The following is a 72089-nucleotide window of genomic DNA, read 5'->3' as shown; positions in this document are numbered from 1 at the left end:
TGCATAATCCATTTAGAATAAAACAAGACAATATCTTTGTGACCTTGGATTAGAAAAATAATTTTAAACATAATAACAATGGTGTGGCCCATATTAAAAGAAAAGATAAAATGCACTTCATTAAAATTAAAACGTTTTCAGCAGAACACGTTTATGATGAGGGGCAAAGTCAAGATTTGAAGATGTTGATGGGACACCTGTATATGTCTCTAAGGGGAGTCCTAGAGTGTCTGTCAGGGGAGGATACACAAGATATGACTGGCTCTCTTTGTGGATTGATACAGGCTAGATTGGGTAAAGCTTGGTCAACATTGGGTATGGTATTGAAATGGACAAACTGTAAAATTATCAAGCTTTGATATCCTCTGTATCAAAGGGCTATGTAGGGGAGGAAAGATTTTCCCTTTTTCCTTTTTCTGTTCTTTGGCTCACCTAACAAATTGACATAAGACAGGTTAACAGAAGGAAAAACAAACAAACAAACAAAAAACCTTCAATTTCATACGTATGGGAACCCCAAAGAAATGAAACTCCCTGATAATCAGGCAACTGAAGTGTATATTCTCTCCTGAGCTAAAGAGAAGGGGTTAGGGATTCTATGGGTGCAACAGGGAATTTGAACAAGCAAGCCCTGCAGAGACCCCCATAGTTGACCATGCCCACCCCACACTCTGTAGTTTTCTCTGGTGGTACCTCTTTCTTGAACAAGGCCTTCAATCCCAATTTTTTAGGCAGTTAGTGGGAAAGATAAAAACTCTTCTTGAATCCATTGGTCTGATTGTTTTCAGCTCAGAACAATCCACATGTCAAAGTCGCACGTGGGACAGCCTGCCCTGAACCCCATTGGTTAGAATCCTTCATTTACTCAAGGGATACTAAATGTTCAAAGCCTGGAATCAAGCTTTAAATTTAGAAATATACATTTTCTTGCTTAATGGCTACTTTTTATAGAGTCAAATTTAAATTTTATTTATTTATCTTATTTATATGTTCAAGTAGCCAAAATATATTAAATCATTATTTTTGGTGTAGTTTTCAAAGAGTGATTAGTTGCTTATAACACCCAGTGCTCATCACATCAGCTGACCTCCTTAGTACCCATCACCCAGTTACCTCATGCCCCATCCTCATCTCTTCAGTAACACCTATTTGAGCTGGTTATTTAACTCCTGGAAACTCCTGTGTTCTTACGTCCACAATCGAGGAAATAATACTTATAGCAAAATATGCATTCTTGTTAAATAATTTAATGAATTTAATTAAGATTTTATGTATTTATCTAAGAGAAGGAAAGAACGAGTGGAGCAGAGGGCATAGGGAGAGGGAGAAGGAGCCTCACTGCTGTTTTGGAGTTTGATCCTAGGACCCCAAGATCATCCAAGGACCCTGAGATCAGAGATCTGATCCAAGCCAAAGTGAGATGTTTAACTGATTGAGGCACCCACGTTTCCACTTTTCTCTGAATTTTTTTTCATCTGCTTTACTTTTCTTAACTCCCAAATTCACACAGAAAGAATGTTTATTGTTTCATCATTCCTTTTCTTTTTCCCCTATCCCCCAAACATCCATCCCAACAATGCTGGTCCCAAACTATGGATAGTTTTGCAATGGTTCTCATATTGCACGTCATTGGTTGTATTGATTTGTTGACTCTACACACATCACATCTTGGTACTGGGGCATACTTGGATTATAAATGCTTTTGTGTCGCTCTCTTGGTTCTATCTCACCTCACATTTTCCTGATAGCTAACCAAACACTATTACAGACTGCACTGGTTTTCCTCTCATTCTTCAGAAAGCTGGATGAATCTACAGAACAGTCAAAATATCCTGAACCACTCTGACCGTGACCTTTTTGGGTCTCTAAAGAAATAAATAGTTCCTGAGGCAAACTAATCCAAGATAGAAAGCAACACCCTGGGCAACCAGAGACATCACTCTGGACAGTGGTTTAGCAACATTTGGCCAGGATCTCTCTAGAAATGCCTTTGGGAATGTAATTATCTACAGCTTTCAAAGAATTACTAATTTCTGTGTTGTCACCTAAGTTTATATTCCGTTGATCCCAACCAAATTCTCTTCAGGAATAGGCAGAATCTCAGCAATTTCCAGAACCTAAATACTCTCGTTACCTTTTGCAGGAATTAAGAAATACTTTTTTTTTTTTTTTTTTTTTAATTTTTTTATTTTTTTTTAAATTTTTTATAAACATATATTTTTATCCCCAGGGGTACAGGTCTGTGAATCACCAGGTTTACACACTTCACAGCACTCACCAAATCACATACCCTCCCCAATGTCCATAATCCCAACCCCTTCTCCCAAACCCCCTCCCCCCGGCATCCCTCAGTTTAAAAAGCTCCTGAAAGCAAACCCGAGCGGATTACTCACCCCGGCCCCGGGTAAGGGCGGTGTAATTCCACCTGGGGCAAAGACACTTGAGAATCACTACACCAGGCCCCTCCCCCAGAAGATCAACAAGAAATCCAGCCGAGACCAAGTTCACCTACCAAGGAGTGCGGTTTCAATACCAAGGAGAGCAGCAGAATTCCAGAGGAGGAGAAAGCCAAGCACGGAACTCATGGCTTTTTTCCTGTGATTTTTTTTAGTCTTGCAGTTAATTTAATTTTTTCTTTTTCATTTTTTTTTTTTTTCTCGCCTTCGGGTAAAATTTTTTTTTTTTAACTGTTACCTTTTTCTTTTTTAACGATTTTTTACTAGTTTATCTAATATATATATTTTTTCTTTTTTACATTTTTCTTAGGTGTTTTCTTTTTTTAAAAATTCTTTTCTTTTCTTTTTTTTTTTTCTTTTCTTTTTGTTTTTTTTTTTTCTTTCTTCCTTTTTGAACCTCTTTTTATCCCCTTTCTCCCCACTCACGATTTTGGATCTCTTCTAATTTGGTTAAAGCATATTTTCCTGGGGTTGTTGCCACCCTTTTAGTATTTTACTTGCCCCTTCATTTACTCTTATCTGGACAAAATGACAAGACGTAAAAATTCAACACAAAAAAAAGAACAAGAGGCAGTACCGAAGGCTAGGGACCTAATCAATACAGACATCGGTAATATGTCAGATCTAGAGTTCAGAATGACAATTCTCAAGGTTCTAGCCGGGCTCGAAAAAGGCATGGAAGATATTAGAGAAACCCTCTCGAGAGATATAAAAGCCCTTTCTGGAGAAATAAAAGAACTAAAATCTAACCAAGGTGAAATCAAAAAAGCTATTAATGAGGTGCAATCAAAAATGGAGGCTCTAACTGCTAGGATAAATGAGGCAGAAGAAAGAATTAGTGATATAGAAGACCAAATGACAGAGAATAAAGAAGCTGAGCAAAAGAGGGACAAACAGCTATTGGACCACGAGGGGAGAATTCGAGAGATAAGTGACACCATAAGACGAAACAACATTAGAATAATTGGGATTCCAGAAGAAGAAGAAAGTGAGAGGGGAGCAGAAGGTATACTGGAGAGAATTATTGGGGAGAATTTCCCCAATATGGCAAAGGGAACGAGCATCAAAATTCAGGAGGTTCAGAGAATGCCCCTCAAAATAAATAAGAATAGGCCCACACCCCGTCACCTAATAGTAAAATTTACAAGTCTCAATGACAAAGAGAAAATCCTGAAAGCAGCCCGGGAAAAGAAGTCTGTAACATACAATGGTAAAAATATTAGATTGGCAGCTGACTTATCCACAGAGACCTGGCAGGCCAGAAAGAGCTGGCATGATATTTTCAGAGCACTAAACGAGAAAAACATGCAGCCAAGAATACTATATCCAGCTAGGCTATCATTGAAAATAGAAGGAGAGATTAAAAGCTTCCAGGACAAACAACAACTGAAAGAATTTGCAAATACCAAACCAGCTCTACAGGAAATATTGAAAGGGGTCCTCTAAGCAAAGAGAGAGCCTACAAGTGGTAGATCAGAAAGGAACAGAGACCATATACAGTAACAGTCACCTTACAGGCAATACAATGGCACTAAATTCATATCTCTCAATACTTACCCTGAATGTGAATGGGCTAAATGCCCCTGTCAAAAGACACAGGGTATCAGAATGGATAAAAAAACAAAACCCATCTATATGTTGCCTCCAAGAAACACATTTTAAGCCCGAAGACACCTCCAGATTTAAAGTGAGGGGGTGGAAAAGAATTTACCATGCTAATGGACATCAGAAGAAAGCAGGAGTGGCAATCCTTATATCAGATCAATTAGATTTTAAGCCAAAGACTATAATAAGAGATGAGGAAGGACACTATATCATACTCAAAGGGTCTGTCCAACAAGAAGATTTAACAATTTTAAAGAAATACTTTTATTTATTTTTATTTTTAGTGAGCTAGCATTCAGACCTTAAGTCAGCATTTGAAATTCCTAGCTTACTTTCCTGGGGCATAACAATGCCTTTCTTCATCTCTGGTAGGTTTAGTAAATATTTGAAGTCCACTTCCTTGTAGACCTGTAGAAGATGTAAGTCACACTGAGATTTCCAAACCATTTATAAAGAATTAATATGGAAGCATGTGAATTACTGACTTATAATTCTCTTCATTTTATTCCAGATTTTGATGCTGGGGATGATTTGGCACAGTGAGTATCTGAGGGATGGAATTCTACCTGATGTAGCATAAAACTAACCTGACAAACACTCAGATATTATGCTTAGTGAATTATCCTTGTCACCTTAGTTTGGGAAGGGTCCCACCAAGCATGAGCTTGACTAATTATATGGTCTTATTCTATATAACTTAATCTAAATACTATAAATTCTTTTGCAATATATGGTAATTCCATTCCTATAAAAATGTTTTACAGGGGCACCTGGGTGGCTCAGTGGGTTAAAGCCTCTGCCTTTGGCTTGGGTCATGATTGGGATCGAGCCCCGCATCAGGCTCTCTGTTCAGTGAGGAGCCTGCTTCCTCCTCTCTCTCTCCCTGCCTCTCTGCCTACTTGTAGATCTCTGTCTGTCAAATAAATAAATAAAATCTTTAAAAAAATGTTTTACATGTGTTAGTTTTAATCATTATTTGTAAGCAAATTTCCAGTTAATAGCAATAAAATTTAAGCATTTTCTAGTTGGCAGTGAATTTCATTGGGCCCCATTCCTGTACTTATGCACAAACCTCCATGTTACTGTTAAAAAATAGCCCTTTTTCTGCTATTCAATATATAAAAATATGAATAATTTCCTGTATTTCAGAGTAGTTGCCATTGTAGAATAGATTAGTTTCATCTGAGTCAACTAAGATAAGTTTATAACATGCTATTCTGTTATACTAAGAGATATTGGAAACGTGTGGTGGAAATTTTATATATATATATATATATATATATATATATATATATATATATATTTGAGAGAGAGAGAGTGTGTGGGGAAAGGCACAGGGAAAGGGCGAAGCAGACCTCTGCTGCGTAGAGAGTAGGATTCAGGGCTTAATTCCAGCACCCTGAGATCCTAACCTGAGCACAGGGCAGCCACTTAACTGACTGAGTCACCCAGGCACCCATGATGGAAGCTTTGATTTTTTTTTTTAAGATTTTATTTATTTTTTTACAGAGATCATGGGTAGGCAGAGAAGCAGGCAGAGAGAAAGGGAGGAAGCAGGCTTCCTGCTGAGCAGAGAGCCTGATGTGGGGCTCAATCCCAGGACCCTGGGATCATGACCTGAGCCGAAGGCAGTGGCCCAACCCACTGCACCACCCAGGTGTCCCCTCCCTTTTTTTTTTTTAAGATTTTATTTATTTTTTTGACGGACAGAGATCACAAGTAGGCAGAGAGGAAGCTTTGATTTAAACATAAGATCCTCTATTCTTATACTGGTAGTTCAACCAAAAGTACACTTTTTATTTATTTTTATCAAGGAAGTAATCATTTGGGAATATTTTTATAGTGATAAGATATATATATCACTCTAAGGATTAGGGGTAAGCATTCCCTAAGAGAACCAACCGGCCATGCAACTCACCTAAATGTTTTCCTCAATATTTGTTGAAACTGAAGTTTACCTGATCACTTATGAAATGCATGCTATGAATTTTTTTTTTCTTTAATTGCCACTGGCCTTGGTTGTGTGTGGGTGCATGACACTTTCTATAGTTCTAAACTAATCCACTTTGAACCACACCTGTTTATGGGATGTTTCATATTACCTCATGTATTCCTCATTAAAATTCTGAATTTCATAATGATTTCTTCATTGTAAAAGGAGTAAAATGAAGTTTAGAGAGATGAAGGATTTCACTCAAGGACTGTACTGGTCGGTTTCCTTAAAACTCCTCAATGTTTCTCCCTCTTCCTGTGTTGTGCTCTTCTAACCACTGGTTCAGTGGTTGCCTGATGTTCTTTATGTGTCAACTGTGACTTCAGTTTCTACCTAAGAGAGGTCCATAATATCTCTGCCTTCAAAGTGTTATTTCTCTGACAGTAATTCTCCTCCCTTTTCCATTTTACATCTGGTCTCTGCAACGATCATGTGTAATGACCCTCAGGTTACAGGGGTGAGATAAATGGGAAACACTATTGTGGATTCAATCCCAATCATAGTCTAGAAACAAGGAAGAATCCTGATTTAAACAATTTACATGTTGGGAAAACTGAAGGAAAATTATTTAAAGTGTTTTAGAATGAGAAAAGTCCAGACAACATTAATGTTCAATAGTCCATATAACTTTATTTCCATAAATACTCAGGAAGACAGACTGGGTGTCTAGTCACTGATCATCTTGCATTTTCTTTTCTATTCAGTTATGGATTCAGGATAGGTTTTCCATGCCTTCCTCCTGACAACCATCACCATACCCCTGAGCTCTCCTCCATATAATTAGTCCCAAATTGAGGGGAAATGAGGATTTCTGTCTCCCAACATTCACAGAGTATTACTTCCCCAACCTGAGAAAAGATTAGATTCTCTTGATCTGAGTTTCTTCTTTTTAAAATCAGAGATTTGGATTAGTCAGGTGAGTTCTGCTTTTAAATTGTTTGCCGGCTTCTTATATAGTAATTCTTCTTAAACCAAATTGTTTCAGGTAAAATATTGTATTTGAAAAACTAACATTATTTCTAGCTTGTTAACCAAGAATCAGCATCACTCGCAATAAAAAGAAAACAGGTCAATGAATTCTACCTCCTTAAAACTTTCTAGTGCTCTTTAAGTAAGGTTAACTTCTGAATACTCTGTAACTCATCATTGTCAAAAAAAAAAAAAAAAAAGTAGGAACACACTAAAAAATCACTCCTTTGTGAAGTTAGAATTTGAATAAAATTTAAAGCAGAATTGTTATCCTACAGTATGGACCATTTTCTAAATGTCTCTCTCTTAACTCTCTCTCTCTCTATATATATATATAGATGGATAGTGTGCATAGTCTACATAAATAGAGAGAGATATATCCTACATTTATGTGTATACTTGTATGTATTTACATACAATAGTCTCTGGGACTTTAATACATATATATTAATTTTCAGTAGATCTGATGGTTTCTATATAACTTGGTATTACAGCATTTTGTGTGTGTGTGTGTGTGTGTTTAAACAGACATCTGGAAACTTAGATATGACTGTCCCAGCAGGTCCAGAGAAATGTAGGAAGTGCACTAGCTGTTCAAACCCACTGGGGACAGATAATTCCTCATCATTGAGGAATAAAACTCCATGAAATGCATTCTCTCTATTTTTAACTTATTTTTTATCAAATAAATAATGTCTTAAAGTTACACATCAGGTACAAAAGATGCAAATACATGAATGTTGCATTTATTTTGTTTCAATAAATATTGCTGAGTGCAACCTAACCACTAAGTTTGACTAATGCCACCTTCCATACACCCCCTTTTTTGGCATTAGTCCCTTAGATTGTATATAAAACTCATGAAATTTGGGGGAAGAACAATGATATATGCATGATTCAAACATACTTGATCAATTTAATAATTTTATCTATTCTGAAGGACGGTCATCACAATCTTCAATGACAGTATTTACATTTAAAAAATTCTCTTTAACACATGAAATGTAAATAGGAGAAATGAATGAAAGTGCTAATTTATTTCCACATTTTGGTCATGAATTGATATTCTTTATTTTCTGTATACATTTTCACCATTCCTTGCTTTTTTAAAGAACAGCAATTCCACTGGATTAGCATGCATGACCCATTGACAACGTTTGGTCACATAGCAAAAAAAGAGGTGGTTATGGTACTATGTACAAATTAACCTTTAGCAGTTCAGACTGTACATTTGCATTTCCTGAGGAAATAATTCACAGAATTTGAACAGAAAATGTTGAAAAAAAAGAAATTTGTCCTCATGTATTAGCCAATTTTGGACTCAGGAAAATTTAAAAAAAAATTTAGTTCTTATCAAAATAATATAACTGATAATAATGAATAGTTTTTTATTTTAAAAACTTCATTTAAATATTTAAAGATCTTTACCAGTAAAACTGAGTAACATACATAATCATTCCCATTATTCCAATTATAAAATTATTTCCCAATACTTCTTCAGAATCAAAGACAATAAAACAAGAGAAAGAAGTTAATTTAAGAAGACAAGAATAATTAATGTTAATATAATATTCATGTCAATCCACTCAGTAAATTTTATATCTATGTGTTCATACTATTAAGGTTTCACCAAATTTCTGTTTATTTCCTTCAGATACATACTCATTTGTGTGTAATGTACAGCAGACTCAAGTATATGGAGAAGCAGATAAACATCTCAGAATTCATACTTCTAGGACTTTCGTATGACCAGAATACGCAAATATTTTGCTTTGTGCTCTTCTTATTCTGTTATGCTGCCCTGTTGGCAGGAAACCTTCTGATCCTTGTCTCCATTCGATGCAGCCCTCTTTTTCACCAACCCATGTACTACTTCCTCAGCCACTTATCCTCTATGGACATCTGCTATACTTCTACCGTCACACCCAAATTCATTGGTGACCTCCTAGGGGGGACAAAAACCATCTCCTATGATAATTGCATGTTACAAGTCTTTGCCATGCATTTCTTTGGGAGTACTGAGGTCTTTATTCTCACAGTCATGGCCTTGGATCGCTATGTTGCCATCTGCAAACCTCTCCACTATGTGATTATCATGGACAGGAGAAGGTGCCATCTCCTAGTCTTGGCTGCGTGGGCTGGTGGGGCTCTCCATTCTTTTCCTCAATTATTGATGGCAATCCAGTTGCCCTTTTGTGGTCCTAATGAAATCGATCACTACTTTTGTGATATCTTCCCTCTGCTGAAAGTTGCCTGCACTGATACCTACATCACTGGTGTCCTTGTGGTTGCCAATTCAGGTATGGTCGCCTTAGTTACCTTTGTTGTCTTGTTTGTTTCTTATGTCATTATTTTGTTTAGTCTAAGACATCACTCAGCTGAGGGAAGACGCAAAGCCCTCTCCACCTGTGGGTCTCATATCACTGTGGTCATCTTATTTTTTGGGCCATCAATCTTTGCCTACCTTCGACCTCCAACCACTTTCCCTGAGGACAAAATATTTGCTCTATTTAACACCATTGTTGCTCCTATGTTCAATCCCTTAATCTATACATTGAGGAATACAGAGATGAAAAGTTCCATGAGGAAAGTTTTGTGTCAAACATTATTTTCAAAGGAAGTACCCAATTAACTTGAGCAACATATACCTAAGTAACTTTATTTTAAAAAATGAGCTTGAAAAAAAAAAACGAGCTTGATGCGACTAAATGAGCTAAGAAATATTTGATTATCTTTATATTCAGTGTCTATTGTGAATGGAATCCATGAAAGAAAGAGGAATTATAAAGAAATTTAAAGAGATAGCTTAATGAATCCTAATTCTCACATACCAGAATTAATTGAAAACTTAGTTTTATGGAGTATTAAGGAGGTGTGATTAGGGTCACCTATAGAAAAAACTGCCAAATCAAATAAAGCAACACTATTTGGTCAGTGAATTATAAAGCCAAAACAATTTTAATGATAATTCTATTACAACTCCTGCACTTATATGCCAGTTCTCATAGTGACACACATTCTACACTAGTGACCAAGTTGAAATCTAAAATTAAAATAATGACTTTAAATCATCACAAGTATCTTTATGATAGAACATTCATTTCTGGGGCACCTGGGTGGCTCAGTGGGTTAAAGCCTCTGACTTTGGCTCAGGTCATGATCCCAGGGTCCTGGGATCGAGCCCTGCATCAGGCTCTCTGCTCAACAGGGAGCCTGCTTCCTCCTCTCTCTGCCTGCCTCTCTGCCTATGTGTGATTTCTGTCTGTCAAATTAATAAATAAAATCTTAAAAAAAAAAAAATTCATTTTTACTTCCTCTAGTGGCATTCAGAAATCAGCTGTACAATGAAGAAATCCGTATAAGAGAACCTGTTTTAAATCAGCTCCTGGTGATCAATCAGTTCTCCTGAATCCATATTAAAAATAATAGTAATACGTAGTTAAGACAGAGCAAGAGTCAATAATTCAGGATGTTAAAAACAAAATTACTTGTTTTTTCACCATTTACCAGAATGTAAAACATTTTTCATAAAACCTAAGGGACTGAATAATAAATTGTAAATGTCAACAAATCCCTACCTGCCTATAGTTGGTAAGTGGAAAGTTAATGGATCCAGAACTGAAGACTTTCTCTGCTATAAAGAGATATAGAGGAAAAAAAAAAAAAAAAGCCTAGCAAAAGACAGATTAAGATATGGTCAACCAACCAAAGCAAATTAAAGTACATTTTGCAAGCATATTTTGGCTGCATATAGATGTTTATAACTGCTTTATTTATAATTGTCAAACCTCAGAAGCAACCAAGACCTCCCTCTACTGGTGAATAGATAAATAAAATGTGATTTCTCTGGACAATGGAATATTATTCAGAGTTAAAAAGAAATGACTTATCAAGCCACAAGATGATATGCAGGAAACTTAAATGTGTATTACTAAGCAAAAGAAGCCAATATGAAAAGGCTACCTATTATGTGATTGCAACTATATGAATCCTGGAAAGGGTAAAACAATGGAGACCTTGACACCTTTAGTGTTTGCCAAGGGTCAGTGTAGAGGGTAGAATGAATAGAGCTCAGAAGATTTTTAGAGCAGGAAGCATGTCTGTATGTTAGTACAGTTGTGGATACATGTCCTTATGCATATCAAAACTCATAAAATGTACTTCATGAAGTATGAAGCCTAATGAAAAGAATATTTGGGGAGATAATCATGTGTGAATGTAAGTTCCTTTGATAGTAACAAATGTATCACTGTGGTAAGGGAGGTTGTGTATGAGGACAGGGAATTATGGGAAATCTTTGTACTTTCTGCTCAGTTTTGCTGTGAAGCTAAAGCTGCTTTAAAAAATAAAGTTTATTGATTAAAAATATACACTATAGCATGACAGATATATCAAAGCTTGTAGTGGAAGGAAAGAGACATCCTGAAAAAGATCTTCTACAGAAAAATAAAAATGTAAGAAAGGCCTTTTTGCGTGCTTGATCGGATTCGAAGAAAGGTTATTCAAGAAACATAGCAAATGTCATTACAGAGAAGATGTTAGATAGCAGGATTTTAATAAAAAGAAGATGGTAAAACAAGGAAAGTGTTTTAGAATATGTAAGCAAAATGCAAGAGTTGCAATCAGTCTGGAGGCACAGTCCAAACAGGTATAAAGAGCAGAAAAAAATAATGAGGAAGGTGAAACTCACCAGAGCTGTTAGAGCAAAGAGGGAGTGGACAGATTGTCTCAGCAGTTATACACAAGGAAACAAAACTATCGCCAGATTAAACATTTTCTCCTAAGCATTTTTTTTAAAAGATTTTATTTATTTATTTGACAGACAGAGATCACAAGTAGGCAGAGAGTCAGGCAGAGAGAGATGGAGGAGGGAGGCTCCCCGCTGAGCAAGGAGTCAGATGCAGGGCTTGATCCTAGGACCCTGGAATCATGACCTGAGCTGAAGGCAGAGGCTTTAACCCAGGGAGCCACCCAGGCTTCCCCTCCTGTTTCATTACTTAGCTGGACCAAAGCAAGCTATCTCTGAAATGCAATAGAAATTCAGATATTTTAAGAGAAATTCATTTTAAAGGACTCTTTTAAACAGTTGTTATCATTTGTTTTCATTATCTTGCTGTCTTCATAATGTAACTTTGTCTTTCAGAACATTATTAATAATCAAAATTATTATTTGTACACAATATTTGACCTAGGGCTAATGACGTTTTCTGCCACAAATCTAGACACACATTCCAAGTTAATGAGACTTTAGCATTCTATAAAATCAACAACTTTCACAGAAATGACTTCGGACTTTTTACTGTGGCTTTCATGTTTATTAAGTTGAGAACATAGTCTTTTTCTTAATTGAGACAAAAGTGATGTACGATGTTATATTCGTGTCTCCTATTTAACATAAGGTATTGAGAAACAACCACTGCAATCAGTGTAGCTAACATCCGTCACCACACATAATTGCAAATTATTTTCTTGTGACAAGAACTTTTTGGATACCAGACTTTCTCATTTTTTTTTTTAAGATTTTATTTATTTATTTGACAGACAGAGATCACAAGTAGGCAGAGAGGCAGGCAGAGAGAGAGGAGAAATCAGGCTCCCTGCAGAGCAGAGAGCTCGATGTGGGGCTCGATCCCAGGACCTGAGATCATGACCTGAGCCGAAGGCAGCGGCTTAACCCACTGAGCCACCCAGGCGCCCCAGACTTTCTCATTTTTATTGCACAAAATCCTGCCTAGGGATTTGAAGACATAGATTATAAAATTACTCCATATCAGAATCTAGGACACTTCTAAATATTTTAATAAGGAAACCTAGGATATTTTGCTATTATTTGAGACTTAAACTATTTCCAAAATATTTCCACTTTTGTGTTTATTGATGTGAAGATTTTGACAAGGGTTGCATGTTATAAGATAGAAAATATAAATGGAAAAGAAAAATAGAAAAATATATCAACTTAAAAGTATTAAAGACTATCCTAAAAAGAGTATGGAAGTTTTCCTTCTGCTTCAATTTTTTTGAAACAGCTTCGGGAGAATAGATATTATTTCTTTCTTAAATGTTTGGTAGAATTCCCCAGGGAATCCTTCAGGTCCTGGGATCTTGTTTTTTGGGAGGTTTTGATCACTGCTTCAATCTTGTTACTAGATATTGGTCTATTCAGGTTGTCAATTTCTTCCTAATTCAGTTTTGGAAGCTTATAGTTTTCCAGGAATGCATCCATTTCATCTAGGTTGCTTATCTTATTGGCATATAAGTGTTAATAGTAATTTCTGATGATTGTTTCTATTTTCTTGGTGTGAATTGTGATCTCTCCCTTTCCATTCATAATTTGATTAATTTAGGTCCTCTCTTCTGTTGGTTTGGCCAGTGGTTTATAAATCTTATTGATTGTTTCAAAAAAACAGCTTCTAGTTTCATTGATGAGTTCTACTGTATCTCTAGGTTCTATCTCATTGATATCTGCTCTAATCTTGATTATTTCCGTTCTTGTGTGTGTGGTTGCCTTAATTTGTTGTTGATTTTCCAGTTCTTTAAGGTAAGAAGAGAGCTGATGTATTCTGTATTTTTTTCATTTTTTTGAGTGAGGCTTGGATGGTTATGTATTTCCCCTTTAGGACTGCCTTTCCCATATCCCTTAGGTTTTAGACTGATGTGTCTTTATTCTCATTAATTTCCATGAATTGTTTTAGTTCTTCTTTGATTTCCTGGTTGATCCAAACATTTTTAAGCATTTAGCTTCCAAGTATTTGAATTACATATAGAGAGAGCTTCTATTCCTTTATGAACAGCATAATCCAAAAGGTACACATAAATTTATTCAATAATGCCAAAAGTAAGTAATCATTTGAGTGCCTTTTGTAGAGAAGAAATTATTAGACTAGTGATCAATGTTAAGAAACATGGTAAGATAACCAATTGATGACAACACTAATAGAGTTTCAGTAACAGATTTTAAATTGGAGTTTCCCATGATCACATTTGTTAAATCCCTCTTATGAATGTTCTTTCTTATTTCCTTTATTCCCCCATTGATTATGGGTGTGTGCACGCATGACAATCTGTGGTCCTAAAGGAATCACTCAGAAAGGAAAGACTGTAAAAGAAAAATGACAGTTTTGAACCACACACCACTGGCTATTTCACATTAGCTCATGTATTCCTCACTAAAATTCTGAATTTTGGATTGATATCTTAGTTGTGAAATGAGAAATAGGAAGCCTAAAGAGATGAAGCCATGTGCTCAAGGATCACACTGGTCAGTTGATTTGAGATGCCTCAGTGTTTCTATCCCTTTCTGTGTTGCTGCTGTTTCAACCACTTGTTCAGTGGTTGCTTCAAGTTCTTTATTTACCAATTGTACCTTTAGTTTTTCCAGGGAGGGGTCCTCAGTATCACCATATTGCTTCATGAGAGTAAGTCTCCTAAACTGACTTTTCCCTCTTCCCTTTTAGCTCTACTAATAAAACTGATCATAAATCAACTTTCCTCTGAATACAGGCTGGGGTTTTGAGTTATTAGAGGTGAAATTCCAATGATGATGCGGAAAACAAGCAGCAATCCTGGTGAGGAATTGCATTTTTTTAAAACTGAACATAAATTATTTCAAGTGTTTTAGAATCAGCAAATTCTAGATTACATGTGTATATTAAATATTCTGTACCTCTTTACTTACATAAACACCCAAAGAGACAGAGGAGGTGTCAGTCAACCCATCATCTTACATGTTCTTTTCTGTTCAGAGAAGGAATCAATACAGTTTTTCCATACCGTCCTTCATGACATCCTGAAGTTCTCTCCCATGAAAGACAGCCCCAGATTGAGGAAGAAACAGAATTTTTGTTTTTTAACATTTACAGCATGTTACTTTTCATTTCTGAGAAATTATTTAAATTCTCTTAATATATTTCTTCTCTTTAGAATCAGAGATTTGCATTTGTCAAGTGATTCCACATGCATAATGTTCACATTCTACTTAGATAAAAGCTGCCTCTAAATCGATTTGTTTTAGAAATTAGATATATCTAAAAATTATTATTGTTTCTACCTCATTAACAAAGGTTAGTATTAGTTGTAATAAGTAGAAGATAAGTCAATGATCCTCACACTCCTAAAGCTTTTCAGTGCTCCTTATTTACAGTTAACTGCTGAACACTTTGTGACATAATTATTTTATTTTGTTATATAAAGGAGTCTAGGGAGCCTTGTTAATGATCCTGTAAGTAAAAGCAACAAATCAGAAGGTTATAATTTTATGAGATTATAATTTTGTATAGTATTTTAAAACAGAATTGAGGGGCATCTGGGTAGCTCAGTCAATTGGGCATCTACCTTCAACTCAGGTCATGATCCCAGGGTCCGGGGATGGAGCCCTGCATTGGGCTCCCTGCTCAGAGGAAAGCCTGCTTCTCCGGATCCCTCTGCCTGCTGCTCTGCCTACATGTGTCTCTATCTCTCTGTCAAATAAATAAATAAATAATCTTTAAAAAAAATAGAACTGATGTCTTTTGGTGCAGACCATTCTAAAACTGCCATAGGTGTTAACATATTGCCATCTAAACACTTCTTGAAAACTTTCAATAACATAAAATTTGTGAATCTCTATAGATGATAGTTACTAAATAATAATTTTTTAAAAAAAATTTTGTATTATGTAAAGAGTATCCCTGGGCCCAAATATATCTGTCACTTGAGATTCAGACTAAGATAGAAAGTGTGCTAGTTTTTGCAAACACACTAAAATTAAGTACTTCTTTCTTAGTGGGTAAAATATCTCTTAGAAGTACTTTCTCTGTATCCTACACTCATTTTGCACTGACTAACTGATACCTTCACATATACATCAGAAAGATACCTGGGTGGCTCAGTTGATTAAGGATCTGCCTTCCACTCAGGTCACGGTCTGAGGATCCTGGGATCCAGTCCTTCATTTGGGTCCTTGTTCAATGGGAAGCCTGCTTCTCCTCAAGCCTTCTTCTGTTTGTCCTCTCAGTCTGATAAATAAATAAATAAATAAATAAATCTTTAAAAATGATGTGTTAGATACAAAGATGCAAATTCCTGAATCTTTCATTTATTCACTTAGGCAAAAGACTTCATAGAATACTTTCTCACCACAAAATTGTCTTCAAATTACTTTCAGTATCGTCTCCTTTTTTTGGCACTTGATCTTTAGATTGTGTCTAACATATAAAATTTTCAACAAAAGCCATGGCATATGCATATTTCCAGTATGCTTAGGCAAATGCAACAATCTTATGTTTCTTCTATAAATTTCTATTACGAGCATCAGACAGCATATATATTTTTAATTTTTTTAACTCATGAATATAAAAATGACAAATGAATAAATGTCCTGAATATTATTTCAAGACTTAAGCCATTAATTGATATTCTTTCTTTTGATGTATTATTTTAACCAGTCTTTTCTTTTTAATGTCACAGCAATTCCATTGGTTTAATGTGACCCATTGACAATGTCTGACCGGAAAGGAAATATAGTATGCTCTAACCCAAATTATATTTCAGTAGTCCAAACAAATGTGTGTTTCTTCAGGATTCATTCCTAGAAAATTAAGGGAACTTATTCAGATAATTTTAAAAGAAGGAAAGTAGATTTTACATGTGACTAAAAGAATTGGGAAATAAGGAAAAAATCTTTCCTTGTTTTAGACTAAATAATATAATCAACCATCTCTTAAATATATAATAGTAGTAAAATACACTTTAGAATAATATTTAAGTATTTTAAATAATTACTAGTACTTTTGAGGATATATGTAATTATAAATTTGAATCATGATAGAATTATAAAAGACAATAAAAAGCAGCTTAATATAATAAATCAAGCATAATTATTCTTAACTATGTCAACGTGCATTTTAATAAATTTTATATTATTGTGTTCATACAGTTAATTTTCACCTAGAATTATGTTTTATTCTTTCAGAAATATAAGTTCTTTGGAAGCTTACACCAATGCCAAATATATGAAAAGCCAGAGAACTATCTCATAATTAATACTTCTAGGACTTTTGTATGACCAGACAAGCAGATATTTTCTTTGCACTCTTCTTAGTCTGTTATGTTGCCCTTTTGACAGGAAACCTTCTGATACTTGTCGCCGTTCAATGCAGTCCTCTTTTTCAACAACCCAGGTACTACTTCCTCATCCACATATCCTTTACAGACATTTGCTACACCGTAAGGTTACACCCAAGCTAATTACAGACCTGCTAGTGGAAAGAAAAGCCATCTCCTATGGTAATTGCGTGTTATGGGTCTTAACAATGGACATTTTGGAGGCACTGAGATCTTCTTTCTTACCACAATGACCTTTGATCACTATGCCTTTGATCACTTTGCCATCCGCAAACCTCTCCACTATGTGATTATCATGAAAAGAACAAGGTGCCATCTCTTAGTCTTAGCTGCTTGGGCTGGTGGGGCCATCCATGCCTTTCCTCCTTTTCTACTGTAATCAGTTCGCCCTTCTGTGGTCCTAATGAGATTGATCACTACTATTGTGAAGTATTTCCTTTGCTGAAGTTGGCCTGTGCTGATATGTACATCACTGGTATTCCTGTGAGTGCTTTTTCAGGTATGGTTTGCTTCGTAGCCTTCATTGTCTTTATTTGTTTTTTAAGGGATACTATTGCTCACTTTAAGAAATCTCTCTCCGCTGAGGGAAGACACAAATCTCTCTCCATCTGTTAATCTCATATCAGTGTGATCTTCTTATTTTTAGAACTGCAATCTTTATTTACCTTAAATAACCTACTACTTTTCCTGAGGACAAAAAAAAATTGCTCTATTTTATACCATCATTGCTCCTATGTTCAGTCCCCTAATCTATACTCCGAGAAATTCAGAGATGAAAATTAAACATGAGAAAGGTATGTTACCCACCATTATTGTCAAAGGGAACACATTGTTAATTTGAAGAAGTTTATTGGCAAAGCAAATCTTTCTCCCAGAAATTATTCTAGGAGGAGATGGAGAGAATAATACATATTCTCTCACAATACATTACATCAGTGCTAGAAGAATACAAAAGTATTGAATAATTCAGCTAATCACCCTCAAGAGATACATCAAGGGGTGCCTAGGTGGCTCAGTCTGTTAAGCATCCAACTCTGAATTTCAGCTTAGGTCATGCTATCTGGGTCCTGCAATCAAGCTGGAGTTGAATTCTGTGCTCAGCAGGGAGTCTGCTTCAGGATTCTCTTTCTGTCTCTGACTCACCTAGGCTATTCCTGTCCGTCTCAGATAAATCAATAAGCAAACAAACAAATATATAAATCTTCAAAAAAAGATATAAATCAAATAAACCTCAAGGCCATCAATATGATCACTATAATAATATGAGCTTTATTTTTCAAATTTTAATCACACACATGTTGGCTGATGTAAAATGCCTGTGGAAGGTTTCTCCTGAGGACATGCACATGCTTTAATTCATGTTACTCCCAACAATGTTTCCTGAAAGGCTCTTTGGATGAAAGATAAACAGGAGGGTCAGAGGTGCTCTATATCTGTTTGCTATTACATAGCAAAGATACAAAAAGTAAGAGGTACCACTTGAAGGATCACTTTGAGACATATATATATATATATATATATATATATATATATATGATATAAACACACACACACATATATATATACACACACCATATCCTATATATGAATATATAGGATAAAGAGAAAATAATTGTAATTTCCAGTCTTCATTTTATACAGAATTTGATCTCCTAATTTAAATTTTTAATTTCCTATGTAATAATTGTGTTGGTAGATATTTTTAAGAGAAGATATTCAGGAATATCTGGAGTGCAACTGATAAAAGTTTTGTGCCTTCATTTGTATTTGGGAGAAGGCATCTAAGCACAATGAAAAAAAGTATGAGCTTCCAAATCATATGGTATAAACTGGTGATTTAGATGTAGACCCCCCCCCCTCTTAGTACTTGAGCAACCTTGAATTCAAGATTTCTTATTTGCAAAACAAGGACAACAATACAGTAGTCCTTTTTATCCATGTTTCAAGTTGCATGGTTTCACTTACCTGCTGTCAACCATGGTGCAAAAGCAGATGACCGTACTTGATGTGCTGTGAGAAGGTCAGTAGCAGCCTAAGGCTATTTCACGATGCCTGCCTCATTCACCTCACTTCATCTCAGCATGTAGGTATTTTATCATCTCACATCATCAGAAGAAGAAGGGTGAGTACAATAAGGGTTGCTACACTGTGATATATTGAAAGAGAGAGGGGGAGAGAAAGATGAAGGAAAAGGGAAAGAAAGGAAAGACGCAAAGGTAGGTTCTGTGGATTCCACCCCCTCCCAGGGGATTACCAGCAGTAAGTTTATAAAAGCTGCTACACATCTTTTTCTATAAATTTGTATTTTCACAACTTATTTTTAAGCGCTGTAGGTTGAGCAGCACTGGACTTAGTGGGAAGAGATGTTCAGGTTTGCACCAGTGTTCAGAACACACTCTAAACCAAGAGTTGCATTTCCTAATGTTTAGATTCTCTAGTTTTTGTTCTCTGATTTTACTGAAAAGCTACCCTGGGATTTATATATGTCCTTTAACTGATCCTATTCTTCCACATAAAGTTTAGGCTTGGATCTTCTCAACTTAAACATAAAGAAGTATTTTGCCAAGCTCTATGTCGAAACCAGAACAAATTTATACCAATGCCAAAGTATTTTTCCTTATCCTAAATGTATGTCTAGCATAAAATCTTCAACCCACACCATTATGGAAGAATACAAAGCCAATAGGTAAAACCGATTAATTGATGAAGATCATCCTGTTTTCTATTTTCTTATACAACTGTGTGTTCCTCTCTACACAGTTTTGGGAGTACTCATCTATGGACTTAACAAGTTAGAACCATGAGACCATTCACTGTATATTCCCAATGAACTCCATTTTGCTCTCAGAACAAGACAAATAGATCCAGTGTTTTTACTTCCACTTACCAACCAGGGAGGGAGGATGAAAGACAATGAATTTCTCAGTATTAACAAGGAAAAGGTAACAAGACATAGGACCCTGGATGCTCCACTTTATGAGCAGTAGATGAGAGATCTGTTCTCCTCAACACACTCTTCCCCTCTGGTACCATGAAAATAATGAATTGGCATTAACCGTCTTTTAGGAAAATCATGATTTTGCTGTGCTAGACACTTGGTAATGGGTAAAATGTGATGGCTCAACATATTCTTTCTCTTCTCCTAGATCGACTGCATCTAAGTGGCTATGCTGCTTAACTGCATGGTTAAACATGCAGGATGTTCTTTCATCACTAGGGTTCTTCAACATGTCAACAGAAAACAACTGGCTCTCTGCAGTGTTCTAACATTTTAAACAGCAACCTCTAAAATGTGTCTTCAGAATGATTTGGGAAAATGGAAGGCTTTTATATAAAAGCAGCACCATGTTCCTATATCCAGATGCCCAGATTGTGCCCCTGGTTTTCCATTTCCTGCCTCTCCTGAATCATGACAAAATCTTGTTCAAACTGAACCTCAACAAAACTACCAAGAAGGTGAGTCACTGAATTTGTGGTCAACTAATTCAGTTTATTTATCTGCTATGATTAAGCATCTTGATTGTGATTTTATATCTTGAATAAATATTTACTTCTGAATGTATAGAATATGATGTTGGATTGGGGCTTTGTAAGTTATTGTCAGTAGCATATGGAATGGAGGAGAATTGCTTAAGTTTATCTGAGTGTTAATGGCAGAGATAGGAGGTGGAAAACAGAACAAAATCCTTTTGGTCAGTGGATAATGTGACATAACTCTCAAGAGCACAGAATTTGGCATTTGATACAGGTCCATACCTTAGGTTACTGTTTACTATCTGAATGAATTGGTGTTATTGTTGGAAGCCATCCAGTTGCGTTCCCCCATGTATAAAAATCAGCAGAGTCACTCCTGGGTCATTATGAGTTAAATGCATTCAAAATGTTCATTAAATTCCCAGGATTTAGTATGCTCTCACAAACATCATTTGAATAATGATATGTCTTACACCAGAAAGACTGTAAACATTAAGTGCAAAAATTCCTCTGTGATCTACATATTTTTTCATACAAAAATACTCCAAATATTTACAGTGCTACAAAAAATGTCATATGTTCCATATCATTTCAGGTGAAGTAAGTTTCTGTTGTGTCTCTGGACTCACCTCAGTCTCATGGAAAATCAGAACAACGTCACAGAATTTGTTTTCATGGGACTATGGGAAAATAAGCAACTAGAGCTACTGTTCTTTCTCTTGTTCCTGCTGTGCTACCTGGCTGTCTTAATGGGAAATTTCATCATCTTACTCACCATCACTTGCAGCCATCTAATTGAACAACCAATGTACTATTTTCTCTGTCACCTTTCCCTCATGGATCTCTGCTACACCTCCACTGTGGTCCCCAGGCTAATCAGGGACTTAGGCACAGCAAGAAAAAAACATTTCTTATAACAGCTGTATGACCCAGCTCTTCACTGCCCACTTGCTGGCAGGTGTGGAGATATTCATCTTGGTGTCCATGGCTTTAGACCGCTACATTGCCATTGTCAAGCCCCTGCACTACATGGTCATCATGAACCGATGGAGGTGTAACACGTTGGTCTTCATGGCCTGGGGTGTGGGGTTTTGGCACTCTGTCACTCAATTGCTCATGTTACTTGACTTACCTTTCTGTGGTCCTAATCAGATCCATCACTACATAGGTGATGTGAAGCCTCTTTTGAAACTGGTGTGCAAAGACATTCATGTTGTTAGTATCTTAGTGATTGCAAATTCAGGAATGGTGGTGGTTGTCATTTTTCTTGTCCTGGTGGTTTCTTACATTCTCATATTATGGAATCTTAGGACATACTCCTCCATAGGGAGACGCAAGGCTCTCTCCACCTGCAGCTCTCACATAATGGTGGTGTTTTTATTCTTTGTGCCCTGTATCTATACTTATGTTCTACCTGCTGGGAGTGAGAACAAGGATAAGGAAGTCTCTGTGCTTTACACTGTGATTGCCCCCATGCTGAATCCTCTCATCTACACCCTGAGAAACATGGAGATGAAAATAGCCATGGGGAAAGTGTGGTCTAAAATGGCACATTCAGAATTCAAGTCAAGAGGTTGATTTTCATTGTGCTTTCATTCAATCCGTTGTCCCCAGACAGTTGATCACTTGTGATGTTATAAAAGCATCTGAGTTCTCTTTGGGGAGCTGGGCTAAAGAGCCTCTGAAGTTAGTATGAGCCAAAGAAGCAAGTAATTCTAATTCAGATTGTAATCCACACTTGAAAGAGTCCAGTTAGTTCCAGGTGCGAGCACTTGGATTTGAGGAAATCAAGAAATAACCTTCCACAGCTCATCTCTGATCAAATCAATTGCCTCTCAAAAAAACATCTATATGGATCCCTGGTTTCCTTACAACAAAATCCAACCTTCTCATTTGTTTATCATAAATGTCCTCACATTGGTTCAGGGTTCAGCTCTAACTGGTACTATCAGAGGTCATCACACTGGAAGAAAGTATGGTGTTACAGTGACAGGCTTTGGGGTCAAGGAAAGTTGGGTGACATAGTGACTCTAAGTTTTTATCTTTGGGTTTTGGCAATTTGATTTATTTGTGTATTGCTATGAAATGGGGTAATATTATAGCTCATGAAGATATACTATCACTTGGACAAACACATGTGAAATATTTAAACAGCATAAGACACATTGAAAAGCCAAGTTATGTAATTTTCTCCTTCCCTGTCTTTCCTCCTGTGTGTCCCATTTCCTGGTTACATTTTTCTTTTTTAATTTATTTATTTATGTGACAGACAGAGGTCACCAGCAGGCAGAAAGGCAGGCAGAGAGAGAGGAGGAAGCAGGCTCCCGGTCAAGCAGAAAACCTGATGCGGGGCTCAATCCCAGGATCCCAAGATCATGACTGGAGCCGAAGGCAGGGGCCCAACCCATTGAGCCACCCAGGCGCCCCTCTGAGATACTTTCATCCAGCTACACTGGGTCCATCTACATTCTCCAAACACACCCTACAATCTATCAACTTAATGGTTGTATAACAGCTATCTCCTCTGCTTAGGAGTCCCCATGCCATGCTTGAGGGTCCATGTCTTAACTCTAATTCACACTGCTCATGTTTTCCTATTCAGGAAGACTTGGCAGATCCAACAGACTAGAAGTCATTCTGATTCCAGCCCTGTTCTTTTGTTGCTCTTCAGCAGTATGTTTTCTCCACATAACCCTATGTCCTAAGTGCTGCTTCTTATGAACTGTGCTTTCACTAGTTTGTCTGAGAAGGAGGAGTATGTGGTATAGCTTTATTTTTCTTTTTATCTTTCTATCAATAAACTGAGGACAAATTAAGATGTAAACAAATAGTAGCTGAATTAAATTCTATGATAATACTTTATTTTTTATGTGACTATATGCATTGTTCTTACATATCTAGAATTTGTCCTTGTGTCATAAACAATCATGCATTAACCATAAGATAAGTGATGTCAAAGGCTAAGAATTTATCATATAATCCCATGTGCCTATAAAGGATATAATGAAATTAGCAGACCACCAGATGCTTAGAATAGTTTTATTTTTATTTTTTTTTCTGCATTAAGGCGACACTACTCCCTCAATTATTGGTTACCTCTTTGTCCATTGATCTTGTAACCTAATCTCAGCTCTATGCTTCCAATCATTTCCAGTTTCTCTCAGCCCAGAATTTGTCTTTTCTCAGCAGAATGATTACATTGCTTCCATACAAACTTAGCTTGATTCAGTTACTTCTTCCCCAGAGTCAAGGCAAAAATCAAAGATAAGTCATGGAGGTAGTAGGTATTATCTTAGTGTCTGGCACCAGTTTTTGGATGTTTCAAATCTTAGGAACTTTTACATATATAACTAATATTTTATTTCTTCCTACTAGAGCCATGCAAGCCTCCACAATATGATGTGAAAATATTTTGTCTGTCCCATAGGAAATTGGTTTTGACAGCTTATTCATCTATCTGTTTGATGGCTTAATGTAGACTGTGTCAAAAGTGTTTTGGAATTTTTTTTAAGTATATAAATGCCATGTGCCTGTGTGTGTGTGTGTGTGTGTGTGTGTGTGTTGTTTGGGATTCTTGGGGCTCTTGGAATATTTTAGCACAGGTCAGGGAAATTCCTATCCCATCAAAAAGAATGTTATGCAAAAAAATTTAAATTTATTTCTATTCTTTTCCCAAGGATCCAAAGGTTTTATTGGCAAAAACGGAGTACACTGTATAAAAAACTGACAAATAAAATATAACAAATTAAATTATGTATCAATTTATTAATAGATTCTATTCATCTACATAAGAAATTACTGCTTATTTAAAATCTCATTTTTAATTAAAGGAATATCTGTCATCAACTAAGAAATCTATTACACAGCTTTTTTCTTTATGCCCCAGAGTTATCAGAAAACACCAGGCTGGAAGAAGCTTAGATACCTTGTCAGGGGCCTAAGGGGAAGACCGGAGGCCTAAACTAGCTGTGGCTGTAAGAATTTTATATGACTCCCTGCCCCAGCCCCCTCTCCTAATCCTTCACCCTGTGCTCAACCCTATATTTGTCCGAAGGCATCCATCGTGAGGACTGATTCAGATACTGTACCTAAATCATCCACTAAGAGATATTTAGTAAAATTGAAATGGTCTCAAAAGGCTGATGGTTTAGGTAGAGTGGAAGATGAAGTATTTAGAATTAATTGCTTTGAAATATCTATTTTATGTGACACCATAATCATGGGGCTCTCTGGTGATGACGAGAATACCGAAAGAGCTGAAATCAACCTTCAGGGCTGCCGGAGAAGAATGGAAGGCCTGTCTTCAACTCTGGCCCTACCTATTTCTGTGTAGTTCATATAATAGAGCCTCCATGGTTTGAGTAAATTCTCACATGCAGGTGATTCTGAGGGGATATGGTGTACCAGATGCATTATGGTGGCCAGGAATGTATGGTCTCAGTTAGGAAATCTTTGTTAGAACCCATAAGCTGTGTGATTTTGAACATAGTTGGCATGACATTCATAGATGAATTCAGGATTTTAGAATTTAAAGACTTTGTTTAGAGGTGTTAAATAGTATGGCCAGTAAGAGGTTATATCCAGGCTCTCTGAGTTTGAACTCTCAAGTTTCAAAAACTGTGTTCCTTACCTGTCTATTAACAGCAGCAAAAATTCTAATTCGTTATGTTAGTTTAAAAAGCACTGATGCTTCTTGGTTCCTTCTATCTGAGGCTACCCACTGATGAGGAAGGGAGGTGGTGATGCTGGTGTCTATGTGGGTAACTATTCACTTGACTAGAACTTGTTTCCTGGAGAGCAAGGGTGGCCCCTCACTGCACTTTTTCCTTTGAAGGAAGGAAAAACCTTGGAAGCTTTTGAATGGCCTGCCTCTATTTACTAAACATCCTCAAAGACAGCCATTGGTCTCTTTCTGCTGCTGCAAGGTTTTCTGATTGGATTCTCAAGCACCGTTAACATATTACACTCCTCAAATTCTTTATCTTTAGCATTTTGCTTTCAGTATTATTTAGTTCTGTCCACCCCTATTATAAATTCTATGATAAACTTGTGGGAGAATATTCGTATAATGCTTTCACTGTACCTTTTACATATCATATGGTTTACTGAAACCTGTTTTTTTTTTTCTTTCAACTGAGTAAGTTTCCTTATTATTTTGAGACTATCTTTAGAGCTCCTTCTTTGCTTATAATTCTTCATCAACTTGCTTCTTATTCCTCATGCAAATATGCTTTCCGTGGGCTCTTCATTCAGCGCACCCAAATAAGCAAACTGTAATGGATTCTGCTCTGAATCTAACTGAAAATGTCTCACACAATAACCATCAGGGCAATTAAAAGTAGGCTTCTGTCCCTTAAGACTCCCAGAATGCTAGTTCTGCCCATTTTGCTGAGATGCCTGCCCTATCTGTCCCATCCAAGTAGGTACATGTTGTAAGAATTCTGGCCTCAGAGTTTTTGGTTTTTGATTCTGAAATGCTCTGTAATCTCAATTTAAGTGAAAGTAACATTTAGTTTTGCCTATGTAAGCTTGGAGTAGGGAGGTGCAGAGGTGCAGGGAGGGAAGCAGAGGCAAAGAGCAAAGCCTGATGTGGGGCTCGATCCCACCACCCTGAGATCATGACCTGAGCTGAAACCAAGAGTGGGATGCTCAACCAAATGAACCACCCAGGTTCCCCTAGAAAATAGCTCATGATTAGCTTGAATAGATATCATCAGCTGGATTTCAAATATTTTGTAAAACCGAACATTACTTTTCATCAACACATGAGTTCCATTCCTTCTATTAGTAATTTGCAGGTTTTTTTTTCTTTCTCTTTTCTCTTGATTGATCTCAATGACATTTTTGGAATTTTCTTAATTCTTCTGGAGGATCAACCTTTCTCTATTTAAGAATGTTAGTTATCTTTTTTTTTTTTTAATTTTATTTTTAAAATATTTTATTTATTTGACAGAGAGAGAAAGAAAGAGAGAACACAACCAGGGGGACCAACAGGCAGAGGGTGATGGAGAAGCAGGCTTCTTGCTGAGCAAGGAGCCAGACATGGGGCTCCATCCCAGGACCCTGAGATCATGACCTGAGCCGAAGACAGACACTTAACCAACTGAGACACCCAGGCACCCAGGTGCCACCCAAAGAATGTTAGTTATGTCAGCCATTTCGTTCCTTAGTTTGTTACATCATTACCTCTATTTTGTTTGGATTTTACTTTGGTTTAGTTTCTGGGATCTTGATTCCTGAGATACATATAACTCATTCATTACTAAACATTGCTGTTTTTAATAATAGATGTGATAATACTATACATTCTACACATGTTTAAAATAATAACAAAATATATAGTGTTCATACTAAGGCCAATAAATTCAACACCTTAGACTGGACAAAAAAGTCTTTTAATGGTATAAACTACACAAGCTCCTGAAAGTTAAAGATACATATTCTCAGTGGTCTTTATTTACATCTTAAAGTAATTGAATTTATTACATTGTCTTCACACCTCCTGTCTGGATAGCTCTGGTAGTGAATTTTACCCAACATTAGAGAAAAAATAATTTCTATTCTATACAAAACTCATAATAATAAAACAGAAGTGAATTCATCTTAACTCATTTCATTGGTCCAGCATTTCTTTGAATCTTCTAAATAGTGTGACGTTTTCTATACATTCCTTAGAATTTTCTATACAATTGTGTCATGGTGAAAACTGCCGATTCTGCCAAATTCTTGTTCAAGATGAGACTTTTTTTTTTTTATGTGAGTTTAGAATAGTTGTGCCATACAAGAACAATATATAATATCAGTTGCATAGTTTGTATTGGAGACTACAAAACAGAAATTGGATTTTTAAATTCCATTTCCAATAGCATCAAATACACAATATACCTAAGGAAAAATATGACAATATAGGGACAAGACATACACTGAAAATGTTATGAAAACTCTGTTGAGAATATATGAAGAACTTAATAAATAGAAACAAATATTGTGCTCCTGGGCCAGATGAGTCAATACTCTTTGGATGTGAATTATCCTCAAATATGTGTTAAGATTCAAGGAATCCCATAAAAATATGAATAGGCACAAGTTTATTATTTTCCAAAGTGATCTAAAATGTATAGAGCAGGGCACCTGGGTGGCTCAGTGGGTTAAAGCCTCTGCCTTTGGCTTGGGTCATGGTCCCAGGGTCCTGGGATCGAGCTCCGCATTGGGCTCTCTGCTCAGCAGGGAGCCTGCTTCCTCCTCTCTCTCTGCCTGCCTCTCTGCCTACTTGTGATCTCTGTCTGTCAAATAAATAAATAAAATCTTTTAAAAAATAAAAAAAATAAAATGTATACAGCAGTGTAAAGAAACTTCATCAAGTCACACAACTTTAAGAAAAACAAAGCTGGGAACTTACATTATTTCATTTCAAGGTCTACTATAAAGCTGCTGTATTCAAAACAGTGTGTTGTTCTCATGCAGCTAGACAAGCAGATCAATGGGCCAGCCTAGAGAGTCAGAAACAGACTGTGTGCATCGGTCAACTAATTCTCAACAGGGGTCTGTAGGCAATTTAGTGGAGAAAACATCGTCTTCACAATGAATGACAGTAGGAATGTTAGATATTGATATGTACCAACAGCAAGAACACCACAAATATCCATTCATCACAGCTTGTACGAATTCAATTCCAAATGTAACGTAGACCAATATATAAAATGGAGATGCATAAACCATTTAGAATAAAACAGAGGCAAAATCTTTGTGACCTTGGATTAGAAAAATAATTTTAAACATAATAACAATGGTGTGGTCCATATAAGAAAAAAAGATAAAATGCACTTCATTAAGATTAAAACGTTTTCAGCAAAACACGTTTATGATGAGGGGCAAAGTCAAGATTTGAAGATGTTGATGGGACACCTGTATATGTCTCTAAGGGGAGTCCTAGAGTGTCTGTCAGGGGAGGATACACAAGATATGACTGGCTCTCTTCTCTGTGGATTGATACAGGCTAGATTGGGTAAAGCTTGGTCAACATTGGGTATGGTATTGAAATGGACAAACTGTAAAATCATCAAGCTTTGATATCCTCTGTGCCGAAGGGCTATGTAGGGGAGGAAAGCTTTTCCCTTTTTCTGCTCTTTGGCTCACCTAACAATTAAATTCACATAAGACCGATTAACCAAGGGAAATAAAATAAAAATAAAAAAAATAAAAAAACAGAAAAACTTTGATTTCATATATATGGGAACCCCAAAGAAATGAAACTCCCTGATAATCAGGCAACTGACGTGTATATGTTCTCCTGAGCTAAGGAGAAGGGGGTAGGGATTCAATGGACACAGAGGGGCATTTGAACAAGCAAGCCCTGCAGAGACCCCCAAGTTTGCCATGCCTACCGCACACTCTTTGTAGTTTTCCTGGTGGTATCTCTCTTCCTAGACCAGGCCCTCTGTCTAAATTCTATTAGGTAGATACTGGGGAAGAAAAAAACTCCTCTTGAACTCTTTGGGCCTGATTGTTTTCAGCTCAAAACAATCCACATATCTAAGTGGCACATTGAGACAGCCTGCCCTGAACTCCATCAGATAGACTCCTTCATTTACTCAGGGTTACAAAACTTTCAAAGCCTGGAAACAGCATTAGATTTAGAAATACCACTTTCTTACTTTTGCCTATGCAAATTAGTTATTTAAACTCTAAAACTTTTTATGTTCTTCTATGCATAATAGAGGTAATAATACTTATGTCAAAATATGCAAAATTTTAAGTTTTAAATCATCTAATGAATTTTCATAAGATTTTATTTATCTTAGAGATAGAGAGAAGCAGTGGGGCATAAGGGCAGAGGGAGAAGGAGAAGCAGACTCCCTGATGATGGACTCCATCATTCCTGGGCACTGAGATCTGACCTAAGCCAAAGTTAGAGCTTTCAAAGATTGATCCATCAAGGTGCGCACTTCCTCTTAAATTTTTCATCTTCCTTATTTCTCCTACCTTCTATGTTCATGGGAAAAGAGTGTTTATTGTTTTATCGTTCCTTTTCTTTTTCTCCTATCCTGCAACCATCCCTTCCAGCGAAGTTAGTCCCGAACCATGGATAGTTCTGCACCCGTTCTCATATTGCAGATTGTTGACTGTATTGATTCATCGACTCTACACACATCACATCTTAGTAATGGGGCATACTTGGACTGTCAGTGCTCATGTGTGGTTCTCTTTGTTCTATCTCATCTCACATTTTCCTCGTGGCTAACCGGGTACTATTACAGACTACACTGCTTTCCCTCTCATTCTTCAGAAAGCTGGATGAACTTACAGAACAGTCAAAATTTCTTGACCTGCTCTGACTATGGCCTTTCTGGGTCTCCAGAGAAGTAGTGCCTGAGGCACGCTAATGCAAAGGAGGAAAGCACCACCCAGGGCAAAGAGAGACATCATTCTGGGCAGTGGTTTAGCACATTGGCCAGGGTCTCTCTAGAAATGCCTTTGGGAATGTAATTACTTACAACTTTCAAAGAACTATTAATTACTGTAGTGTCTCCTAAAGTTTATATTTCATTAGTCCCAACCAAATTTTCTTCAGGAGTAGGCAGAAGCTCGATGATCTCCAGGACCTAATACTCTTGTTACCTTTTGCAGGAAATAAAAAAAAATACTTTTATTTTTTTAGTGGTCTAGCATTCAGATCTTAAATCAGCATTTGAAATTCCTAGTCTACTTTCCTGGGCCAGAACAACACCTTTCTTCATCTTTGATAGATCCAGTAAATATTTGAAGTCCATGTCCCTTGTGAAACTGTAGAAGGAGTAAGTCATATTGAAATTTTCAAAATATTTGTAGAGAATTAATCTGGAAGTATGTGAATTACTGATTTATAATTCTCTTCATTTTATTGCAGATTTTGATGCTGGGGATAATTTGGCACAGTGAGTATCTGGGAGATGGAATATAGCCTAAAACTAACCTGCCAGACTCTCAGATCTTATGCTTAGTGAATTATCCTTGTCATCTTGGTTTGGGAAGGGTTCCACCAAGCACAATCTAGACGAATTATCTGGTCTTATTCCATATAAATTCATTTCAATACTATAAGTTCTCTTGAAATATATGCTAATTCCATTCCTATAAAAATGCTTTATAAATGTTAGTTTTAATTGTGTATTATTCATTGAATTTCACTGAGTGAATTTCATTGTGTCCCATTCTTGTACTTATGTACAAACCTCTGTTTGTACATAATTGCTGTTAAGAAATAGCCTTGTATGCTTGAATATGTACAGTGATAAGAAATTCCAATATTTTAAGCACTTGTCATCCTAGAATAGTTTCATCTGAGTCAACTAATTTAAATTTATAACATGCTATTCTGCTACACTAAGGGAAAACATGAACATGTGATGGAAATATATATATATATATACATACACACATACACTTGAGAGGTGGGGAGAGAACATGAGTGAGGGTTGAGCACGGAGTGGGGAGAGACACAGTGAGAGAGAGAAGCAGACTCTCTGCTGAGCAGGTAAAGGACGCAAGGCTTGATTCCAGGACCCTGAGATCAGGACCTGAGGCAAGGACAGCAGCTTAACTGACTCAACCTCCCAGGCACCCATGATGGAAGCTTTAATTTAAACACAAAAGCTTCTATTCTTATATGATAGTTTAACTAAAAGCACACTCAAAATTTTTATTTAGAATAACCAAGGAAGTGAAGTAATCAGTTAGCTATATTTTTATAGTGCAAAGAAATCACTCTAAGCATTAAGGTTAAGCATTCCCTCAGAGGACCAATGAGGCATCCAACTAACCTAAATGTTTTCCCCAACAGATTGTTGAAGCTGAAGTTTACCTGAATGGTTATGAAGTCCATGTTATGATATTCTTTTTCCTTTATTTTTCTACTGGCCTTGGTTGTGTGGAGGTGCATGATGCTTTCTGTGGTTCTAAACTAATCTGATTTGAGCCAAAGTGTCATGGGCTATTTCTTATTAGCTCATGTAATTCCTCATTAAAATTCTGAATATCATAATGATATCTTCATTGTAAAAGGAGTAAGATGCAGTTTAGAAAGATGAAGGAATTCACTCAAGGACTGTACTGGTTGGTTTCCTTAAGACGCCTCAGTGTTTCTCCCTCTTCCTGTGTTGTGCTCTTCTAACCACTTGTTCGGTGGTTGTCTGACATTTTTTACACATCAACTATAACTTCAGTTTTTAACCTAAGAGGTATCTATAATATCTCAGCCATCAAAATGTTATTTTTATGGCAATAAATCTCCTCCCTTTTTTCCCTTTTACATCTGCTGTCTGCAGTGATCATGTGCAATGCCCCTCAGGTTACAGGGTGAGATGGGTAAGTAGTACTATTATGGATTCAGTGCCAATGATGGTCGAGAAACAAGGAAGAATCCTAATTAAACAATCTGTATGTTCGTAAAACTGAAGGAAAATTATTTAATTTTTTTTAGAATGAGGGAATGCCAGACAAGATTTATGTTAAGTAGTCCGTATATCTTTATCTCCATAAATACTCAAGAAGACTGACTCCATGTCTGTCCACCCATCATCTTGCATATTCTTTTCTATTCGAGTTATGGATTCAGGATAATTTTTCATGCTTTTCTCATGACACCCATCATCTTCCCACTCAGCTTTCTTCCCAGACTGAGAGAGAATTGGGATTTCTGGCTCTAGACATTCACAGAGTATTACTCCTGCATCGTGAGAAATGATTAGATTCTCTTGATCTGAGTTTCTTCTTTTTAAAATCAGAGATCTGGATTAGTCAAGTGAAGTCTGCCTTTAAATTATTTGTAGTCTTCTTGAGTAATAATTCTTCTTAAACCAAATTGTTTTAGGTAAATAACTGTTCCTGAAAAATTAACATTTCCCACCTCATTAACAAAGAGTAAACATCACTTGCAATGAGTAGAAAATAGATCAATGAATTCTACCTCCCTAAAACTTTTCAACTAAAGAGTAGTTAAGGTTAAACGTTGAATACTCTGTAGTTCAGTATTATTTTCAAAAAAATGTAGAAAAACACTAAAAATTACTCCTTTTTGAAGTTAGAATTTAGAATAATAATTCAAAGCAGAATTGCTCTCCTACCTTATGGACCATTTTCTGAATGCCTCTCTGTTAACTCTCTCTATATATGATATATAATGTAATGTTATATCATATCATATCATATATAGATAGTATATATAAAATATATAGAGATATAATACATATATGTGTATAGATATATTATCTATATATATAATCTCTGGGACTATATAACACATAAATATTAATTTTGAGATTCCCTACTGTTGATGATTTCTATATAACATTGCTACAAATGCATTCTGAGTTTTTTTAAAAATAGACATTGGGAGGCCTAGTTATGACTGTCCCAGCAGGTCCAGAGAAATATAGGAAGTACACTAGCTGTTCAAACCCAGTAGGGACAGATAATTCCTCATCATTGAGGCAAGTAACTACTCCAAGTGCATTCTCTCTATTCTTAACTTATTTTGAATCAGTTAAGTAATGTCTTTAAATAACACATCAGTTACAAAAGATGCAAATACATGAATGTTGCATTTATTTTGTTTCAATAAATATTGCTGAGTGCAACCTGACCATTAAGTTTGACTAATGTTACCTTGTGTATCATCCCCTTTTTTGACCCTAGTCCCTTAGATTGTATAAAAACACAGGATTTTTTTTTTTTTTGACAACAGCATGACAAATGCACTATTGAAACATACTTGAGCAACTTAATGGTTTTATCTATCCTTTAATGATTGTCATCACGACCATTAGTCACAGTATTTACACTTTTAAAATTCTCTTTAACACATGAAATATAACTAGGTAAATGAATGAAATGGCTAATTTATTTCCACAATTTCCGTCATTAATAGACATTCTCTATTTGCTGTATAGTTTTTTCCCCACTCTTCACTCTATAAAATAACAGTGATTCCATTGGTTTAGCATGACACATTGGCAATATTTGGTCACATAGCAAAAAAAAAGAGTGTGCTTTATACAAATTAAGCTTCAGCAGTTCAGACTGGCATGTTTGCATTTCCTGAGGTTTCAGTGCCAGATAATTCATGGAATTTGACCAGAAAAGGGTGAAAATAGGAAAGTTGACCTCATGTATTAGCCACACACATTTAGGATATATACAACAAAGTATTTTTTGACTTGAAGAGAATTTTTATAAACTTTCTTTCTTATCTAAATAATGTAATTAATAATAATCATCTTTAATTTTTAAAATATAATTTAAATATTGTTAAAATCATTATCAGTAAAACTGAGCAACATAGATAATCATTCCCATTATAAAATTATTCCACAATACTTCTATAGAATCAAACACAATAAAACTGGAGAAAGCAGCTTAATTTAAGAAATCAAGAATAATTAATATTAATATTCATGTCAATCTACTCTTAGTAAACTTTATATCGTTGTGTTCATACTATTAAGTTTTCACCAAATTTCTGTTTATTTCCTTCAGAAACATACTCATTTGTGTGGAATATATAGAAAACACAAGTATATGGAGAAGCAGAGAAACATCTCAGAATTCATACTTCTAGGACTTTCATATGACCAGAACATAGAAATATTTTGCTTTGTGCTCTTCTTATTCAGTTATAGTGCCCTGTTGGCAGAAAACCTTCTGATCCTTATCTCCATTCAATATAGTCCTCTTTTTCACCAACCGATGTACTACTTCCTCAGCCACTTATCCTCTATGGACATCTGCTATACCTCTAGTATTACACCCAAATTAATTAGTGACCTACTAGGAGGGACAAAATCCATCTCCTACAGTAATTGCATGTTACAACTATTTGCCGTGCACTTCTTTGGAGGCATTGAGATCTTCATTCTTACCGCCATGGCCTTTGATCGCTATGCTGCCATCTGCAAACCTCTCCACTACCTGCTTATCATGGACAGGACAAGGTGCCATCTCCTAGTCTTGGCTGCGTGGGCTGGTGCGGCTCTCCATTCTTTTCCTCAATTATTGATGGCAATCCAGTTGCCCTTTTGTGGTCCTAATTAAATCGATCACTACTTTTGTGATATCTTCCCTCTGCTGAAAGTTGCCTGCACTGATACCTACATCACTGGTGTCCTTGTGGTTGCCAATTCAGGTATGGTTGCCTTAGTTACCTTTGTTGTCTTGTTTGTTTCTTATGTCATTATTTTGTTTAGTCTAAGACATCACTCAGCTGAGGGAAGACGCAAAGCCCTCTCCACCTGTGGGTCTCATATCACTGTGGTCAGCTTGTTTTTTGGGCCTTCGATCTTTGTCTACCTTCGACCTCCAGACAGTTTTCCTGAGGACAAAGTATTTGCTCTATTTTATACCATCATTTCTCCTATGTTCAATCCCTTAATCTATACTCTGAGAAATACAGAGATGAAAAATGCCATGAGGAAAGTTTTGTGTCAAACATTATTTTCAAAAGAAGTACACAATTAATTTGAGCAAACATATACCTAAGCAAGTTTATTTTAAAAATGAGCTTGATGTGACTAAATGAGCTAAAAAATATTTGATTATCTTTATATACAGTGTCTATTGTGAATGGAATTCATGAAAGAAAGAGGAATTATAAAGAAATTTAAAGGGATAGCTAAATGAATCCTAATTCTCACATACCAGAATTAATTGAAAACTTAATTTTATGGAGTATTAAGGTGTGATTAGTGTCGCCAGTAGAAAAAACTGCCAAATCAAATAAAATGACACTATTTGGTCAGTGAATTATAAAGACAAAACAACTTTAATGATAACTCTATTAAAAATCCTGGGCTTATATGCCAGTTCTCATAGTGATACACATTCTGCACTAGTGATGAGGTTGAAATCCAAAATTAAAATAATGACTTTAAATCATCACAAGTACCTTTATGATAGCACATTCATTTCTACTTCCTCTATGTGCATTCAGAAATCAGCTGTACAATGAAGATATCCGTATAAGAGACCTGTTTTAAGTCAGCTCCTGGTAATCAGTTCTCCTGAATTCATATCAAAAATAATAGTAATGCGTAGTTAAGACAGAGCAAGAGTCAATAATTCAAGCTGCTAAAAACATAATTACTTGTTTTTTCACCATTGACAAGAATATAAAACATTTTTGATAAAACCTAAGGGACTGAATAATAAATGTAATTGTTGACAAACCCTACCTATCTCCAGTTGATGAGGGGAACGTTAATGAATCCAGTAGTGAAGACTTTCTCTGCTATAAAGAGAGAGAGAAAAAAATAAAACAAAATGAAGCCTAGCAAAAGACAGATTAAGATATGGTCAACCAACCAAAGCAAATTAAAGTACATTTTGCAAGCATATTTTGGCTGCATATAGATGTTTATAACTGCTTTATTTATAATTGTCAAACCTCAGAAGCAACCAAGACCTCCCTCCACTGGTGAATAGATAAATAAATTGTGATTTCTCTGGACAATGGACTATTATTCAGCGTTAAAAAGATGAGCTATCAAGCCACAAGATGATATGCAGGAAAATTAAATGTGTATTACTAAGCAAAAGAAGGCAATCTGAAAAGGGTGCTTATTATGTGATTTGCAACCATATGGATCCTGGAAAGGCAAAACAATGGAGAACTTGACACCTTCAGTGTTTGCCAAGGGTCAGTGTGGAGGGTAGAATGAATAGACAGATCTCAGAAGATTTTTAGAACCGGAAGCATATCTGTATGTTAGTATAGTTGTGGATACATGTCCTTATGTATATTGAAACCCATAAAATGTACTACATCAAGGGTGAAGCTTAATGAAAAGAATATTTGGAGAGATAATAACTTGTGAGAGTAGCTTCCTTTGATGGTCCCACTCTGGTGGGAGAGGCTGTCTGTGTGTGAGGACAGGAGTATTATGGGAAATCTTCGTACTTTCTGCTCAGTTTTGCTGTGAACCTAATGCTGCCTTAAAAAATAAATTTTATTAATTACTAATATACATTATGACATGAGAAATATACCAGAATTTGTAAGTGGAATGAATAAGAGACATCTGAAAAAGATTTTCTACAGAAAAAAAAAATATATATATGTATACACACACACACACACACACACCTTTTTTGCATGAGATAGGATTTAAATAAAGGTTGCTTAAGAAACACAGCAAATGTCATTATAGAGAAGATGTTTGAATGTTTGATAGTAGGATTTTATTAAAAGGGAGATGTTAAAAACATGGAAAACTTTTTAGAATATGTAAGTAAAATGGAAGAGCTGCAATCAGTCTGTAGGCCCATAACAACCAGGTATAAAGAGCAGAAAAAAAAAATAATAATAATGAGGAAGGTGAAATTTACCAGAGCTGTTAGAGCAGAGAGGAAATGGACAGATGGCCTCTGCAGTTATATACAAAGAAACATAACTGTTGCCAGATTAAACTTTTTCTCCTAGGCATGTTCTATACTGTATCATTACCTAGCTGGACCTAAGAAAGCTGTCTCTGAACATGAAATAGTAGTTCAGAAAATTAAATTAAACAACAGATTCATTTAAAGACCTCTTTTGTATAGTGGTTATTATTTGTTTTCATTATCATCCTTAATAATATGAATTTCTCTCTTAGAATATTATTAGTGATTGAAACTATTATTTGCACACAATGCTGACCTATGGCTATGGACATTTTCTGCTACAAATCTAGACACACATTTCAAATTAACCAGGCTTTAGCATTCTATAAAATCAACAACTTTCACAGAAATGACCAGACTTCTTACTGTGGCTTTCATGTTTAATAAATTGAGAATATAGTCTTTATTTTAATTGAGATATAAATGATGTATAACATTATATTAATTTCTTGTATGTAACATAATGATTTGATACAAGTATATATTGAAAAATAGTCACTGCAATAAGTCTAGCTAACTTCCATCACCACACATACTTACAAATTATTTTCATGTAACAATAACTTCTTAGATGCCATTTTTATTACACAAAATCCTGCCTGAGGATATGAAGATGTAGATTACAGAATTACTCCAAATCAGAATCTAAAATACATATAGATATTTTAATGGAAAAAAAACAAGCATATTTGGTATTAGTTGACACAAACTATTTTCAAAAACTATATGCAATTCAGCATATATGTTTATTGATGTGAAAATGTTGAGAAAGTTTGCATGTTATAAGAAACAAAAACATAATGTAAAATTAAAAAGCATACAACTTCAAAATATTAAAGACTATCCTGTGTAATGTAGCTAATGCATTTTGCTGAAAATTCTTCATGAGGTATAACAGCATTCAAATTCATGCTTGCAATGTTAAAATATGTCAATTTTTAAGAAATAACCACAGATAATATAATATTTTATATTCACTAATAAGATTAGCATAGCATACCAGCATAAACTGTAAAGGATTTCTGGGCATCAATATGTGTGGCTCATATAATTAATTTGTTTAAAAATTCAAATAAAATATTTTTAAGCACTGTAATGGCAGAATGGCACTTTCTCACTAATATGTTTTTTAATATATTTTATTTTTTATTTTTTAAAGCAGATTTAGATTTGCAGGAACATTACACAAAAAGTACAGTGATTTTCCACATACATTCTATGCTCTTCACAATTTCTGTTCTCTGACATCTTGCAGTGGGGCCCTACATTTCTCATCACTACTGAGCCAATATGGGTACAGTATTCTTAAGGTCCATAGCTTACATTAGGATTTACTCTTGGTGTTACCAAGTTTTACAGATTTTGATATATGCATTATGTCATGTATCCATCATTACAGTATCATACAGAGTAGTTTCCCTTCCCTAAAATATCCCATGTTCTGCTTATTTACCTCTTCTCCTTTATCCTTGAATTTCTGCAAACCAATGATTTTTTTATTTACATTGACCTGTTTGTCTTTATCAGGAAAAATAATTCATAATTCATGTCTGTGATATAAATATTTCTGTTTCAAGGGCTAAATATCATCCTTGGGACTATCTTATTATTTTAGTAATTAATATTCTAATATTAACTATTACTTACTGCTTATCCACTCTTTTTCTGTTGCATAAATATATCATCCTTAACTTGGGTCATCTAAGCTATAATTATAATAATTATAGGAGCTATTATATATAATAATAATAGGAGCATAAAGTAGATTTTACCACAAGAATACTACTAGGCATATAAACCAAGCCACTAAGGTCTTCTTAATATCAAATAACTATCTCAGAAACATGAATTTTCTCACCAAGTTCAGTTACTGTTCTAGAAGTATGTACTTAAACATATCACAAGATTTCAGAATATAAGTGTGCCTGGGTGGCTCGATCAGTTGTGTATCTGAAGCTCGATTTCAGCTCAGATCATGATCTCAGTAACAAGGGATCTCCATCTCAGGCTCCATGATCAGTGGGATTCTGCTTGAGAGTCTCCCTCTGTCCCACTCCTGCTCATGAGAATGCTGTCTATCTCACTCTCTCTCTTTCTCTGTCTTTCTAAAAAAAAAAAAAAAAAAAAAAAAAAAAAAAATCTTTAAAAGAAGGGATTTCAGAATATAACTCCAAGAATTGGAATGGAAATTATTAGATTACATAGTGTCTTTTACAACATAAAACTCCTATAATTATTTGAATCTGATACTTTCTACCAAGTCAGGAAGAACAACTACATTGAAGGTTCATGGTCAGCTGCAATGACACAAAAGTGCCTGATAATGGAAACTGGAAGACCAAAAGTCTCCAGTATGTGGATGCAAACATTCAGGGTGGTACAGAGCAGCAGAGAACACCAAGAGTCCACATGAAGAGGAACAGGGCAAGCTCTAGATCAAAACCACAAGCAATAGGGTAGGCGAGACAGGCAGAGACAGAATAGTGGAACACATCTAAGGCTATAGACCTTATGTACCTGTTTGTAGTTTATGCTGTCTATTCCTCTACATAAAACTGACTTAAGCCCAACCAGTGTGTGTGTCCATATTGATATTTTCCTGAAGGAACTAGTGCTCATCTCCAAAGACAGAATTCTATTAGCTCTACCACATTAAAATCATATTCCTTTTTTTTAAGATTTTATTTATTTATTTGACATGCAGAGATCACAAGTAGACAGAGAGGCAGGCAGAGAGAGGGGGGGTGGGAAGCAGGCTCTGCTGAGCAGAGAGCCAGATGTAGGGCTCGATCCCAGGACCCTGAGATCATGAGCTGAGCCCAAGGCAGAGGCTTAACTCACTGAGCCACCCAGGCGCCACTAAGATCATATTCTTTATGGACTTCTAGGTAAATCCAAACTATGAAGAAAATATTTGAAACTTCCTTTCATCTTTAGTCATCTTAAATCCACTTCTTGCTGCATAATTTCCTATGGTAGCTTTCCCTTCTGGATTCCTCAGAGTGTCAGAGTGTTGAGCAAGCTGTTCCAAGTGTATAGAACACCGCTATCATTTACCCATGGAGAAGGTGTTTGCAGGACGTGTGTATATAAATATACAGGATGACCACAATGAAGTGGAAGAGGGCAAGATACAAGATGTAACATAGGAGCATATCAGTGGACAGAACTCAATGGGCATTTGGCCCCAATTTGGACCCCAGGAGTAGGTTGATCACAATGATGTCTGCTCAGGCAAGTTTCAACAAGGACTGCAAAAACTTTGGTCAATGGTACCACAGAAGGGTAAACTCAAGGCCAGAAACATCTGAGCTAAAGAATGCACAGAGGACTCCACCCAGGCCATAGCCACCAGCACAGCACAGACTTGCCTCATGATGGTTGTGTAGTACAGGGGCTTACAGATGGCCACATAGTGGTCAGCAGCCATTAGGATAAGGATGAAGATCCCCAGGTAGCCAAAGAAATGTAGTGAAAAGACATGTACCAAGCACTCACTGAAAGCAATAGTGGTATTCTTCAAAAGGGCATCTACAACCATTCTAGGGGCTATGGAAGTACAGACGCAGATGTCAGATTAGGATAGGTGGAAAAGGAAGAAGTATATTGGACTCCAGAGTGTCCAGCTGTTCTTGACAGTAGTAATAATCAGAAAGTTACTCAACATCATCCCCAAATAGAAGTACATGAAAATGAAAAACACTATTTCCTTCCTAACAGGATCCTGGATCAACCCAAGCAGAAAAATATATTCATATTATTCAGCTGCATGATCATGAATGAGGAGAAGGAAAGGTGTGAAAAGATTTATCCACAAAAAACAATAGTAATTAATTTACAATGTTCTATGCAATGTTATGGAATAATTTAAGCAAATTAATTCATGGTACTATGTAATATAGTGGGATATTTTAGCAAAAATAAATACCCCTCATCAGCTATATTCTGTGTGTGTGTGTGTGTGTGTGTGTGTGTGTTTTCATGTCACTGCAATATTATGTTCTCAATTCTTTTTTTTTTTTTTTTTCCACAGAAAGGAAGATCACAAGTAGGCAGAGAGGCAGGCAGTGGTGGGGAGGAGAACCAGACAGTTGTGGGTTGGTGGGGGAAGCAGGCTCCCTGCAGAGCAGAGAGCACGATGCAGGGCTTGATCCTAGGACCCTGAGATCATGACCTGAGCTGAAGGCAGAGGCTTACCCCACTGAGCCACCCAGGCACCCCTGTTCTCAGTTCTTGATGACCACTTCATTGAATGCTGTCAGTCCCACAGTATCTTACTAATGTGACACCTTCCTTCAGCACTCTTCAAATATACCTCTCCCTAGATTTGACATGATTCTGACTAATTTTGCCAATGCAACGATATAAAATTAAGATATGTTGCTCTATTCTATTATTTCCCTCATCTTTTTATATTTAATAAATATTGGGGTCCTGTTTTGTATAACACATCACTCAGTCTATAGGATATATTTGACTGCTCTTGAAGGTTCAGGAATATTAATGCAACATCATATGTTACTCCCAATCCTATAAGGAAAGTCTTCTTACACATATATTTATATATCACATATTTGTCACACATATCTTTCTAAATGTATGTTATTTGTCAATACATAGTCTTCCACTTCTCCCACATATTCTCGTAGATATAGCAGCTTTAAAGGAGGAACAAGAAATACAGCTTTTCAATAATAACCTTTGAGCACATTTGTGATATTTAGGACTTGATAAGTACAAATGAACAGAAATGAATGTTCTTTCATGTTTGATAATATCTTACATATCCTTATTTCCTTTTTTTTTCTTCTTTTTTTTTTTTTAACACAGAAAGAAATCACAAGCAGGGAGAGAGAGAGGCGGGGAAGGGAACCCAATGCGGGGCTCTCTCCCAGCACCCTGAGATCATGATCTGAGCCAAAGGTGGAGGCTTAACCCACTGAGCCACCCATTCACCCTCACATATCCCTATTTCTGGTTTTCTTTCTCTAGTTTGTAAAAAGCAATCCTTACAGCACTCAGACCCTCGATAGAATTGGGAGAGATAAACTTCATAGTTCATATTTTCAGGAATAAACGTTTTAGCTTTAACATCTTAGAGATTTTACTGAGATTTGTTTGAATCAGTGCTTTGTAGTCTCACATTTTCAGAAGTAAATGTCAGTGAAGGGTTAGCAAACTATGTAACTAAAGGGGGCATATGTGTGACCAAGACATTTTCCTGACTAACTGAAAACCTGAAGACCATCCACAACTGATGCTCAGGTAATCACACTTACAACCTCTTGTTTTAGGCTCACTACATCTATTTGACATTTATTCTGTTATCTTAACAATTATACTTTCTGGTGTGGTATTAAAATTTAAGCAAGAGTAAAAATAAAAAAGCAATATTTAGTTTTTATTGTATATTACAAATAGAATTTGTGTTTTTGAAAAATACATGTAAAAATAATAAAATCTGTAGGCTGCCAGTGACTTTCCAACCTCTAATCTTTGAAGAAAATCCCATCCTTGAAATTAGCATCTCTTCAAATTTTTTAGATTCACCTGAATCAGGTAAAGTAAGTTTGTAGTAAGGCACATGTTGAGTACATCAATAGAAATGTATATATTTAGTATATACTCACCCTGGTTGACCTAGGAGAATGAGATTTTACAAAGCTGGGGGTAAGTCATAAGGAGAGAACAGGACTATTAGGCAGACTACAAAATTACAAACTGTTTTTTTTTTTATTTAATTTTGGTAGCATGGAAAAAGACTGTTTACTTAAAATTAAGTGTTAAGGGGCACCTGGGTGGCTCAGTGGGTTAAAGCCTCTGCCTATGGCTCAGGTCATGATCCCAGGGTCCTAGGATCTAGCCCTGCATCTGGCTCTCTGCTCAGCAGGCAACCTGCTCCCCGCCGCCCCCCCCCCACCCCGCCTGCCTCTATGCCTACTTGTGATGTCTGCCTGTCAAATAAATAAATAAAATATTTAGAAAAAATAAAAATAAAAATAAAATTAAGTGTTAAGAAACTCCCCCAGGTAGCCAACAATTTCACCAGTTCAATTTTATCTTGCCACCAGAACATTATCCATTTGACCTTTTCTTCTGTTGTCCTTCCAAAATCTCTGTTGCAATTTTGTGTTTGTTTATTTCCAGAGAATTGATTCAAGATGTATGTCTGCTTGGAGGACAATTGACTTCTTAATCTTGTCATTCAAAGAGAGAGATTGTACATTTTAAGGAAAAAATATATAATTGTTACATAGTCTCAATTTTCCCTGGCCATTTTGTTTCATAAGCTCATCATTCTTTCCTTGTGATGAAGTTCTAGAACCTAGATGAGGTTCGGTGGTCTGAGGTCCGGAGCCAATGACCAAGAAAGAATTCTTGAGACATCTTTGGTGCAAAATGGTGGTTTATTAAAGCACCGGGACAGAACCCATGGGCAGGAGGAGCTGCTGCCCCAGGTTGTGAGGGATGGCAGGTTCTGTACCTTGCGGTTGGGGGGAGGTGAGGGGAAGGGAGGTTTCAAGGGAACTTTCATATGCTAAAGAGGGCCTACAAGGTGCCAGGATATCAGAGGCCTTGCTGGCTTGATCAATGTTGTCTTTTTGCAAGCCATTCACATTTCTGCTATCAAGTGTCTTTGTTAGTAAGATTTGGGTTTAGAAGAAATTTAACTTTACTTAGGGCTTGAGGAACTGAGTTATTTGCCTCTGGAAATTGTGCTGTTGATAAGGTAACTTCTTTGTTTGTAGATCTCTAGGACATCTGTAATCCTGTCTTTCAGGATTGTGATCTCTGCAAGTTAACTATTTGCCAAGGGGAGCTGGTGGAGAGGGGGTGCAAGGTGCCAGCTTTTGCTTTGTCTTCAGCCAGCCTCCTGCTCCCTCATCACTCAGGTGTTGGGTTGAGATTAGAGTTTACAGAGGTTGAAGCTCAGGATGAGAAGGTTTAGGGTCTTGTACCAGTGAGAACTGCTTGTGTGAATGGAGAAATCCAAAGCAGTCCTATTTCTGGTAAAATTTCATTATAAATGGTAACAGAATGGAAAATGTAGAAAACTTTGGGAATAAGGTGTGGTAATTATCTAAATTCATGCTTTATTTTTATTTCCTATAATCTGCTTAGATTTGGATGTCAGCTTTTAAATAAATCTTATATATTAAGATTGAAACCCAAAAGTCACCTCACTTCAGTTCACTTTATTTCACTTGATGCAAACAGCTGAATGTTGACAGCCTCCAAGTGACCAACAGCCTTAGAAATTTAGTGTAGTGATAAAGTTATAGAATATAGGTGAGGTTCAGTGGGGCGAGGTCTGGAGCCGAAGGCTAAGAAGGAATTCTTAAGCCATCTCTGGTGCAAAAAGGCAGTTTATTAAAGCACAGGGACAGGACCCATGGGCAGGAATAGATGCTGCCCTGGGTTGTGAGGGATGGCAGGTTATGTACCATGGGGTTGGGGAAGGTAGAGGAAAGGGAGGTTTCAATAGAACTTTCATATGCTGAAGAGGATCTACAACGTACCTGATACCTGAGGTCTTGCCAGCAACAAGGTTGTCTTTTCCTTTTAGCAAGCCATTAACATTAAGATAGTTGGGACTTTCTTAAAGAATGTCACATTGGTCCCACCCAGGAGTGGGGATGAGGGGGAGATTGCCAGGTGTCAGCTTCTTGCTTTGTCCTCAGCCAGCCTTCTGCTCCCTCATCAGTGCATAAATAATGAATAAAAGTGGTCTGTCCTCTACCTTACTTTTCAAGTCATGTATATCCCTTGCTTAAATTTTTTTCCAGGAAGTTGGTCAAATTGTATTTCTACTAGTGCCTCCCAGAGTGATGATACTTCCATGAGTACACAGATTGGAACAGTAACAGCTGTAGTGGGGAATCTGAAAGCCTGATGCTGTGAAGGGATTTCAAAACAGAGACATGTGACAACATCACATATTTTCCTGTAACTATTGTGGGATATTTTACAGTGACCTTGCAGTCTGTCATCTTTCAAGAGAGGAAAGCTGTAGTAATTCCTCCACTGCTATCTTCTCTGATGCATGCCCCTTTCCTGTGGGAAGCCACACTGAAAGAATAAGCATTAGGACATATAATTTATAAATATTTTAGTTTATTGGCTCTTTCATTTGGGAAATTCATTTGAATTTTCTTAATCTGTTCCTTCTACACTGAAAAGACTATGGTGGGAATAGATGAATATTTTAATATTTAAATAATTCTCATAATTAGACTTACTTATTATTTAATAAGTATTTTCAAATTTATCTCAGTTCCAGGATTTATGCATACTTATTTAAAGGAATGCAATATTGTAGTTTCATAAATTAGTTATTATTTGCAACTGTAATTGTGACAATATACTAGAAGGTATAAGAAAAACATTAAATTGTGGGAGAACTATAACTTGTATATAATTTTGAGGATACAACTTGATCATTTCATGTTAAAAAGGGAGACTAGTGGGGTTCCTGGGTGGCTCAGTCGTTAAACCCCTGTCTTTGACTCACTTCATGATGCCAGGGTCCTGGGATGGAGCCCCACATCAGGCTCCCAGCTTGGCAGGAAGTCTACCTTCTCCTCTCCCGCTCCCCCTACTTCTGTTACTTCTATTTCTGTGTCTCTGTCTAATAAATAAATAAAGTAAAAAAAAAAAGAGAGACTAGAATGTCTTCAATTTCATTTAGTGTCTTATTACATTATTAAGTTTAATGGCTATGGAGTTTACCTTCAAACATTCTTTTACACTAAAATTTAAGTTAGAAATAAACATATTTTTCAAATTATTTTTCAAAATTTACTGACAAAAGAAATCTACTTTTTGTTTTCTTTTTACAACTATTTTTGCTTTATAACATAGCTAGAAAGATAGGTTTCTGGAGCTCAAATTATAATCCACACCCCATAACCACCCTTATAGTTCAAAGAATACTATTTGCAATCCTAATCACCCAACTCACAATTTAAGCTCAGGATTTTTGTTTCTCTTTTTTTGAAATACAACTACCTTCCTCCATCCTCTGTCTCTAGCCAATTTAGGAGGAAGTTCCATAATCATTTGGGGAACTGGAACATTAGAACAAAAGCCAGCTGTGAATAACACAGTGGAAATTGATATGTAAAATAAATTTTGTGCATAAATTAATGTCCCTACTATCTAAAGGTTATAAATAACAGTGGTACAATTTCTTATTAGAAAATGGTGATTTTTAAATCATTATATTTTCAAGATTTAATCAAAAGTATTTTTAGTACTTCAAAATAAGTGAATATTTGATAAAATTAAAAAATCATCACAAAATCAATTATGATTCCTAAAGGGAAAAAATGTAATAATATTGATTTATAAATTAGCCATTGTGATTTGTTGAATTAGGTTTATATTTTGTTAGTAGATTTTATGATTTATATATTGTCAATGTTTTCATCCAATTTTTTTTTCTTTTTCAGATACTCAGTTATTTGTGCATAATACACAATTTATGGAAAGTCAGAGAAACATCTCAGAATTCATCTTTTTGGGACTTTCCTATAACCAGAACATACAAAAATTTTGCTTTGTTTTCTTCTTATTTTGTTATGTTTCTGTCTTGGTGGGAAATCTCCTAATTCTTGTCTCTGTTTGCTGTAGTGACCTTTTTTACCAACCGATGTACTATTTCCTCAGCCACTTAGCCTTAATGGACATTTGCTACACCTCCTGTGTGACACCCAAACTGATTGGTGACCTGCTACTGGCTAGAAAAACCATCTCTTATGATAACTGCATGTTACAGGTCTTTGCCTTGCACTTCCTGGGAATGATTGAAATCCTCATTTCTTACCGTCATGGCCTTTGATCGCTACGCTGCCATCTGCAAACCTCTCCACTACCTGCTTATCATGGACAGGACAAGGTGCCATCTCCTAGTCTTGGCTGCGTGGGCTGGTGCGGCTCTCCATTCTTTTTCTCAGTTTTCTCTGATAATTGGGTTGCCCTTCTGTGGCCCCAGTGAAATCAATCACTACTATTGTGATATCTTCCCTCTACTGAAAGTTGCCTGCACTGATACCTACATCACTGGGGTCCTTGTGGTTGCCAATTCAGGAATGGTCACTTTAGTAACCTTTGTTCTCTTGTTTGGGTCTTATGTTGTTATATTATTGAGTTTAAGAAATCTCTCAGCTGAGGGAAGACGCAAAGCTCTCTCTACCTGTGGGTCTCATATCACTGTGGTGATCCTATTTTTCAGACCTTTAATCTTCGCCTACCTTCGACCTCCTACCACTTTCCCTGAGGACAAAATATTTGCTCTATTTTACACCATCATTGCGCCTATGTTCAATCCCCTAATCTACACCCTGAGAAATACAGAGATGAAAAAAGCCATGAAAAGGGTTTGGTGTCAAAGGATATTTTCAGAAGAAAAACACAATTGACTTGTCCTACTCAATAAATGCTGAAATCTTCATGCAGGAGCAAAAATGAAGTTGAAATCAGAGAGCTCTGATCATTCAGATCATTGAAACCAAACCTTTCACTTAATGAATGTTGGAGATGATAAACTGAGGAATTATGAGTAAGGTGACAGTTTTACTAGTGGAACTGGGATTGGGTAATGTAAGGGCCTGGTTGGCCAGAGGGAGCCATTTTGTTGTAGTAAACTTAGATTGACCCTATGCAGTGAACTTAGATTGACCCTGCCCTTCCCAGAGGAACTTACTTGCAAAGCCTAGATACAAGGGCAGGTCAGGCCCGGTGAAGACACCCAATCAGTGGGATGCACATATATTTACTGAGGTGAGTTTAAATCCCACTGGCCACCTGTATGTGGGCCGGGTTCAACTACTCCTATAAAGGTTAGTTTGAACGGCTGAGGAGGAAGAGGAGTAGGAGAGTCCTCAGAGCTGGGAGAGCCATCAGAGCTGTCAGAGCTGTCAGAGCCATCAGAGCTGTCAGAGCAGTGAGAGCCGCCAGCAGCCCTGCTGCCCAGAGCCATGGCCTCACCAAGCGGCCTTCCGGGAGCAGCAACATTCTGAGGAGCAGCTTCATTCCGGGAGCAGCTTCCTTGACATGAGGCCTCCTTGGTGAGCGGCCTAGTCAGAAGCAGCATGGTCTGGGGAGAGGCCTCGTCTGGAGCAGCCCCGTCAGGGAACGGCCTCGTCCAGAGTGGCCACGTTGGGAGAGGCCTTGCCAGTGTTGTCGTCATCACCTTTTCGTAAGAGCTAGCCCTTACCAGTTAGTTTGGTTTCTGATGCTTGGCGCGAAATAAAGCTTTGCTTGACCTTCGCTTTGTATCAGTCTCGCTCCTTTGATCACGGACCCTAACAGATAGGAACATAAGTATATTAAAAATATTCTAGGCTAAAGGAATGATGGTGACTATGTCACATACAGTAAGCATTTCTGAAGCTGTGAAATTGCTTGTAAAACTTGAATATTTATTTGCATATGAAATATATACATGATGATTTGACAACATTTTGTTATTCTGTAGAAATGGAGATGAAAAGTGGTTTTCAGAAATTAAAAAAAAAAGAATTTTCTTCTTGTTATTGAACTTTATTTTCTGTAGGAAATTCATCTAAATCTTATGTGAAATAAATTATGTGATAAAAAAATCCATGTAGATAATTTGGTTCTAAATCAAAGAAAAAAGGGTGCTCATACTTGCTCTGTGGGAGCTGCTGCACCCCCTCCCACCCGATCTCCCTTAACGTGTCATAGATAGGGACAAAGGGATAGGGGGAAATTTTCATTTCTGTTGTCATGTTTATTGCATCACAGATACTCACAATGTGGAAAGACAAGATGAGAAAAGTAGCAGAGCTTATCCCCTTCCAGTAGAGCTGGGTTAGTTGAGCGACCTCAAAACTGCATTTGGAAGAAACTGCACATATCTGCTTGCTTTGTCACGTAGACCTGAAAAATGCATTCCATTTCCATCCTGATGGAAAAGGAATAGGGCCAACTGAACTTTATCAAGATAGAAATTTTCCTTCAGCATAATTCTTGTGTGTGTGTATCTATATCTATATCTATATCTATCTATCTATATATATTTTTTCATCTCAAAGTGAGAAAGGAAGTAATAAAAGAAAACACATTTTTTGTGATATTAAAAGATATACTACCATCACCCATGAATAGAACATAATCTGTAGGTATTTTGGAGAAAATTTTCCCAAGATAACAATTTAAGAAAGTATTTTTTATCATCAACAGAATGCAAATAATTAGGATCTTTATATAAAAGAATTGAGATTCAAAAGAAGATCAGTAATTGTGTAATACCACAAAGGGGAGTTATTTCTAAAACATGAAGAAGGGGCACCTGGGTGGATCAGTTGGTTAAGTGGCTGCCTTCAGCTCGGGTCATGATCTCGGGGTCCTGAGATCGAGCCCCACATTGGGCTTTCTGCTCAGTGGGGAGCCTGCTTCTCCCTTTCCCTCTGCCTGCTGCTCTGCCTACTTGTACTCTCTATCTGTGTCAAATCAAAATAAATAAATAAATAAATAAACTTAAAAAAAATAAAACATGAAGAAAATTTTCAAACAAAATGCAATAGAATTTAAAAAAGATAATTTCAACAGCTACATAAAATGAAGGGGAAAGTGGGGCACTTGGGTGGCACAGTGGGTTAAGCACCCAACTCTTGATTTTGGCTCAGGTTGCGATTTCTGGGGTGGGACATCAACCTTGCTTTCAAGCTCCACACTCTGCATAGAGTCTGCTTGAAACTCTCTCTCTCCCTTCCCTCTGTCCCTCTCATTTGTGCTCTCTTTCTCTCTAAAATAAATCAATAAATCTTTTTTTTAAATATGAAGGGGCAGGAAAGAGAGAAAAAATGATAAGAAGTGCAAACAGTAGCACATTCATGGGCGAGAAGAATCACATAAGTTACAACTTAGACAAATTATTAAGAAAAAAAAAATGAATATTGTGGTGGCTTAAACTACAACTACATCACTAGTACCACATCGTAAAAGACAGTGTAGGAATATCTACAGGTTTGGAGAGAAAAAGAATGAGAGTGATAAATCTTACTCTTAGTCCTGTTGTCTTTCATTAATGCAAAAAATAAAAAGATACTTTCATATCAGCCTAATATTTACTACCCTCAAGTTCTCTTTGAGCAAATGTTTTACTTTATTATAAAATTTCATAATACCATAAGTGATTAATCTGTATAAAAACTTAAAGGTAAGTCAGAATGTAAATAATTGGTATATTTTGTCCTCAGCCTCAAGAGCCATCTGAATAGCACTTAGGGAGAATAATGATCATCAAACCAGGAGTCCTACACTTTGATTTGCATGTCAGTCTACCATTTTTGAATGGCCTGACTCTTGGTCAAATCAGCAAACAACTAGCATCTTGTATTCTTCATTTACAATATAAAACTGATAAGTAAAGTTATTAGTGTCACTTAAATATGAAATGATAAATTGAAATGGCATTTGAGAAATTGACTAGTGGCTAGGACACATGGGATAGCTATTACTTAAGACATTAATCATCTACAACAGAAGTCCTATGACTATTTCCATATTTTTTTCTCAATGGCACTGTCTTCATGATGCTCTCTTCTTGACCATCTTCTAGAAGTAAGGAACCCACAGAGAAGACACTATGTTATTTAGAGAAACATAATTTATAATGAATTCTTCCAGACTGCTAAAATCAAGGTTTAACTATACAAGATAGGCAGCTAACAAATGCACATTTAATTATCTTTGGAGTTGCCCAGATTCTATCCAAACTTAGCGTATCCAAAATGTATTTTGTGAATAAGCCCAGCTAGACTTTTTACAATACATCAAAGCAGCCTTTATCAAGAGCATAGTCTTCTTTCAACAACTTTCTTTCTGCTGTGCTTTATGAGTGAATATTAACTCATTCATCATTTCTAAGCCATAACCCATTTATGGTACATTGATCTCTTTTAAGTGCTACCATAACTATTAAGACTTCTGTAATGACACTTCCATGTTGGAGGACAGTGAGTCTATGGGAGCAAATGCTCTTCCTTGGTGGGGAAGTAAAGCTAGAAAGATTCAGGGGTAGGGGCTGCACATCAGAGCCTGGAGATGACAGCATGGTTTGGAGAGGACTGGGAGGCCTGGGCACCCATGGACGTTCTGGGCTAAGAATAGAATACTGGTGAAAACATGACATAGACTGGGGAAGTTTTCTTTGAGTTAAGTGTTAGAATTCTTCCAGTTAGGAGAAGAGTCAGTTCTGAAGAGGTAACCACAATATGGTGATGACAGTTAATAATACAGAGAGTGGAACATTCTTGCCACAAAAACAAACAGTAGTGAACTATAATATAAAGTGATGGTAATAATGTATTCATTATAATTCCACAATGTATATGCATATGAAATCATCACACTGTCCACCTCAATACATTTGTCAATGATTCCTCAATAAGGTTAAAAAAATACCAAAAACAAACAAACAAACAAACACAAAAACCAGATCTCCTGAGGAGAGTGGCAATAGACTGGACCAAAATGAAACACCTGGACTTGCTTTCAAGTTAATTCTTTGAAGGCAAATCCAACCTCACACTCTACCCTGGGTCGCTTCAGTGCCTTGAATATGGTTTTAGGGTTGTATTGTTATATATTCTTTTCATATTTAACTTATGAAATAGAATACATAAAGATACTTAGAAAGAGAGAGCTGTGGGCTGGGGTTGGGATAGAGAACTGGGCAGGAAATACCCCTGTAATCTTCATATGAATAAAAAAATAGAACACTGCCACCATCTCCACAGTCAACCATCCTGTCCTCACCACTCCCCTTCCTAAGAACTAACTATTCTCTTGACCCTGACATGCAATCTCCTCCTTGTCTAGCAACCTTAGTCAGTATTTATCTTAGCTGTTACAGAGTTTTCTTCTGGATCAAAAAAAAAAAAAAAAAAAAAAAAACCACAGTGAGTCTTTGTGAAGATTAAACAGGAGCACTTAGTGTATAACACGCAACAAACCCTCATTTAAAGACTTTCAAATGAAAGTTTTGCTCAAATGCAAATGTTCTTTTTCATATAACTTTTAAAAAATGTTCTAAATCAGGGAAACTTCAGTGGTTTAGTCCCTTAAGCGTCCAACTCCCGATTTCTATTCAGCTCATGATCTCAGGGTCCTGGGATCAAGCCCTGTATCAGTGGGGAGCCTCTTGAGGTTTCTTTCCCTCTCCCTTTGCCTGTTTCTCTGCTAGTGCTCTTTTTCAGTCTTTCTCTAAAAATAAATCTTTATTTTTCTCTAAACCAAAAATAATACAAAATAATATTAAGCTTTATTAGTTTATAATTTTCCCAGAAATTTACCTATATACTTGGAAGGACTTTATAACTCACTGTCATTCTCTTAGAAACTACAATAAAGACAGTTTTTGAGCAGAGATGAAGACCATTTGTTACCATGAGGGCCAAGGATGTCTAAACTTCTGTCAGTTTATGGAGATCAGAGAAAGGATTAGGACCTCAAGTTTGTTTTCATCACAGAATTCCTTAAGTGCAGGAGAATATGGTCCCTGGTGCCCTGGAGGAATTTCTAATGACAAATTCCTAAATGGCATGCAACATTAATTGTGGCTTGCACACTGTTTATAATCCGGATCCAATCCTAGCTGCACTTTGTCAACTTATATCTAAAGGAAATCAACCTGGTGAACTTCTATTTGGGAAGGTAAACCCAAATTTCTTGGAAAGAAGAGTGCTCTAGGATAAGAGAAATGTAATTTATAATGTACTCTCTATAAAGTATTAATTAATCATGTGAGCTTGGGCATCTCTAGGGGTAATTTTAATGATGAAAATATAGATTGTGATTTGATTCCTTTGGATATAAAATTATTCCATTTGACTTCCAACTGTTGCTCTGAATATATGTCTCATTGTGGGAATGTTGGTTGAGCGATGTCAGTTGTCTTTAAGATAATACCAGCTTTCTTTCTGTGAATGGCTGATGAGTTGCACTGAGTGACATGTGAATTCAAGAAGCTGACATGAAATGCTCTGGACAGTTTCAAGCCCTGGTCAGTGGGGAGCCTTCTTTCAGTGAGCCTGCTTCACAGAATTTCAGTGAAGAAAGGGGGGACACCAGAAGGAAGAAGTAGGAATGGATCCACAAAAAGTGAAAGAACATGAGGTGAATTATTTCTCTTCCCTTCCCATTATCCTGCCTGACTGTGTGAGATCCACTAAGTATATTTTGCCTCCATTGTACAGCTAGCTGACTGACTTTCAGTTAAAGTTGAATACAGGCATCTTCTCTGAATTTTATAGACTAGCTTGTTTTGAGGTTGAGGCGGTGATAAATTCAAAGTACTGCCCATTGAAAGTGCCATACAACAGTCTAAGATACAGGCAGACAGCAACGGGGAGTGATGCTTAGGTGGATAACAAATTTCAAATTAAAAAAAAAAAATTATAAGTTGTGGGGGGGAAGCTGAAAAAGCATTGATTAAGAAAAAGTGATTCACAGGTTGCTAGGAAAGTGATAAAGCCCAAAATGAAAGGACAAATAAACTCCCTGCACTAACCCTATCATGAGTATTGATAACTCCTTCCTCAAAACAAACAAACAAACAAGCTCCAATAATTCAAGAATTACGTTAACCTAAGACCTTACTCAGGTCGCCAAAAAAATCAAATGCAAATATCTCAAAACTTGAGTCTCTGTTTATCTTCTTTTTGTTTCTCTTCTCTCTGTTAATTTTGTTGCCTGCCCTTGTTTCTGGGAATAAGCTTTAGGACAATAATTTCAATTATGGGGTATTTTATTTACAGACCATTTGAAATCATTGAAGCTTTTTCTTGTAATTATTTACAAACATTTGCTGACTATTGGTTAAATAATCAGTAACCTGTATTTAACAAGATATAGAACAAAGATAAAATAATTAGAAATATTTATGAAGTTCCTAAAATGTACTGGGTAACTTCCACATTTTATCCCACAACAGTCTCAGGAGATAGATGTACCCACCAATGATGTACTTATCCATTGCCAATATGATGATCCGAGAAAAAAAAAACAGTACATGCCAAGCATTATACAGATCAGGAATACTTGGTGAGAACTGAGAGCTAAATTTGTGCAAACACTCTTAGTATTTCAAGACAGAATTTAAGACTTTCTCTGTGTCCTTTGGGAATTTAGGATCACAAAACTTAAGACTATATTAGGTTTAGTTTGGCACAAGTTAAAAATGGAAATATTGGGGTCAGTGAGGCACTTTTTTAAGTTATTAGATTATCCAATACTCACTGAGTATACACTAAGTATCAAATTAGTATGGTAAGTACATAATGTTTTGCTAAATATATTAGCAAATGAGGCATGTTGTTTAAGATTGTCAAACTCTACTAATTATGTCTATGGGTTTGGGCTAATTACTTATTTTCTCTATAACTCAGTTTCGTTTTCTTCTTTTTTTTTAAGATTTTATTTATTTGACAGACAGAGATCACAATTAGGCAGAGAGGCAGGCAGAGAGAGGAAGGAAAGCAGGTTCCCTGCTGAGCATTGAACCCCATGCGGGGCTCGATCCCAGGACCCTGAGATCATGACCCTAGTGAAGGCAGAGGCTTTAACCCACTGAGCCACCCACGCGCCCCTCAGTTTCATTTTCTTAAATGAGCTTATTAGAGCTATTTACTTCTCAGAATTATTAGGAGAATTTAAAAAGTTTATGTTATATGTGTATGTGCAAATTATTCCATTAGACTTTAAACCTACTGATGGTGTAGTAAAGTAATGAAATGAGGCCATATGATGATTCATGGGAAACCCCGAATTTATTATGTTCATTATGATCAAGGTTTTTTCAAAATTTTGACAATAGCAGAAAGCCCAAAGTTTAAGCAAAATCTTAACTGAAACATATAAATTTTCAAGACTAGATTTACCTTTTTTAAGAAGGGGCCTCTAGGACAAGTGAACACAAGTTCCTACAGTGAGGGGAGAACTACAGCAGGGAGTAAATGATGACCTCTTTCTTCTAACCACTGCTCTTACAGAGGAGCTATTTGTGGCTGGAGAAGCGTATCCAAGGACATGACAACATTCAGCGCATTGTATTCTCTAAGAATAAATTGCATTCTCTAAAATAACAGATTTTTATTCTCTACTCTTACTCTTTGTAATTGGGCTACATATGCAGGAAAGAGGAACAGATTGAGATTGCAGTTTTGTTTGAATATTTTCTGCATTTTATAGACTAAGATAGTTTGTTGTAATTTATTATCTCATTTTATCATCTGCATATCGATATTAGAATGGCTGAAATGGTTTAAGGATCATGATTTTGGAGGTTATCTGGCTTTGCATGAAATCTGAAATGGTTTAAGGATCACGATTTTGGAGGTTATCTGGCTTTGCATGAAATAATTAAATAATTGGAGGAAAGGGGTCTTTAACATTAAATTTCTTCTGTTCCAGGTATGGACATGGACTCAAGCTCTAGATTCAGAAAACTCTGATTTCAAATTCTGTTTTGCTAAATACTATTTAGGTGATCTATATATACTTTATCAGGACATTTTTAACTAATTGTTATATCCGTAAGGTATTACTACTCTTGTACGTGCATCAAACTGATCTTAATAACATATTCATTTAGATAGTATTTTTTTCAAAGTACTCATACATCTATTTCTAAATTTGAAACTCACAACTCTCTAATTTATTTAGGGAACAAAGAATTTGCCTCTATTTTAGACAAACAAATGTGTTGAGGGTAATGAAGTTTGGGGATCACACTGAAAATTGATGACTAAGTTGACAATAGAAATCAGAGGTCCTCTTGCACTCTAAAATTGAGAAGCTAGAGTTGCGCCTCATGGTTCAGAGAGTGCTAAGCGTCAACTCTTCAGTTTTGGCTTCAAGTAGTGATCTCAGGTTCTAGGATCAGGCTCTGTGCTCAGTGGGAATTCAGCTTGAGGATTCCCTCCCTCTCTCTTTTCCCCTCCCCTGCTCCTGTGCTCTTAAATAAATAAATAAATAAATCTTTAACTAAATAATATTGAAAAGCTAGAAATATATGTGGTGGTTCATACTTGATAAACCACAGAAGTTTGCAGAACAGGGAAATGAAAAAAAAAAAAAAAAGAGTGAAATGAAGCATTATCTATGGACTGGAGTTTGGAGAAAATAGAAAATTCTACCACATATTTAACATTATTGTTTTGCTATGAGGTTAAACCACATTTCATCAGTTGGAAAATTAATTTTTTATCAGATGAAGACAGAATGATGGGCTTTACCTACATATTCTGACAACTAATTTGTATAGGGGATTAATTTCAGGTTTTGGTAAAATTTTGTTTAATTTTGGGAAAGGGGAAAAAGAAAAACAACTCAGGTGGTTGTTTATTTCTATGCACATGATTAAGATAATGTTTTTATTTCTGTCCATTTAAAGGAACAAGCAATTACTTTAAAAAATGACCAAACAAGTGTTTTAAATATTATTTCAAAAATAGGGGGTGCTTATTTATAGGTAAGAAGAAATTTTCATGGCATCATTGGAGGCATGAAATCTAACTTTTCAGTGATTCTTGCTACACTAATTCTAAATCTTAAAATTGTACCAAATAAATAAATTCATTTGTTTTAAGGCCCCATTACAAAGGAATTTTATGTTTGGTGTGTGATACAATTAACCTCTAAAAGAAAGTGATAAGGGGAGAATTTAAAAAATAATTGATGAGAAACTGTAGCAACAAGTTTAGGGCAGAAGATATATCACAACTTCTAAAGAAAGATGGTAAATATTAATGATGCCTTTTGAGTTCAAAATTTATAGAAAAACAATTGGATCATGGGTTACCAATTCAATGTTATTTTTTCGTTAGCACTGAGAGTCTAAGTTAGCAGAAGCCATGGTCAACCGCAACTAAATTGCCTGTATCTTCACATATCAAATCCTGTAGGTTTAATATAACTGGTAAATGAAGAGATTGAAGCTATCTTCATTTATTCTATGTATTTTCTATATGCTTTTTAATTTTTTTAAATTTTTTAAGATTTTCTTTTCTTTTCTTTTTTTTTTTTTTTTTTTTTCTAGATTTCTTTAAGTAATCTCTATATCCTACATGGGGCTCAAACTCACAAATCAAGATTAAGAGTTTCATGCTCCAGTATGCCAGCCAGCCAGGTGTCCCTGTATTTTCTACATACCTTTAATTAAAATCCCTTCTATTTAGAACTAGGAGATTAAGTTAGTGCCAATCTCGATGTTACCTTCTTGCTCAAAATAATTTTAAGGCATTAAAATTTTATTTCCTACATGGAATCATATTTATGAGACTTCATTATTGACAGCCTTACTGATTAGGTAACACTAGCACTTACACTCTTATGGTTAATAAAGCAAGGGTCATTTCTTGATTTTTTTTGAGTTTCTCAACCATTTTGTGGCAAAGTTCAGTCATTTTTTTTTATTTTACAAACAAGATGACTTTTTTAAAGATTTTATTTATTTATTTGACAGATAGAGATCACAATTAGGCAGAGAGAGAGGAGGAAGCAGGCTCTCTGCTGAGCAGAGAGCCCGAAGCAGGGTTTGATCCCAGGGCCCTGGGATCATGTCCAGAGCTGACTGCAGAGATTTTAACTCACTGAGGCACCCAGGCACCCCAAACACGATGATTTAAATTAAAAAAAAAAATTGGTATCCAAAGTCATATACTGGTATAATTAGTAATGGGGTCTAGGTCCCAAATGTTTGTCTTCATATAAACATTTTCTTATACATTTTTTCTTTGAGTTATGAAGTTTCAATATTCTTTAAGGATTTGGCAAAAGATATGTTTTGGATGAATATCGAAAATAAATTCATACTATAATTTGGACTGATGGGAAGAAATTGACTTGTGAATTATGGTACACTGAGTCGGAGAAAAACCACAAAGGTAAACTGCCTTCAGTTCTTCTTTTTAGCTTTATTTTTTGTGAATATTTTATTTATTTGGCAGAGAGAGAGAGAGAGAGCACAAGTAGGGTGAGAGACAGGCAGAGTTGGGGAGAGAAGCAGGCTTCCTATTGAGCAGAGAACACAACAGCTGATTAGATCCCAGGACCCTGAGACCATGACCTGAGCTGAAGGCAGAGGTTAACCCACTGAGCCACCCAGGTGCCTCATCATTTTAGTTTTAACTCTCTCTTTATTCTGTGGTTCCTTTAAATATATGATTTGTATTGATATCTGATATAAAAATAAACATTTGATACAAAAGATCAGCATCCTACTGTCCTAAATCACTAAGTAAGATAAACAAGCAATCAAAAAATTATTCAAACCAACTCAGAGGCCTCCTACAGAGATTTTCTATCTTCCACTTTGTACATATATTTCTATCATATAAATCTCTAAGTTCATTTTCTACCTCAATCTGAAACTATTTTGGGGAAGCATATAAGTCCACTAGTGACCATTGCCAAGCTTAACATTTGCTTCGATATCATTTAACAGCAACTTTAATGACTTATACTTGCCTCTTTAACAAATGTGTGTTTGGGGGCACCTGGGTGGCTCAGTGTGTTAAGGCCTCTGCCTTTGGATCCAGTCATGATCCCAGGGTCCTGGAATGGAGCCCCGCATGGGACTCTCTGTTCAGCAGGGAGCCTGCTTCCTCCTCTCTCTGTCTGCCTGCCTCTCTGCCTACTTGTGATCTGTCAAATAAAATCTTAAAAAAAACAAAAACAAAAACAAAAACAAAAACAAATGTGTGTTTGGAAGGATCCAGAAAAATTTCCTTTATAAGGACTTTGTTGTATATTTCTTTAGAATAGAAAACATTTGGCAACTAATAATAATTATTAAACTTTGTTAATTTACTGATTGAATTCATTCATAAAACGTAATGTCAAGATCGAACATAATATCCTGAAAAACTGATTTATGGAAATCTTCATGAGACTAATCAGAAAAAAATTATATCATATCGTATCATATCCATTAAATAGAGCTTCATGATGTCAGGGTCATCATCTATATTCTCCATGCAAATGTTCGGCACTAACTTGTGCATTACGTCTTTTCAGGAGACTGTTAAGCATTTTTATGGCACTGGATCATGGAAAACAAGAATAACGTCACTGTGTTTATTTTCATGGGACTCTCTCAAAATGAGAACATTGAAATCCTCTGCTTTGTATTATTTTTATTTTGCTACATTGCTATTTGGGTGGGAAACTTACTCATAATAATTTCTATCACGTGCAGTCCACTAATGAACCAACCCATGTATTTCTTCCTTAATTGCCTCTCACTCTCCGACCTTTGCTACACCTCAACAGTGACACCTAAACTAATGGCTGATTTACTGGCAGAAAGGAAGACCATTTCCTACAGTAACTGCATGACACAGCTTTTTACCACACATTTATTTGGAGGTGTGGAGATCTTCATCCTCACAGGGATGGCCTATGACCGCTACGTGGCCATCTGTAAGCCCCTGCACTACACCGTCATCATGAGCAGAGAGAGGTGTCACGCAATCATCACAGCCTGCTGTACTGGGGCCTTAATCCACTCTGCCAGTCAGTTCCTCCTCACCATCTTCCTACCCTTCTGTGGCCCCAATGAGATCGATCACTACTTCTGCGACGTGTATCCTTTACTGAAGCTGGCCTGCACAGACACATACAGAATTGGTCTCTTGGTCGTTGTTAATTCAGGACTGATTGCTCTGGTGACTTTTGTGATTTTGATGGTGTCCTATTTTCTGATATTATACACCCTTAGGGCTTACCCTGCAGAGAGCCGCTCCAAAGCTCTTTCCACTTGCAGTTCCCACGTCACAGTTGTGGTTCTGTTCTTTGTGCCTATTCTCTTCATTTACATTCGGCCCGCCACAACTTTCCCAGAAGACAAAGTGTTTGCTCTTTTCTACACCATCATTGCCCCCATGTTCAACCCTCTGATCTACACGCTGAGAAACATGGAAATGAAGAATGCCATGAAGAAAATGTGGTATCATCATTTGTTTTGGGAAGGGAAGTAACTTATATTAAAAACATTCTAGAATTTCATTTTAGGGTTCTACTTTGAGCCTTAGAAGTAAGAAGAAATGATATACACAGAGTATATCATGACCGCAAAAGCCAGCCACAGTTGGAGCTCAGAATCTTTAGCATTTCCTCAGACCTCTCCTGACTGGATAAATTTATTATTTTCTAAAGACTTTTTTTCTTCTTTTTTACTGAAGTATTATTGACATATAGCATCTGTCCATTTCAGGTATACATCACAGTGATTCAACATTTTTATACACTTTGAAATTATCCTCACAAGAAGTCTAATTATCATCTGTCACCATACAACATTATTATAATATTATTGATGATTAGACAATTTTCATTTATTTTTTCATTTCATTCTGCTTCTAATCTTCTCACATGCTAGTCCAAAGTATTCCTTGATTAAATACTTTTTCTTCAACATGTAATGAAGTCTTTTTTCTCCTCCTCTTGACTTCCACTATCACTGGAGTGTGTACTCCTGTTGATAGAATCAATAGGAAATCATCTGGTAGATTAGAAATATAGGTAGTTTTTACTTCCAGCATCTCAGAAGAGAGCATATATAGTAGGTTTTTGAGCTGAGGGTAATAGATACATGAGCTATTCAGCATTCATAAACACTCTTCTGTATGATATTTGAGCCTAGTTTCCCTCTCTCCCTTTCAGAAAGGAAACATAATATCCTCAACATTTGGACAAAGTTCATTTTGTGTTAGTTTCTCTTCTGGTTCAGGTTATAATCCTTCCTGAAAGACCTGTAACATTAAGAACAGGCTTTGAAATAACTCAATACACTGTTACATTGCTACAAGGGTCCTTGTTTCTATGATTGGTCATTAGATTTAAGTTAACATTTATCCCTTTCTTTCTTGCACTGCCTACTCACTCTTCCCTTTGATTTAAGGTTAACCTTTAATATTGGGGCTCATTATCTACTAAGGTGTACCAAATCTTCATTCTTGACATTCTGAATCTTTAATGGTCCTGCCATTTTTTCTTGTTTTTCTTTTCTTTTTTTTTTTTAAATTAACACTTACTATTAGTTATAGAGATTTTAAGAAATGGGTTGTGTTCCAAATAGTGATCATTCATGTCCCATTGTGTCAAACAAACAAATGTCATCTCATCATCAATACCAATTCCACCACTCCCCCCCTTTTTTTTTAAGATTTCATTTATTATTTATTTGACAGACAGAGATCACAAGTCGGCAGAGAGCCAGGCAGAGAGAGGAAGGGAAGCAGCATCCCGCTGAGCAGAGAGCCCAATGTAGGGCACAAACCCATGATCCTAGGATCATGACCTGAGCCAAAGGCAGAGGCTTTAACCCACTGAACCACACAGGTGCCCCCTCCAGCCCCATTTTATCTTTTGGTTTAGTAAAGGCATGAAGACCCCAAATGGTATCCAGGTGGCAACTTCAATTTCCAGTTCAATAAAGTAATTGTTGTGGCCCCTCATGAAACCATAACATCTATAACTAAAACCTAAAAGCCAGATGAGCTCAAAACTGTTGGTACAGGAAGCAGAATTATAAAGGACTTTAGTGTAATAATAAAGGAAGCACTTCCATATATATTCTTCAGTTCCATAGGATTCTAAAACTGTTTATGATGGCTTTGGGAGAGATGTAACGATATGTTGGCCAACACATCCTTGAAAATATAACTCAAGCTTTTCAGGGTGCTATTTCTCAATTGGTGGTCTGTTTGGAAGTCATTTGTTCACTGTATCTAAGCAGTTACCTAAGATAAATGGGATATGAATGAGTTCACTGAGGTTGCCATAAAATAATACCATAGATAGGATGGCTTAAACAACAAAAATATATTTTCTTTCACTTATGGGGTCTGAAAGACCATGGTCAAACTACTGACAGGTTTAGTTTCTTCAAAGGTCTGTCTCCTTGGCTTAACCAAAGGCTGCCTTCTCCATATGTCCTCACAGGGTCTTCTCTGTGAACACACATTCCTGGTGTTCTTTTCTTTGTGTCCAAATTTTCTCTTATAAGGATGCTTACCACAGCGGACTAGGGCCCACCATAAAGGCCTCATTTTAACTTAATTGCCCCTTTAATGGCCTATCTCTAAATAGTCATCTTCTGAGTTACTTGGATCTAGGTATTCAATATATGAAATTTCAAGAACTCAATTTGGCCTAGAATAGAGTATGTGGTAGGATCTAAGAATTTCAATGTGTATGTCCACTACCAAGCATCTTTACTGGAAGATATACATTATTGGATCAGAATCAATCTTAAGTGAAATAGTATGATGGTGAATAAGGCATTCCAGAATTCAATGCATTGTGCTGCTGGTACAAGTATTATAAGCAGGAAAGACAAATCTATATCCAGAATAAGTGTCTGTTTCAGTGAAGACAAATTTGGTTTCCTCCATGATGGAAGGTTTTCAGTGTAATCAACTTGCTATCTCAGCAGTGAGTGGACTCCCTGGGGAACGAATATGTTGGGCATTCAATGCTGGTGTGACAGAAATTAGCTTCCAAAAGAAATGAAATCTTGCCATTTGCGACAACATGGATGGAACTAGAGTGTATCATGCTTAGCAAAATAAGTCAAGCAGAGAAAGACAACTATCATATGATCTCCCTGATATGAGGAAGTGGTGATGCAACATGGGGGCATAAGTGCAAAGGAGAAGAATAAATGAAACAAGATGGAATTGGGAGGGAGACAAACCATAAGTGACTCTTAATCTCATAAAACAAACTGAGGGTTGCTGGGGGGAGGGGGTCGGGAGGGGGAGTGGGGTTATGGACATTGGGGAGGGTATGTGTTTTGGTGAGTGCTGTGAAGTGTGTAAACCTGGCGATTCACAGACCTGTACCCCTGGGGATAAAAATATATGTTTATAAAAAATAAAAAATTTAAAAAAAAAGAAAGAAATTAGCTTCCAAACAAGGCCATAGCAATATTTCCTAACTGGCCCATATGGAGGTACCGTATGTAGAGGCCAGACATAGAATTTTATGGCCAACAGTTCATCTGATGTCTGGGCCCACAACCAGTGGCAACTGCCAGACATGTAAATCAAGATGACTCCAGATCTTTTCAGTTGCTAGCTAGTGGGTATTCCCAGTCCTTGTGTTTTCTCAGTTGAGACCTCAGATGTCATGTGGCATAGACAAGCCATCCTCGCTATGTTTATATTCCTGATCCATTGAGCCTAAGTTTATAGTAAATTACTTGTTTTACGCATGAAATTTGGGGTTATCTCTTGCAGTCATAATAACTACAAACATTTGGTACTCAGTAGTCACAGAAGCCAGATGAAAGTTTAGAGGGAAATTTAATATTGTTCAACCCTAGCAATAGCCTTCATAGGGAAACTTTCTAAACCACCTTGACCACTTTATTATTTTTTTTTAACGATTATTTATTTATTTATTTTAGAGAAAGCAGGGCGAGGGTCGGGGGGAGAGGGCAAGAGATTTTCAAGCAGACTCCGCACTGACAGAAGAGCCAAATGCCAGGCTTGATCTCACAATCCTGAGATCACGACCTCAGCTGAAACCAAGATTCAGAGGCTTAAATTCCTGAGCCACCCAGGTGCCCCATCCATGGCTGCTTTAGCCTTAGACCAAATTAGTTAGAACTTGGGTAGCTGGGAAAAGAGGGTGGCTGATATCCACAAAACATTTCATCTCATCTAGCACCACTGAGAATTTCCTCCACAGTGTACAACATGTAGTGAGCATTTGTATGACTTATATTTTGCCCATAAGGTCTACCCATATAGTCACACTTTCTACCCACACAAAGACCCTAAACACAAGTAAAACCTTTAGCAACTGTCACAAATTGGAATAGATCTAGGCTCTAGTTATCTCTTGGTCTGTGCAAGGCAGACAATCCATGCACTGGTTGAGGATTTGTTAACAAGATTTTCCTTAACTCCCATCTTTTTTAGTGCTTTTTTATTTGGGTTTTTAATGCTGCAACATTCCATTTCAGTTGGTGCCAGAAAGAACTAAATATAATCAGATGCAATCATATATTTCCTCTTCAGCCAATTTCCTCTAAAGTAACAGGAGATGACTGAGCAGAAGGAGATGATTTCACAGGAATTTTGTCAAAATTTCTTGAGCCTATCAGACCTGGCCTATCAGAGCCTATCAGAAAAAAAGCATGGTTTTGTATGGAAATAACTCAGGTGATGTTATTATATCATCCCAGGTCATGAGAATCTCTTCTCCTCTAGAAATACGGAGGAGGGAATTCTATTTGAACAGAGGTTTCAGGGAAGTTGGGTTCCCAAAATTCTTCGATTCATTCCCAAACCTCACCATCTCAGATTTGTTTCTATTTTTTTTTTCTTTTTGTGTTTCTGTTGTTGACCTAAGAGACCTTAGAGGCTGTGTTTTCTGTTCCCTTTACAGCCCTCCGACATCTATGATCAAACCCATGACTTCATTTTCATCAGGGTCTGTGTTTGGGCTTCTGAAGACCGAACTGCAACAGAAAAGCTCTCATCCTGATGGTCTACCTGCAGTTGTGTAGACCAAGTAGTTACTACCTTATCCTTTATGTTAGCCTACCAACGTCACCAACAGAAGTGAGTTTACTTCACAATCCTTATAACTGCATCTTATCCACACACCGTTCAAGCTCCACAGTCATTGTAAATCCCAGCACATCAGTGTTGTTTATGGAAAATCGGTAAATTTTTTTGTGTGGAAAATAGGAAAAATGTTTTTTCCAAACAAAAGGTCAAATTGTTTATAGACAAGCATTATGAGTTTTCTCTCAGATTACTAACTTATGTGTTTTTCCATATAAAAAATATTTTTGTCTTGCATAGAATAATAACCAGCTTTATGTTTTTCAATGTTATTTAGACCATGGTTGCCCTAGTAACAACCAAATTTTTCACTTCTCTCACAAATGAGTCCATACTGTCCTTATCTAGTCCTGATCATAACCGATGCATCCCTTTCAGACATTCTCAGTCTGCCTCAAGTCTTTCTTCATATTGTTCACTCAGGTCATAAAGTCTCTCAGTTGTACCTTTCATAATCTGCAGGTGGTCCTTGAACATGTGGGGATTAGGGACATGTATAACTTTTGAGCCCTGCCCCAAACTTAACTTCTAATCATCTACTGTTGACTGGAAGCCCCACCAATAACATGAGCAGTTCATTAACACATATTTTGTATGTCATACAAGATATATTTGTTATATGCTGTACTTTTATAACAAAATAGTAAGAAACTCATAAGGAAGAGAAAATACAGTACTGTACTGTATTTATTGAAAAAACTACACATGTAACACAACTCACAGTTCAGGCCCAGGCTGTTCAAGGGTCAATGGTATTATCATGTGCTACTCAAGCTTCCCTCAGTTATGTGCCCCTTTCTAGCTATTTTAACCACATTTACCACTGTGTATCTTTTTTAATTGGGTTGCGTGGATTACAAACACATCTTATTTCTTTTAGAGGAACATTTTATTCATTTTTTTAAACAAAATCCTCATTGTGGTATTTGTAGGAGGAAGTGTATACATTTGTACCAGCTCTCAGAGTTAAGTCTGTGGAAACCAGTTGCCAATGTGGGGGATGGAGGAGGAAGTAGGGCTATTGGGGTATGAAGTTGCACACAGATATTTGTCATGCACTGTTCAATTCATTTATTATCTGCTAAAGCAGACTTTAAAACCTGGCTTTAGGCATGTTTGCCATTTTCTAATTTAACATATGCTGAGACATTGTTCCCTACTGTTCCTCAGAATCTTTTTCAACAGGGAGCACATGATTTATAGCCTATCAATAGTGAGTAGAAGTGTACTCTTAGTTTGTGCTCCAATTCCTCAGGATATAAAAAGTTATTAACCATGGCATAGCTATTTATTTTAAGACTGGAAAGGAACTAAGCCTTGCTCAGCTATACATTGCCCAACTTTTCTTTTGGGAAATGTCTCATCCCATAGAAAGATTGAGAGGGAGGTTTGGGGTTATATTCTCCCACATAATCTACTTTAAATGTCACTTGGAATTTAAACAGAAAGCTTGTATATATTTCCAAAACTGAAACCAATGAATGTACAACTTTTGGGTAGAAAACAAACCAAAGCATTTTTCAAAATAAATGCCAATGATGATTTTATTTCCTTCTAGTTTCAAAAATCAGGAGAAAATGCTTCTCTTTGTAAGGGAAATAGGGAAGTCCCAGAATCAGGACTTACATGGGCTATGTTCACAGTGAAATTCAGTAATCTTCAGCAGCAAAATTAAGCACTTATTTTGACTATTGAAAACACCAGATTCCACCTTTTACTCAGAGATAATGAAATTTATCTAATGAGATAATAACCTGGTAAGTAAAAATCCAACCAACACATAGTAAATAAATGACTTTCAAATTAAAAAAAAAGAAAAAACTATATATATTAAAAAGTATATATACAGATATATACACACATATATAATAAGTTTATATATATATATATATATATATATATATAATTTTTATGTATAAATCTGTTGATATGATAGGTGCATTTCCCTCTTCAAATTTTGCAAAAATTTTATAACAGTCCATTACATTAGTACAATTCAATGACTGATTAATAACTGGGCAGCTATATGTAGAAGAATGAAACTCCACCATTCTCTTACACCGTACACAAAGATAAACTCAAAATGGATAAAAGAACTCAACGTGAGACAGGAATCCATCAGAATCCTAGAGGAGAACATAGGCAGTAATCTCTTCGATATCAGCCACAGCAACTTCTTTCAATATATGTCTCCAAAGGCAAAGGAAACAAAAGCAAAAATAAACTTTTGGGACTTTATCAAAATGAAAAACTTCTGCATAGCAAAAGAAAGAGTCAAAAAAAAACAAAGAGGCAACCCACGGAATGGGAGAAGATATTTACAAATGACAGTACAGACAGAAGGTTGTTATCCAGGATCTATAATGAACTCCTCAAACTCAACACACATAAAACAGACAATCATATCAAAAAATGGGCAGAAGATATGAACAGACACTTCTCCAATGAAGACATATAAATGGCTATCAGACACATGAATAAATGTTCATCATCACTAGCCATCAGGGAAATTCAAATTAAAACCACATTGAGATATCACCTTACACCAGTTAGAATGGCCAAAATTAGCAAGACAGGAAACAACATGTTTTGGAGGGGATGTGGAGAAAGGGGAACCCTCTTCCACTGTTGGTGGGAATTCAAGTTGGTGCAGCCTCTTTGGAGACAGTGTGGAGATTCCTCAAGAAATTAAATATAGAACTTCCCTATGACCCTGCCATTGCACTAATGTGTATTTACCCCAAAGATACAGATGTAGTGAAAAGAAGGGCCATCTGTACCCCAATGTTTATAGCAGCAATGGCCACGGTCGTCAAACTATGGAAAGAACCAAGATGTCCTTCAATTGACGAGTGGATAAGGAAAATGTGACATTGTGAACATCATCTCTCGTTGCTTTCAGCTCATCCCTAATCAATTCCGTTTGGTCATCCATGGCTTTCTCCAACCTAGCTATTGCCTGGATAATTGTTAGCCTGAATTCTCTTTCCAACGTATTATCTATTTTGATAGCCATTAGCTCTGTTGCAAAAGGTCCATCCTCTGTATTTTTCTTCTGTTGGGCATTCTTCCTCCTAGTCATTTTGGTGGGAGGTGACTGAACAGATGTAGCTGGATGTATCAACCATGGTGCAGTCAAGGTGCACCCTGAAACACTTCTGAGCAATCAGGATTCCCCACCCAAATGGAAGACAAAAGAAAAGAAAAAGAAAAAAAAAATAAAAGAAAAAAAAAAAATAGAGAGAGAGAGAGAGAGAGAAACAGGAAAGAAAGGGAAGATGAAAGAGAAGGTTCAGTCCAGATGGGCCCCAACGTAAGATTTATGAAGTAGACAAAAACAGACAAACAAAAAGACTGATACAAGTATATGACAAGAGAAAAAATATATATATATATGCAAATAAAGGAAGAACCTCATCAAAAAGAACCCCAAGTGTAAGATTTATATGCTATCAGGACAAACACAAAAACACAGAAATACTGGTGGAAGAAGAAGATGGGAGAGTGGTTATAAATTCTCAGTGTGTGGGAGGAAGGTTGTTTTGATTCTTCTTGGATGTATCTTAATATCTTTGTTAAAGGACTTTCTTAAGATAAAAGGAGATTAAAAATTAGTTTACCTATAGGGGCAGTATTGATTGGGGAAAGGGGATTACTTTGAAGTTTAACTCTATATGAATATTAGAAGATAAAAATAAAAAGAAATAAGCTAGACTAAACTAAACTAAAATTTTAAAAAAAGATTCAAAAAATAGAAATGCAAAAGAAAAACGTAGGTGTATGTATCAAAAAGTTCAGGTTAGAAGGGTATTATGGAATTTGATGTACTGTACAACTCGCTGTGATGGTAAATAGGTTTAAAAAATTACCTATGTGTAAAAAAAAAATGAACCAGAATATTGGGAACAAGTGAAAAATAAGTTTTCCTATGAAGTAGTGGTTGTTCTCTTGTAGTCCTTTTTTTTTTTTTTTTTTCTTTCTTGGTTTGTTTTCTGGGGGAGGGACCTGCCACATGGTTTGTCAGTCAATGATGTTTCCTGAGTTAAGTCCTCCCACCCCCCTCAAGGGGGTGGGCTCTGAGGAAACTGATTTTTTTCAGGCTTTTGTTCTCTGGTGGTTTTTATGTTCACTTTTTTTTTTTTCTCTCACCTTATTGCTTTTGATGGTTTTTGTAGTTTTAGAGGAAAACAGACGGCACCCTGATCTCCCTCTCAGAGTGAAGCCTCAGTCTGGGTACAGAGCCTAAATAAGTTCCCCCTTGGCCTCTGGCAGAGCAGGTTCCAAGTTGCAGACCCTGGGGGCACAGGATCTTTGGGCTTGTACCCAAAGCCAAGGCAGTGGTGGCTGTCTGGGAGCTCCCGACTGCCAGAGACGTTCCAAGCAGCAATCGCACACTGAGATTTTGCCGCTGGCCCGGGCTGGGAGTGCCTGGTCTTGCTGGGTCTAAGAGTGCCCAGCTTGCACGCACCTCTTTTAGGGGCGGCTATGGGTTGCGCGCGCATCTCAGGCACTGAGAACGGGGCGCAGGTCCGAGAGCCCCGGGCTGGGCTTTTGCGCACCTCTGTCAGGGAAGAGTTTGGGGTGCGCAGCTTAGGCTTTGAAACAATGGCGCAGGTCAAAGAGTGCCGGCTGGGCCCTTTGTAACTCTCTCAGGGGAGCATGAGGGACGTGCGCCCGTATCTCAGGCTTTGTAGTAGGTCTCACGCGATCTGCCGACTGGCGTGGCTCCCATCCCCTCACAAGAGCCAGAACCCACGCATTCTCTGGCGCGCTGGCGGCTTAGGGACCAAGACCTGGTTTCTCCACCACACTCTCTCTGCCTCAGCACCAGGGAGACTGTACTGGGACCGGGGACATAAGCCCCTGTCCCCAGCCGCCCCGATTCCCACAATTTCCCTCTGCGATCCTTTGCTCTTTTCGAGTGCTTTCAACCAGTCTCCAAGTTAATGCTGGTCCCCAGATGCAAGGCACTCTCGCTCATATTGGAGTATTACTTTCCAACTGGTCACCTCTGGTGGCTCCCTCCCTCCCCCTTTTGTTTATCTTCCGATATCAGTCCACCGTTCCCACTCCACTTTACCTGCCCACTGGCGTCTTCTGCCCCTGTAGAGATCCAGACGTGTAGAATTCTGATCTCAGGATGATTTCATAGGTGAATGGAGTTCTTTGGTAGGTAATCAGCCCACTTTGGGGTACAGGTTGAAAAGGCGCCTCCTCCTACTTCCCCGCCATCTTGTCCCCCGCCTCTATTTTTAATTTCTTAAGGAATCTCCACATCATTTTCCAAAATGGCTGCACCAATTTGCGTTCCCACCAGCAGTATAAGAGGGTTCCCCTTCCTCCACATCCTCTCTAACACACATTGTTTGCTGTCTTGTTAATTTTGGCCATTCTAACTGGTGCAAGGTGGTATCTCAATGTGGTTTTCATTTGAATCCCCCTAATACCTAGTGATAATGATCTTGCTTTCATGTATCTGATAGCCACTAGTATGTCTTCATTGGAGAAGTGTCTATTCATGTCTTCTGCCCATTTTTTTAAACATGATTATCTGTTTTGTGTGTGTTGAGTTTGAGAAGTTCTTTCTAGATACTGGATACCAGCCTTTTATCTGTACTGTCATTTGCGAATATCTTCTCCCATTCTATGGGTTGCCTCTTTGTTTTGTTGACTGTTTCCTTTGCTGTGCAGAAGCTTTTGATCTTGAGTCAGTTTTGATCTTTAGTGCCAAAAGTTTTGGTCTTGAGTCCCAAAAGTTCGTTATCACTTTTATTTCCTTTGCCTTTGGAGACATATCTTGAAAGAAGTTGCTGTGGCTGATAGTGAAGAGGTTACTGCTTATGTTCTCCTCTATGATTCTGAATGATTCCTGCCTCATGTTGAGGTCTTTTATCCATTTTGAGTTTTTCTTTGTGTATGGTGTAAGAGAATGGTCGAGTTTCATTATTCTACATATAGCTGTCCAATTTTCCCATCACCATTTATTGAAGACACGATCTTTTATGCACTGGATATTTTTTCCTGCTTTGTTTAAGATTATTTGGTCATAGAGTTAAGAGTCCATATCTCGGCTCTCTACTCTGTTCCACTGGTCGATGTGTCTGTTTTTATGCCAGTACCATGCTGTCTTGGTGATCACAGCTTTGTAGTAAAGCTTGAAATCAGGCAATGTGATACCCTCAGTTTTGTTTTTCTTTTTCAACATTTCCTTAGCAATCCAGGGTCTCTTTAGATTCCATTAAAATTTTAGGATTGTTTGCTCCAGCTCTTTCAAAAATGCTGGTGGAATTTTGATCGGAATGACGTTGAAAGAATAGATTGCTCTAGGCAATATAGACATTTTAACAATGCTTATTTTTCTGATCAATGAGCATAGAATGGTCTTCCATATTTTTTTGTCTTCTTTGATTTCTTTCATGGGTGTTCTGTAGTTCTTCGAGTACAGGTCCTTTACCTTTTTGGTTAGGTTTATTCCCAGGTATCTTATGGTTCTTGGTGCTATAGTCAATGGAATTGATTCCCTAATTTCTGTATTTTCATTGTTAGTGTATAAGAAATCTACTGATTTCTGTGCATTGATTTTGTATGTTGCCACATTACTGAATAGAAGAATGAGTTCTAGTAATTTAGGGGTGGAGTTGGGTTTTGCATACAAAGTATCATGTCATTTGCAAAGAGAGTTTGACTTCTTCATTGCCAATTTTGATACCTTTTATTTCTCTTTGTTTCCTGATTGGTAGGACTGTTGGTAGGACTTCTAATACTATGTTGAACAAGAGTGGTGAGAGTGGGCATCCTTGTCGTGTTCCTAATCTCCCCGGGAAGGCTGTGAGCTTTTTCCCATCGAGGATGATGTGTGCTGTGGGTTTTTCATAGATAGATAGACTTTATGAAGTTCAGGAATGTTCCCTCTATCCATTTACATTGAAGCGTTTTAATCAGGAATGGATGCTGGACTTTGTCAAATGAATTTTCTGCATCAATTGAGAGGACCATGTGGCTCTTTTCTCTTATTGATTTGTTCTATCACATTGATTGATTTGTGAATGTTGATCCATCCTTGCAACCCATGGATGAATCCCACATGGTCATGGTGGATAATCTTTTTAATATGCTGTTAGATCCTATTTGCTAGGATCTGGTTGAGAACCTTAGCATCCATATTCATCAGGGATATTGGTCTGAAATTCTCGTTTCTGGTGTGGTCTTTGCCTGGTTTGGGGATCAAGGTCATGTTGGCTTCATAAAAAGAGTGTGAACATTTTCCTTCTCCTTCAATTTTTGAAACAGGTTCAGGAGAATAGGTGTTATTTTTTCTTTGAAAGTTTGGTAAAATTCCCCAGGGAATCCATCAGGTTCTGGGCTCTTGTTTTTTGGGAGGTTTTTGTTCACTGTTTCAATTTCATTACTAGATATCAGTCTATTCAGGTTGTCAGTTTCTTCCTGGCTCAATTTTGGAAGTTTATAGTT

The 72089-nt window shown here is 36.7% G+C and overlaps 2 protein-coding genes and 3 pseudogenes across 2 annotated transcripts; all 5 read left to right on the top strand.

The window, feature by feature from the left end:
* The first annotated feature begins 8719 nt into the window (after window positions 1–8719).
* Window positions 8720–9655, top strand: LOC131822588 (olfactory receptor 4P4-like). The gene has a single exon (XM_059158877.1). It carries the CDS (start codon window positions 8720–8722, stop codon window positions 9653–9655), a length of 936 nt encoding a protein of 311 aa, XP_059014860.1.
* An 11581-nt stretch (window positions 9656–21236) lies between these two features.
* On the top strand, window positions 21237–22176 carry LOC131809101 (olfactory receptor 4P4-like; annotated as a pseudogene).
* An 11976-nt stretch (window positions 22177–34152) lies between these two features.
* On the top strand, window positions 34153–35088 carry LOC131822587 (olfactory receptor 4P4-like; annotated as a pseudogene).
* Window positions 35089–46492: 11404 nt separating this feature from the next.
* Window positions 46493–47429, top strand: LOC131822586 (olfactory receptor 4P4-like; annotated as a pseudogene).
* An 11658-nt stretch (window positions 47430–59087) lies between these two features.
* LOC131809047 (olfactory receptor 4P4-like) lies at window positions 59088–60017 on the top strand. Its single transcript, XM_059135596.1, has one exon. The coding sequence runs from the start codon at window positions 59088–59090 to the stop codon at window positions 60015–60017; it is 930 nt and encodes a 309-aa protein (XP_058991579.1).
* Window positions 60018–72089: the final 12072 nt, after the last annotated feature.

The sequence above is a fragment of the Mustela lutreola genome, chromosome 1 (genome assembly GCF_030435805.1).
Source record: "Mustela lutreola isolate mMusLut2 chromosome 1, mMusLut2.pri, whole genome shotgun sequence".
NCBI lineage: Eukaryota > Metazoa > Chordata > Mammalia > Carnivora > Mustelidae > Mustela > Mustela lutreola.
The sequence above is the reverse complement of the archived record's forward strand: the minus strand, read 5'-3'. Positions and strand labels throughout refer to the sequence as shown.

What these genes read in the sequence shown, in the direction of transcription:
- LOC131822588 (XM_059158877.1), top strand. Translation starts at nt 8,720, where the DNA reads ATGGAGAAGCAGATAAACATCTCAGAATTCATACTTCTAGGACTTTCG.
- LOC131809047 (XM_059135596.1), top strand. Translation starts at nt 59,088, where the DNA reads ATGGAAAACAAGAATAACGTCACTGTGTTTATTTTCATGGGACTCTCT.